At 42.2% G+C, this 72,089-nt stretch overlaps 4 protein-coding genes across 8 annotated transcripts; 1 reads left to right on the forward strand and 3 right to left on the reverse strand.

Annotated features, from left to right (window-relative positions):
* Nucleotides 1-402: 402 nt before the first annotated feature.
* LOC117767320 (flocculation protein FLO11-like) lies at nt 403-6,854 on the reverse strand (the record flags this gene model as incomplete). Its single annotated transcript, XM_034594836.1, has 2 exons — nt 6,491-6,854; nt 403-2,438 (listed from the first exon to the last, which is right to left on the reverse strand). Coding segments are annotated over exons 1-2 (2,250 nt in total), but the record flags the coding sequence as incomplete, so codon positions are not given.
* A 3-nt stretch (nt 6,855-6,857) lies between these two features.
* LOC117767709 (brevican core protein-like) lies at nt 6,858-18,009 on the reverse strand (the record flags this gene model as incomplete). Its single annotated transcript, XM_034595534.1, has 7 exons — nt 17,794-18,009; nt 16,154-16,217; nt 14,384-14,767; nt 13,100-13,274; nt 12,806-12,933; nt 10,592-10,885; nt 6,858-7,627 (listed from the first exon to the last, which is right to left on the reverse strand). Coding segments are annotated over exons 1-7 (1,848 nt in total), but the record flags the coding sequence as incomplete, so codon positions are not given.
* A 6,854-nt stretch (nt 18,010-24,863) lies between these two features.
* Nucleotides 24,864-49,277, reverse strand: LOC117768033 (DNA repair protein XRCC4-like). Of its 5 annotated transcripts, XM_034596080.1 has the most exons (9): nt 48,447-48,572; nt 43,262-43,418; nt 41,956-42,158; nt 33,694-33,860; nt 32,905-33,051; nt 31,681-31,781; nt 28,264-28,396; nt 25,525-25,561; nt 24,864-25,432 (listed from the first exon to the last, which is right to left on the reverse strand). In XM_034596080.1, exons 2-7 carry the CDS (start codon nt 43,398-43,400, stop codon nt 28,272-28,274), a joined length of 882 nt encoding a protein of 293 aa, XP_034451971.1. In that variant the 5' UTR covers nt 43,401-43,418; nt 48,447-48,572; the 3' UTR covers nt 24,864-25,432; nt 25,525-25,561; nt 28,264-28,271. The 5 variants fall into 5 exon arrangements, with proteins under 5 accessions (XP_034451971.1, XP_034451969.1, XP_034451970.1 ...); XM_034596078.1 differs by lacking the exon at nt 48,447-48,572 and adding an exon at nt 48,989-49,277 and having other exon boundaries at nt 24,864-26,493; XM_034596079.1 differs by having other exon boundaries at nt 24,864-25,561.
* tmem167a (transmembrane protein 167A) lies at nt 48,590-54,606 on the forward strand. Its single transcript, XM_034596083.1, has 4 exons — nt 48,590-48,705; nt 50,187-50,296; nt 52,219-52,253; nt 52,340-54,606. Exons 1-4 carry the CDS (start codon nt 48,703-48,705, stop codon nt 52,408-52,410), a joined length of 219 nt encoding a protein of 72 aa, XP_034451974.1. The 5' UTR covers nt 48,590-48,702; the 3' UTR covers nt 52,411-54,606.
* The last annotated feature ends 17,483 nt before the right edge of the window (nt 54,607-72,089 follow it).

The raw sequence follows: 72,089 nt of genomic DNA on the forward strand, positions 1-72,089 counted from the left end.
TCGTTCCTCAACTGGCAATGCTGTTGGTCTTTCTGTGCTGAACAGAGATGAAGCTGTAGGAGCTCCAGTATCTTTGGTGGACGTGTCAGTCTGTTCACCTGAACTCTCTTCTCCAGTTGTTGGGAAAGTAGAACTTTTCTCAGGTGTTACTGAATCCTCCTCTGCCTGACTTGTGGGAAGAGTCTCCTTTGTTTCAGGTGACAAAGATGTTGGTTCGTCAGTACTGTACAGTGATGAAGTTGCAGTAACAGTAGCTGATAAAGACATTGATGATTGTTCCATTTGTTCTTTTGTCACATCACTCCCTGTATTAAATGCAGATGAGGGAGTTGGAGTCACACGTATGTCAGATGAAACAGTAATCCTTGTTTCTTCGGAACTAATTTCAGATGAATGTGATATTCCTTCAGTGGTTGTGAGCAGAGGAGTTACAGTGCCAAGTGTGCTTGAACCATGAGTTGTTTCATATTGTGTTTCTCCTGTTGCAGCTCTGTCTGTGCTAAGCATGGTAGCCACCACAGTAGCTTCTGTCGATGTCGTATTAGATGTTTGGTCATCTGCACTCTCTCCAGCAGTGATAGGAAACAGTGAAGCTGTCTCTGTTATGCTACTCACTTGGGTCACAGTTGAGGATTGTGTTTGAGTTGTGTCTTCAGTTATATCGGAAATTGTGGTTGAACCAGACTCACTTGTTTTGATTGGGGAAGTCGGGGTGGCCATAGTTGCAGAGGTTTGATGAACTGAAGCCCCTTTGTCTGTGACACTAGTGGTAGTTTCCACTTTTCCTTCGGGTAAATCAGTCATTGCTGATGCACTTTCTGTTGTATACTGACTGATTCCTGTGAATGAAGCCATAGTTGTCTTGATAATTTCAATAGCACTGTATAATGGGGAAGCAGTGGTTGTAATGGATTCAAGAGAGGGTGGAGCTGTTTCATTTTGTTTCTTCTCCTCGTGTACAGTGGTTGGTGCAGAAGATTTTACAGATTCAGTTTTTTCTGTGCCTGCTGTTTGCACTGTTTGTGATGGTACTTTACTCTCTCTTGTTTCTTGTCCTGTTGTATGTGTAGAGCTTAAGCTTGAAGACAATGTTGCAGTCCCCGCAGAGCTACTTGATGGAGGGCTGGTTGTAAACATGTTTACTTGTTGGACTCCTGAACTCACCTCCTCTGATGTAGACATTACATCAGACACAGCTCTCTCACTAGGTGAAATGGAGGGTATTTGGCTGACAGTACTTTCCCCCTGACTTATGACTGCCCCCTCTGAGGTTTGTGCCAGGGTAGGTGCAACAGTTGATGATTCAGTGCTGCTTACGTCTCTAGGTGGTGTTATCTCCGTCTTGGCTGTCAGTTCGTTAGGGGCTGAGCTACTGGATACTAAAGGAGCTCTTGTGCTGAAGGCAAATTCTTTTGGGGTTTGGGTCTCGTTCCCTTCCTCCACATCTTGAGTGGAGCTCTCTGAGTCACTATTTGTTGATGTTGGTGTGCTCCCATCAGCGTCATCTGAGGAGGGAGTGGACGCAGACTTCAGTGTAGACTGAATGTCATCTGCTGCAGCTGGACTGGCAGATGTGCTGTGTGTTTCCTCTGTGATTTCAGATTTGTATGTAGCTGTGTGAGGTTCTGTTGAAGAAGTAACAGGGAGCTTGTCTTCAGCCTTCTGTGTCTGAGTCACTGTTGAGTCACTTTTCACATAAGTGGGAGTCACCCCCGACTCGTCTACCTCTTCTTGAACAGATGCGGTGATGACAGTGGTGCTTTCTTTATTGCCCTTTGTTGTTTGGCTTTCTTCAGTTGCTTTGGTGATCTGTGGCTCGGCTGGTAGTACACTAGGAACTAGGTCAGCTGAGGTAACTGTGACTTCACTCATCGCCTCTGTGGCAATTGTAGCAGCTGGACCAGATTCAGTTTTCTGTGTAGTTTTTGATGGAGCTGTGCCCTCCATTGTTGAGGCTGGAAATAAGGTTGCGTCTATCTGAGGGACTAGGTCTTCCTCTTTAGGGAGTATGTGAGGAGGTGTTGATTCAACTAATGAGATTACATCGGTCTCATATATATCAACATCTGGGATCTCTGTCGAGATCCGTCCTTCTGTGGGTTCCTCCATAGAACCAGTGGAGCTACCTACAGGGAGATTGGTCCAACTATAATCAAACACAGTGTTTAGTTCATCACTTGCTCCCAGACTTGTCACATTGGTCGAAATCTGGGTACCTTTGGCCTCTACTTCTCCTGGGCTCTGTGGCTCCAATGTGATCTGTTGTTTACCATTTACAAAACTAACAGCTGGAGTGAGAGTTGCAGCAGCTTGAGAGAAAAGGTCTGGGTCTCCACTCTGCTGAATAGGCTCACCATCAGCCACGGAGGGTGTGGGATGGTCAGGCACAACTGGGATGGCAGAAGACTGGGAATCTTGTGGTTGTAGAGCCTGGGCAACTAAAAAGAAAATAAAGACGGTGATGATTTGATTGCTGAAAGTTTAGCCAACTGGTTTAAGAAACACTCAACATCAGCATGTTTTCTTAAACTCCTGGGAGAGACATTGCATAGACACACAATCACACACATCCCTCTTAAGAGCTGCTGTTTTCATTATGAGTGGATAAATGCCAAAATTCATCACTTTATGAGAAAGGGACAAACATATTTACAATCGTGGGAAATTTTCATTGAAACAAATATTTTATAAGGCAACTCCACAATATTAACAAATCAAATTTTGTTAGAAAAGATAGAGCTCTAGGCCACCAAGTTTATGAATTTAGCCCCAAAGATGTGATATGCTTTGTAGGTACAATGAGCCAGTGGAGTAGTGAAACTAAAACACAACGTAATATTTAGAATATTAAAAAATCATCAGAAATATATCTGTGCACTTAAAAAAGATTGTTTTCAATTACTGTCTGTTACCCTGCATCAACTGATTTGTATGACTGATGAATTTCAAAGTTTCTGTACTTGAGTGTGCTTTGAAAATAATGTATTTAAACCTAAAGCAGTTCTGAATAAAAAAACATTGTTAATAATTCTCCCCCCACCATATTTGAAAGCCTTGACCAAATAAGTGTCTGAACTTCTTCCAAACCAATATTAAAAAATGTATTAGATCCATGTGAGAAGAAACATTTCCTGCTGTGTGTGACACATTGGACACAGATAATATGAATCATAGTATATCAGTATGTTGACAAGTATGTATCAAATGCAACTGCTCAGTTTTTGTCGAGACATTTCAGAACATATTCCCATGTATGAGGGATATTCATGAAAACTGTTTATGAAATCCAAAACAATATCTTGACTATTTACAGCTTAAAATAATAAAGGAGTTGTTCAGCTCTTCATAAAAAATAAAACATTGAAACCTACAGTATATATCTGTATAATTCACATTAATATGGATACCATTATGTTTTCATGTTATTGTTCCTGATCCCTGTACTCGATTTCAGATGTCAGCAGCTCTCTGCTGCTAACTTTAAGTCTAACTCAGAAGCAGCGTTCAATTCCCTGTACAACACGCAGCATGTTATCATCATCTACCTACACTATGTTGCCTTGGATGGGTTGATGTATTCATATAAATGAACAAGGTTGTCTGGTTAAAAAATAATCCACCTCCTCTAAAAGATAGTGGCCTTAAATTACTGACAAATATCAAACTATCAAAATAGATCAGCTGTTATATTACAGCTCAATTTAGTGAACCAATATCTTAACCTTTGAAGCTAAGAAAATGCCTTGAGTCCATGTCCCTCTCTCCCTCTCACTGATGACCAATGACACCCACTGAATGTCACACGCCCATAGAAAGAAACATTACACATGATGACTGGCCCAAACAACAACTTTATATAAGCTCTATTACAACTCATGAGACTGTTATCCCTACAAGAATATGCATCTAGTTTTGTTTTGCCTGGTCATAATTAATGCAAAGAGAAGTGTGGAGAGTGTGACATAGTGTCAAGCCTTTGAAGAACGTAGAATTTTACATTTAGCGGGCGGCAATAAGAGAAGTGAGCTGTGGTCAATCCTGTAACGACCAATTTGGTTCTGTTTAGCATGAACTGTTTACCAGTGTTTGCAAAATGTAGTGCAAGCAAAGAGGAGGAAAAGATTATCCACACACTGCCACTTGAAATCCTCTAGTATACAAACTTTACACTACTCTCTCTCTCTCGCTCTCTCTCTCTCTCCCCTTCCCCCTTGTTTCCCACAAATGGTGATTCAAAAAGATTATTGGTTGCAACCAAACACCTGCACCAGCTATGCTCTGCAGAAACACCCCTGTTGAGAACTCAAGTAAAGCCTGGCAATGGACCCATGTAGCTGACCTTCACACAATACACAATCACACACAACACACGCAAACACCCACACATATTTAGAGAGAGAGAGAGAGCGATAACCCAAACTCTAACCCTAACCCCCAAGTAAAAGCACATGACTATCAAACTAAACCACTTAACTACATGGGTCATCTGTGCAAGTGGCTTAATTCGACTCATAGTTTTGTTTAAGTTGCAACCTCAGAGTCAGACGTTAGGTTATGAGTGTGTGTGAATATGTCACAACCCTAACCCTAACCCTAACCCCTAACCCTAACCATAACTGTGAATTTTTATTATAATCATCGTGACAATGATAACCCTAAAGTAAGTGTTATTCTAACATGAACCTTGATTTTTTTTTCTAAACCTAACTATTTTTATACAAACCTACTCAAACCAAAGAGTGATATGATTTTGCCTGCCGTATATGCACACCAATATGGGTCATATCTGAGGGTAGGGACAAATAATAATTTGGAGAACTGTTGCTATCATTTCTCTCCTTTGACACTGACAGAAAGCAAATAAACACAATTCCCTGAATCAAGCATCACTTTAGCAAGTGATAGTGAATGTTAAATAGATGTTTTGTTGGAGTTAGAATGTTCTGTGCATTGATTTGTGACATTTGTGGTTGACACGCCTATCGATCAACAGTAAATTGAATTGTCTTCAATTAATCAGAGACACATGGGCACCGCTCACATGGCTGTAGCACTGACAGGTTTTGGGCAACAACATCCTGATATTGCTGCGCACTTTGCTACCACGCAGCCAGACTCTGCCACAATATTTTCCACAAGCTTCTCCCACACACGCCAGGAGGGCAGACAGAGACGTCAAGGGCCTCAGCTGAGCCACATCACATGCTGCTGCAGTAAAAGTAGCTACAATCACACGCTTCAGGCAGCCACCAGCTGTCCGCACAGAGAGGGGAGACTCTGCGCTAGCAATGACATCACCTCTTGAGGGGCATCTGTGCTAACTCAGGTGGACTGCCATCACACCTCTGTTGACTGTAAGGCGCGGCTGTACAAGCTATGTAATGACTACTTTTGGCCACACTGCAGTTAGAGTGTGGATACGATTCAGTTTTTTATAATGCATGACATACATTATCCCAAGGGACTGTGCAGAATAAGGTCAAGACCTTACATTATTAGAAAGAGAAACCCAACAGTTGCCACCATGAGCAAGCACTTGTCGACGTTAGAGTAAAAAACTCCTTTGCAACATGGAGTACAGACTGCAGCTCTCCCAGGCAGACTCTGTACCTACCACAAAGCCAGACAAAATCTAAAAACGGTCAAATGGCTTATTCATTCCCTTTGAATCCTCTCCAATTCACCAGATCCCTTCACTCCAACACAGGCTGCTCTTCAGGGACGAGGAGTGAGTCACCATGGCAATGTTTGCAGCTCAGATGGAGAGCAAATTAAAGGAGTGAAAAATGATGCAGCTGTTGTTTGAATGCGAGATCATGTACTGCAGATCTAAAAGTCATCGCCAAAATATGCACTTCAAGTTTCTCAGGCAGAGATTCAGACCCTATAAATTCACTAATATATCAAAATCACAACAAACACTTTGAAATTTAAAAAAAAAAACTTCATTGTCAGGCCATCTGCTCAGCTGAACTGAAGGCGTCAACATGACGCAGAGGGAACCAGAAAACAAAACACTTCGACGGTGGAAGATGCAAACATGAGTATTCTGTAACCGCTTCTGTATTATGTAGATTACAGTTACCACTAAATAGTATATTTACAGAGAAAGTCACCAAACCTCATTTGCATACCAACGTAGTGCTACACAGCATGTTGCCTACGCCAGGTTCGCTTTAGCTCAATTAACTTCACCTTCTATAAAATCTCACCACCAATCAAAAGCAGACTTTCTCTCGACTTCAGCACCCTGGACAGCACAACCTCCCAGAATCCTCAGTAATAATAACATTATAAATCAGCCGAAAACACTGCACCACATTATTATTGAGACATCTCAAAATTTGTTTTCATTATTGCGGCCTAATAAAGATCAAGTAATGGCATTTCCTATTGGGATATATATCTACATTTAAATTAAAATAATCATTTCAGTCAAATCAAACGTGTCAAATGTAGCTTCAAAGGTTTAAGGTATTAAGGTTGTTACCTGACACATTCTGCCTCTGCATGGCGGTGGTCACTTGGATGAATTGCTCCTCAGTGGCCGCTGTACTTGGAGTGGTGGTTGTGTCAGCAGCAGCTGAAGTCATGGAAGCAGATGTGAAGAACTCGGCGCCAATCTCTGTTGTGGTGTCGTCCTCTGTCGTGATGTCACCGCTGTGCTCTGGTACCAGAGTGATGGACTCATCAAAAACAATCATTGACGATGTTACACTTTCGGCTGAGGTTCCACTGTCTGTCAGGACGCCGGCGGATGCCACAGATACAGGAGTGGTCTTGTCCTTGTAGGTGACAGCCGGCGTCTCTGCATCCTGGCTTTGAGTTGTGGTTTGCGTTGTCTCTGGTGGTCCTGTGGTGGTGGTGTCAGTGGCAGTGGGGATTGTTGTTCTTTCAATGCTACTAGTGCTGTCTGACGGGCTGGATGATGTGCTCTGTTGTGGTAGCTGAGGAGGTGGAGGTCCCTCTACAAACCAATCTTCCCCAACCTCACCCACGCTGGGACCGTAATCTCGGTACGGTGTTGTTGAATTAAGCTCGGTGGGTGGGGGTGTTGATTCTGAGGAGCTGAACACTTCCTCGCTGGTCAGTTCGGTTGAGTCTGTGGGAGTATCTGTGAGGTCAGAGGTCATCGCTGTGGTTATCGCAGCACCCAGAATAGTTTCCTCAGTCTCCCCCTCTGCAGACATGGGCTCCGTGCTGAGAGAGGCTTCGGTTATGGCGACATCGGGTTGGATTTTGACGACCTGAATCACTGAGTTATCGTCGGGCTCCTCAGTGGGTTCAGAGACTGATTCTGTGGCATTACTGCTTTCGGTTGTGTGCTGAATTTCTGGCTCAGGTGTTGTGTCATCATGTTCCTCTCTGATGGTGGGTGCGACTGTGGTGATTAGCTCTTCTTCTTCTCCTGCGGGAGTGGAGCGCGGTGGAGCCATACTGGTAGAGAACATAGATGGAACATTGGAAGGATCTGGAGATTCATCTGCCTCTGATACAGTTACAGATTTTGGGGTTAGCGTAGGGGCGCTGCTCTCTAGTAAAGGGATGGAGGTAGTGGAGCTGATGGTGGTGGTCCCTACCACAATCATATCAACAAAGGACATCTGTCTGATCACCTCTCTCCTTCCTACAAAACACACATAAGCGAAAACACATAAGCACTTGACTCAATGTTAAACATATTGTATGTGATGTGTGAAAAACCAAAACAGTCTTTATAAAATATTACAAACAAAGCAGTAGTATGGGGGACAAGCCGTATGTCCGGTGGTTGAGGCGTCTCTAGCGCATTAACGGATAACAGAAATGCAAAAGCCATACAACGGAAACAGCGACAGCGGATGTTGACTATGAAACAAGCAGAGTTACTTACTGTGGTCATGTGAACCATTGTTTGTAAAAAACCAGGACTAGCCAATCACTGCCTAAATTGTGATGTTTGTCTTTTTAAGGTTTTACAGTAAAGGTGCGTTCTTCTTCTTTGGCTGCTCCACCTCTTGTTCAGGTTTTCACAAACGACTCACTCGACGGCATTGTGTAACTCTGCTTGTTTGTTTGTCAACATCGTTTTTGTAGTTTTGTTGTTACGTTTGCATTTATGTTTTCCGTTCATGCACTTGTGTGATACGTCTCAGCCACCGTACTGTACGTATGAGTCAAATAGTGGTCAAGGAACAATGTGCCAAAGCTGCAATAACAGTGTTTTATTTATTTTGTTCTAGTTTCCTAGAAACCTTAAGGTGAAGGACTTCCTATCCTTACTCTTCATTTTGTTTATAACCAGAACCAATATTAATTCAGACAGTGTTTTCAAAGACACAGTGGAACCAATCTTGTTTAACCTTACATAAAGTCAGAGAACCAATTTCTAATGTGCATTAGAGTAGTTGGCAAATAACCTCAATTATCTTGAAGTGCTGGTGAGGCAAATAATATAATGTTGACTTAATAGTCTTTCTCTTGTACGTGATTAAATTGAATATTCAGTGATTATCTAACTGCAGATGAGGTCATTTTTAAAGTTTTGTTTCCAGGAGTGCTTCAGAAGTTCTTCTCAACATTTCCCGATTTGCCTGAAAAGATTCATGTGACTCTAACAGATGAATTAAACAGTATATAAACTTAAATATAGTAGTGTTTTGGTTTTGTTAGAGTTGCCCTGACTATTTCTGTCCTCTATCGTGCACTATGCACTATCTGTCCTCCAAACAGTTGTTTTACTTTTACTATTTTTGTTCCAGCATCTCTCTCCAATGGTCCTCAAATGCTCGCTAATGACCCAGTCTACTTAACTCTTGAGGTTTTATTGAGTATTTACGTTTGTCTTGTACGCGTCTCTTCCTCCCTGCCCCTCTGTCCCCCAATGTGCTCTCATTTACTCGCTCCCATAAAAAGTAGTGTAGCGGCTCTAGAGAGCTTTCCTCTGTGACGCAGACAGATTGTATAAAGCCAGCTGTTGACCATTATGCACAAACCCTCTTTCTTCATCAAACTGTTTCTGATGTGAGGTGTGACACAGGTTTTTCCCTAACAGGAAAATAGGGCCTCTTCTCAGAGGGAGAGCATTATCTCACTGATGCATTTGAAATGTTGCTCTTACCGAAGTCTTTGTTTTCTTCTCGGCCAATGCAGACACCAATCAGACCAATTATCCCCCATTTCCCTTTGCACCGACCTCCTCTCTCCCTGTCTCACTATGTAGTCTAACTGACATAGGTTTACATCATATTTCTTTTTTGAGATATTGCTGGGAGTGGGAACGCAGGAAATGATGGAGTGAGTCCTGCCAAACACGGGTACTTGAAAAGCACTTAGACCGGGGCGTAAATACAACATGAGTGAGAGGGCTGACATGGAATACACAGAGCAGGAGGTGAGGGTGGCCTGTTTGCATGCCCTCTGAACTCCGTGGGGACTTATCACTGCGAGAGTTAGCATGGCTCAGGGGCAGGGGACGGCTTATCTATCCAACCCCTCATTTGTAAAGATGGAAAGGCCAGGTCAGGGGTCGCCAAGGATGACTGAATTTAGAAGTCCAGCAGTAGCTTTGTCCATTATCCAAATGTCTGCTCTGATAAGTACAAGTGAGAATGACGGAGGACAAACTTCTGACAGCGGAAATGAGAGGAGAAAGGTGAACAGGGAGTAAGATAGTGAGACTAAAAAGGCTGACAGGTGTGGTATTAGTTATTTTTGTTGCTTCTCTAAATGGCAGCTATCATCAGTCATTGGGTTTTGCCCTCAGGATACTGGCTAGCTAAGAACACTTCACATTTTGAGAGATTAGCCTGATTCTGGTTACTGCCAGTGAACCATAAAGTATCGGTATTTATAGAGATCTATAGTTTCTCCCCAAGGTCACCAATCACTAAATCTCTATATTATGTATAATAGTTAAGTACTGTTTTGGTTTATTTTACAGCAGTGAGGTTGTATAAGTACTGTCACAAACTCAGAAGGAAAAATATTTATTATAATTCTCCTTATTATTCTTATTCGCCCCATTAGAATTGAACTGTTGTGTCTATTGCTTTCAAAGAAAACAAAAATTATAAGTATTATTTTGTCCTCTTGGCTAATTTTGTTGCCTCAGACATGGGCAGGAAACCAAAATGTGAGAAAGTGAGGTCAACTGGACGCTGGGAGACTAGTCTGACACAAGTAAGAGAAATCATTCCCCTTCTTTTCTGTGGTTGTTGTTGTTGTTGTCTTTGAAACGATGAATATAGCAAGTAACAGGGACATAAAGTGAACTGAACACTGGCCATACAGGAGATATTCAAAAAATATTTTAAAAAAATTTGGTCTAGTGTATTTGTGGGAATGTGTACAGTGGTGCAAAGAAGCAGGGTGGGGGATCTGAAGTGAATACACACGATGAGATCATAGCTGCTTCCAGCCCAGGCCAGCTTGACAAAAAAGTCTGTGCTTTCAATTACTGTCTGTATTTCATAAACCAAAAACTAAATATGTATATATATATATATACAGGAATACAAAATTTGCCCGAACATGTGCAGGCAACACTTTCCACGATAAACTGTAAATCTACTCAACAATAACAACAACAAGAACCTAGGAGTGAGCTTACCTTTAAAACAGTAAGCCCCAAGCTTCGTAGATGGTTCTGGGAAGCCGGTCTGGTTTCTGTAGCGATACATGGTCCTGACGCCGAGCAGGCCCCCCCCACACTTCATTCTGGGTACTGCAACGGGATGTCGTGCGCTGCCATCGGAGAGCCAGCCATAGTCACATTTGTCCAGGCCCTGTCGCCAGGCAGCATGGAGCTGGCCAGGGGATGCCAAAGAAGATTTTCTCTTCTTGCACTCTGCACTGGCCTCCCCTAAAGTCATCTTGTGGGTCACAGGAGCATAGAACACCTCACCTACAAAGAGGGGAAAATGCAAAGAAGACTTAATTCACGAGCACCAAGCCAAAGGCAAAACGATATGACAAATTGTCAGTGATCACAAAAACAAAATCTCATTACAGTTGTTTCACATTTCATTTTAGATTCTTTGAAATGAAACCCAGACTAAAAAGCCTACCAGTTGGAGTAATCCCAAGTTGCAGATTTATGACCTTTCAGAGGAGACATAGCCCAAAAACAGCTGACAAAAGTCGCAGCTGTGCAGGGCACGGACCCAAAACATCTCCCACCGATCATGTTCAGGACAACAGTAGTTCATTCATTAGATTAGTGTGAGGTGGGATAGCAATGCCGATAATGTGCCTGGCCTGTCAATGAACGTGTCTGTACTTCAGGACACTAGGTTTCCCCTCAGGAGGGAGTGAACTGGATTACACCTTCAATATTTCCTTCCTTCATATTATTCAAGTCAGGGGCTCACCCTCAGAAAAGGTCACTGCGCTATGAAAATTACAATTGCATATTTTATAACCTGTCTTTTCTACAGGAATAACATGAATGAAACACTATAGAAAAGCAAGATCTCAGTTGAAGCCAGACATGACAAGCGAGGATGACTATGTGTTTTCAGTTAGTCTTGGGTGTAACATTTTTAATATCCCATGTTGGTTACATCCCATTGATTTACAATGGCATTGAGTTTAGGAGATGTTTTTCCACCCAGAAATGTACTCGCTCTTTAAAAGCAAACAGGAGACATCTAATCGCCAACATACAGTCACTTTCAACAACTCAACTTCCCTATTTTTTCGAAGTGATTTTACTTTTACATTTTTTTGATGACACCAGTAAGTTATTGGTTGCCACAAGTTCTATTTTACAAAAAAACATCTTGTATGTATATCTCAAACTCTTCAAGGAAAGAAGAGACATTTTTTTAATTATTATTATTAATAATTTATTATTATTATGACAGTAATGAAATATTCTAACAGCATCCCGATGTAACCACAATGTCCCCAAAAAAGTGTTTTATTCTACTTTCTTTCCCCAATTATGCATGCAACTAGTTGAAGGAGTTACCTACTAAATCAAAGCAATGAACCCTTGAGTTGAGTATTGTGGGAAAGGGTTTGATAATAACACACCATCCCATCATATCCAACAATCCCAGAGTCTTGGATACAAGTTTGGTTTCTTGCAGAGATAAGTCAGATATATCCTCGATGTGTATGTCCCTGGTGGTTGTAGGACAGGGGGACAGGGGGACAGGGGGACTCAATAATGTGCCTCTGCTCATAACTCTGATCATACAAATATCCCAATACTCACTAAATACTACATATACACAATTGGTTTGCAACCGGTGCCAGGGCTGCACGGCACACATCCCAGCGACAGAGGACTGACTCGAGTAGATGTGTCAAGAGGGAATGGTAACACTCGTGAAAATCGGAGTGCAGTTGAGTCCATAAGCAGGAACAGCCTGGATAATGAACAGCTTGAAAAGGACTGTTGGCTGAGTGGGGAAAACTTCCCATGAGCAGTGCCAAAGACACTTAAAACACCCATTATCACATATTTTGGTGAGTTTTACAAAAAACACTATGGTGGAGAACAAAATTTCAGTTTCTGCATCAGAATCTGGTCATTGGAAGCTTCTCTCTAACACACAATTTTATTTTTTTGCAAAAACCCGGAACAGTTTAGCAAAACAAAATATATAAAAGGTCTCACATTGTCACCAGTAATATTTTCAAACAAAAACAATCAAGTGTATTTCCCCAGCGGCGGTAAAATAAGCTGTAAAAGTAATTTGCTTTGGCACTGTGACGGTTTGGAAGTTTCGTCATTTCAGCCAAAGGGTGTGTCGGTGCCTCTAAACAACACCTCATCTCTGAGAGGGAAAAGGCTTAAATTGGTGGCTCAACTTACCATGAAGTTTATCTACGTAACAAAATACATCATAGGTCTCTGTTGGTTTCCTGATGCCATATGTCCTAATGCCAGGTTTGGTCTTCAGGTTGCCAAAGCAGCCGTTCCTTGGCTTGATAATGGGGTATCTATGCAGGGAGAGAAAAGAAGATGCTTTATAACACGTGAGTTAAACCCATCTTATCCGTGTGCTAAATTATTTTACGTCACATCAGAACACAAGCAACAATACATCGTGCAATAGACGTGTTTGTTTTTTAATGACTCTGGAAAGAGAATTTAAATGCAGCTGACCTCACTGACTGATCGGCGATCCAGCCGGCATCACATTGGTCAAAGCCGTCCTCATAGGCTGCTCTCAGTTGGTCATATGTGGCAATGGTTGCTCCAACATTTTGGCAAGTCCTGACAGCGTTCTGGTAGTTCATTGTATATCTGCTGATGCTCGCCCGGTAGTGAAAGACGACACCTGAAAACAAATAGTAAAAAAAAAAAGAGAGAAATGAAGCATAATGTGGATTTGTATACAAACATTAACAATGTGATCTGGAATTCATCGGCATAATGTCAGCGCCATAAATTATGGCAAACGTCTCGTAAAGCAAATAGCATCAGTGAAATGATTGAGCCTCTCAGCTTCTTTGGAAAGGAGGAACTTTGCAATAAACCAATCTGGTAAGTAAAATACAGTTCACCACAAATGAACAAGATAAGTGCAGATGATGCCACGGCCCTGAAATCCCCATACTTGTGGACAGTAAACAGACGCGGAGGACATGATTGATAGTCCTAATTAACATTGCAGATATTTGGGAAAGAGGTTGTGAAGATCGTTAACCAGTGGAGAGCAAAACTATCTCGGTATACCCCCACTCCACCCATGTTTTCTACATCCCCAAAACATGAGTTATGTCTCCCAGAGAAGTGAGAAAATGTAGAATGCACATAATGACAGGAGGTTTCCCCTTTAACGAGACTGTGACATCTGACTTAGTGGAACTGCAATAGTGTTGCATGATAATAGACATAACTTAAACCTTGTGCGAAGTTCATATTGGGGAATTCCGTCCTGTCTCAATGAAGGCAAAGTAAAAAAAAGAAAAGGCTGAGTAACAGCCACTGAGGGCCGCACTAAAGAGAAAAGTCTCCCCTGACAAGGTGGCACCCAAGATGACAAGGACGCATGAGGTTACGCAGCTTTTGCTTTGCCCATAGAAACATCTGGAATGTAATCCACATAGTTACACGGATGCACACTGGGATTAAAACGTTGCAGTACTTGGTACGGACAGGGTCCCGCAGGCTCATCAAGACTCTTCTTTTCAACAATGCATTGACTCTAAAATAAGAACAACTAAAAACTGTGGTTACTCTGTGTAACTACTGGGTAGGTGCTGCTATCAAAGTAAGCAGAAGGGCGTCCATAGTTGCCTCATTCCGTTTACATTTCTATCACCACTTGTATTCCATTTCACTATTATTAAACCCTTGCAGCAACCCCATCTACATTCAGAGAGAGTGTGGGGCGAAGTTATTTCCAGTGTTGTGCCTGTGGGAAGGGTGACATGAACGTCTTACCGTTGACATCTAGGTTCACTGTATCCTGGGTGTCTTCAATGCCGTACATGACCTCACAGCGGTAAGTGCCCGCGTCACTGGCACGCAGCTTCACCATTGTCAGTGAGGCGTCCCCGACGTCCTCCGGGTGACTGGGCACTGACACGCGGTTCCTGTAGATGGAACCTATCTTGATGAGGCCATTTTGTGCCACCAGCACTGTGGATTCCACTTCCCCCACTATTTTGGTCCATTTGATCCGTAGGTAATCTCTGCTATAAATGGCAGTTCCGTTGGGGCTGATGACCGGCGCTGAGGTTGGGATGGTGGAGAAGAAGCAGGGAAGATTTACCTTCCCTGAGAGGGAGCCAGTGACCGGTCGGATTATCGATAAGGAGTTGGAGGCTGGAAGGAAAGAACACAGAAGGGTTAAATGCAACTTTAAAATATTTGACTTCACTCACTGATGTTTTTTCTGCTGTGATTCATGTGTCTTTATTACTATATAGCCATACATCACCACTACACCCAACATGCATCATGCCCTGAAATGGCTCTATTGGAAAGTCAAACTTCATCCCTAAAGTGATGGGTGTGGGAACACACTGACTGCAGTGTGTGTAGCATGTTTGTTATAAGTTGGGGGGGAAAATGGAAGATAATTGGTTAAACAGGGGAGTTATGGCTGCATTACTTCATGTTGTAGCACTGCTGCGTTCTGTGCATGTTAGTTTTTCTTCCCTGCTTCATCAAAACACAGGAGGACTAAATGATGGTGACAGGTAGACGCACACTAAACAAAGTGAAGTATGTCACCACCATAATGTGCCCTGGGCAGTGCAATGTATGTCACCTCTCATGACCCTCTCTTCTGTTCCCAGCTGAAAACCACTTCTCTCAGGGGTAAGGATATTTCATCTTATCTTACATCTTGGATATTCTGGTGCAATAACCCCGCTGCTGTTTCACTGCCCCCAGACCAGACAAGGTTAACAATTACTATTCTTAATCCCCCTCCCCCCCCCCCCGAGCGCCGTCCACATTTAAAACAGTTCCTCGGTCTCATTCCATTTCTGTGAGAAGCGTTTGTGGTAAAGCGAAGGGGATGTCAGACAGGACGCCAGACACAAATGAATGGCAACAGGCTGAATCACACCATAGCCCTGTGAGAGGAGAGATTTTTTTCTTTTTTTTTAGAGGGGGGGGGGGGGGGGGGGGGGGCAGTCCCAGGAACAATGTGGGCAATCCTCTGGAAGCAGCGGTGGGACAGCCCCAGAGGCATGAGTGTGTGTGCTTTAACAGAGGGTCTTATTAGGGACGAGGGGTGAAACCAGCTGTTATTCCCAGACTGGGAGCAGAATCTAATTGAAAGGTGTCCACTCGTACCCACAGACAGAGCCAGGGACTGGGGGCTGCAGGGAAAAGCCAGGTGGGCCAGGGGGGCCAGAGAGGCAGAGCTCTGTGGTTATGTCACCTTCACCTTTGAATAACGTCTCAGAGGTTTTCACAGGACGAGGACTGGAAGCGTCTCCAACTTAAAGAATATAGTGAGGCGTTTGACACATCAGTTTGCTGCTGATAAGATGTATAGAACGGATTTCAGCTGAAAGTGACCATGTCGTACTATTTTATGTTTGGTGAGGCCGACATGTGGAGTGATGGGTGGGTGGGGGTGGGGGGGGGGGTGGGGGGGGGGAGATAAAGAAAAAGCAGAGGGAGGGAGTTAAGTAGAAAGAGGGCGGCCTAAAGGACCGACTGGTAAAAGAGGGAATTTGCTCGATCGAGACTTACCTGAGGCAGCCGCAGCTTCCCAGAGAAAACATAACCACAGGATATGTTTTATATTTAGTAACATCTGTTGGAAAAATAAAAAAGAGTCATTTAGCAAACAAATCATACTTTGTCTTTTTTTTTCTTTCTATGGAGACTGGCCAATACATTGTTGAGTAATATTCTAGATGTGTCATGGGTTTCAGAAAATAATCTGAATTTTAAACAGATATTCATCATCTTAAAATTGCTAAATAACAAGTATGCAATATTGGCACAGTCGAAACATTATATTTACCGAGCAGGATTACAACATACATACATATATAAACAAACTTTTATAAATCATAACCAATAATGAAAAGCCCTTGTAACAAACATCACATTCACATGACATATCACACTTCCTGGCAGAATACTTTAATTCGCACCGGGTACATGTAGGATTTTGACGCAAATATGGTATTTCACAACTAATAGAGTTTTCAGTGAATTTGTGGGTGGCAGAGGGGAAAAGTAAAACTTCCTGTGAGGTCAAACTGCAGAGACTTTGGCGACAGGAGGACAGAAGTACAGTGAGCCCCCTGTCCTCACATGCACCCCACTGTATAAACACAAGCAGCGGCTCTCAGTGGGAACGGAAGACTGCTATTCTCTTAAATACAGAGAGAGAGAGAGAGAGAGAGAGAGAGAGAGAGAGAGAGAGAGAGAGAGAGAGAGAGACTAATGACAAAAGCTCATCATCTACCATATTTCAGGGTGGGTAAAGTCTGTTATAGGGTCAAGATGCCAGTTCTCTGACACTATAGTCTAGCCTGTCCTGATTCAGACGCACCCTAATGGAAACTAAATGAAATAAGAGTTTGGCGAGACAACAACAGCAAATCCAGGTCTTAAATCCAGGTCTTAAATCCACGTGTTAGGTCCAGGTTTTACATTTCTTTCCGATTAAAGCATAATGGATTTTAAAATGTTTGCAGAGTGATGCAAGATTCATGAACTATGCTACAGGCTGATGCAGAAGGTTTTCTAGGAAATCGAAAAAAAAGAGTCGTTCAGAGAAAGAAGTGCTCATGGCATCACACAGACGAATAATGGGTTGCAGATTTTGGGGGAGCCAGTGGCCATTAATGCGATGCTCCCTGCCATGAAACACAGATATTTGTTACTGGGAGCAGAAATGAATAAAAACGTTGACTTTTTATTTGGTGATGTTTCTGCAGCATAACTCTTTTTTTTTTCCTTTTTCCTCCTAGAAACACCTGTTGCTTGTGGATGCTCAGCGGAAATCATGACATGATAACAAAGCATTTATTATCATATATTTGAACTGCTTAGACGTGAATACATGAGGCGTAATATGCAGTCTGCAGCGCTGAGTTTAGAAATGTGCATGCGCGCAGTGGCGGGGCGCACCAGTGTAGGTTATCTGAGGACAGCGCGGCATCACTGGGTGCGTTCCCGTTTAGACTGAATCCACAGAGTTAAGTTCACTTTAATGACCGATTTCATTTTTAAAACATTGTCTCGACAACACAATAAAATGTGATAAACGCAGAAACAACACGCCAACAACTGAATTGAGATTAAATTATATGGTTAAGTGCAATTTCCTCACATCATATCTTAGTTCGCAGAAAAGTTTAAGGAAATATACTTACGTTTAAAGATGCTTTATTCCATAAAATGAACATTTATCTGTGTATGCCCTTAAATCCAGTTAGTCCCAGTGCGCAACATGCGTGCGTAAAAAGTGCCAAAATATGTCCACTACAAATCGGCGCAGCAGCACTTATCTCCCTGGTGCGCCTCTCTCTTCCCCGTGATGCTCCAGAGCTGCGGGGTCCCAATCCCAGATGATCCTGGTTCTGAGCAGAGCGACAGAAACCGTCAAGTGCTGGCAAGCAACAAGTAAGCAATTTTGCTTAACGCAGACTGTTATTTCGTCAGTGTCAGGGAGGAGGGGCAGAGTGCCCACTGAAAAGTGAGTGAGACACCTTCGGGGAGGAGGGACACAATACTTAATTTGGCCCTGTGCCTGAGAGGAGCATCCTCATCCAATCAGACTCTCCCGGCATCGGGCGGGGTTTTTTTTCTTCTCCAGGTAACGCTTTTATTTCGGAGTGACTGGATTTCCACAGAGGAGCGCCAATTCGGAGGTTTTCTCAATTACTGTGTCCAAATGTGAAAGAATTGACAGCAAATATAAAAGTTTATGAGGTGTGTTGTGTTTATATCGCTTGATTCAGTGTTTATGTGATGGATATAATGAGACACCTCTTTCTGATGAGGTCTCACATCGATGCCATGAGCAGAGCGCAAGAGCGCACCAGTCACATCACCAGTCACATCACCAGTCGCATCACCAGTCAGTCACATTGCGCGATGGAAACAGGGTGGTGCAGACATGACTCTGGTTGACATTGAGTCACAATCTACACTTTATTTCAACAACACATTTATGTGAGTACAGTGAGGGAGTTCTTCCCATCCGTCCCACTTCAGACACTTAGAACCAACCAAGTTTGTTGGAGCCAGCAGCTCAGTATTGTTTTAGACAGATTTTAATTGCAGCCTATTGTCTTGTTGTCTTGATGTGTGTATATATATGAATTCAGTGTACCGGGTGTGTGAGGGAGAAACAGAAATAGATAATCTCAAGTTGAAATGGGTTATCTCTGATTACCATGACTGCCTGACTGAAGTGACAGTGTGAACTGGATCCTCTGTGCCTGGCTATTCCACAGGGGGGAGAGGCTGGACCACAGTCTATCAGCTCTTGCCTAATGATCACCATCATTGGCTACTGCTGGATAGGTAGGAGGGATTAGCTGCGTGTGTGTGTGTGTGTGTGTGTGTGTGTGTGTGTGTGTGTGTGTGTGTGTGTGTGTGTGTGTGTGTGTGTGTGTGTGTGTGTGCTGGTGTGTTTGTGTGTGTGTGTGTGTGTGTGTGTGTGTGTGTGTGTGTGTGTGTGTGTGTGTGTGTGTGTGTGTGTGTGTGGTAGTCTGGCAGTGATTATAAGTCCCTGCAGTATGGGATAAGACGTGTCTTTTCCGGTTGGTCTTGACAGGAGATCAAATGTTATCTTGTTCCTGGATGAATTGCTTTGTTATCAGCTTCCTTCTAAAAATCGAATCTTTACAGGTTCAGTGTTCTGCATGACGAATCTTCTCTGAGCCAATTAAACTCTATTAATCTGATGTGAATACGCCTCAAGTTTAGATCAGAACACCGTTTATTTAGTGATCTCTAAAAGCCCAGTTTTAAACATTAAGAGAATAAGATGTGATCAAGTTTGCTGTAATTTAGCTTTCAAATTAAAAAAATCCAGGTTGATTTTAGCAGCAGTGTCAAGGGAAGCTCTGGTGTCATGTCAATAGTGTTTCGTAATTAGAGCCTCTAAAAGATAAGGCCCCTGCACATGAATCACAGCTGACGGGTGTAGGTCTGGTTGCTGACTCTGTTGGGGCGGACTAATTGTTGAAAATCATTGCGTTGACTTCTAAAGCCAGCCGAGAGCCAGCGGAGAGGTGATAAGCCCCTGACAGAGACGACTGCCTGAGGGCCCTTGTAAAAAAAAAAAAAAAAGAAAAAAAGAAGGCCCATACCTGTGTGCATTGTAATCATCTCAGGCCTCAGCAACAGTTACCCACAATACATCTCTCCTCTGCAAGGCTGGACTGGTCTGGACAGCCGGACTCTGAGAAAAAGAGCAGAAGGAAAAAGTAAGGCTGGAGTTAACTGATTGTCAATTTGAACTATTTTTCAATTAAAATATACTAAATCAGAAAATGACAAATACATTTTAAACACCAGCGGTTTGAGGCATGTTTGAACTCTGAACTCACACAGAGGAGAAAGGTGCATGCGCAGCCGTCAGTCATGCTCTGACAGAGACAGGCAGATTTCTGATGATACAGCTCCAAGAAACAGGTTTTGTAACTTAACTAAACTGACACAGAGCTCACGCTGACCTGATTCTGGGTGGAATCTGCCACCTGGCCCCCGGCATAATAGCATCTAGTCAGTGTTACAGGAATCGTGTTTTACTGCTCTTCCATCTCAACTGAGTCATCGTTAAGTTAAAAGTTGCAAGTCACTTATTGCCGCGTAAAAAGGTCTCTGTACAGTATGTGTAACCATAGAAGTCCTGTTGCCTTTCAGTATCCATAAATCAATGGGTCAAAGAGCCAATCCAAGAGTGTTTGATCCTGGCGATCCGCTGTGCAGGGCCCCAAGATGACCCACATATCACATGACCTATAAAGGTGGTCTACCTCCGGCCCCATGCCACCTCAGACAGCATAAAAAGGGGCATTAAATGTCTTCGACCCCGAGGGATCCGTCCTAATGAAACTCACAATGTTGAAGACCAAAGCCGCTCTGATTTGAACTTGTTTTATCGCTCACCCACGGCAGCTTCTCTTAAAATCAGGATTCCTGTGAGGTTCTAAAAGGAAAATATTCGCTATCTCAGTGGAGAAAAAAGAAAATCTGGAATGAGCGGGAAGTCACGATATGTCTGACATTTTGCTCCTGAATAAATAAACAGACACGAAAAAAACATCCAACAAGTGGAGATTACAACACGACTCATGTGAGCATTGCTAGAAAGTAATAATTATTAAACAACGGCGTGTAACAAGTTGTACAATTTAAGTGTCAAACAAAAACCAATAGCTTGTTCTGATTTCCAGCGGTAAAGGGAAACAGGTGTGGGATGTGTGTGTTTCTGTGAGTGAACCCGTCCATGTTCAAAGCAGAAAATGTGGGAATAACTTTTTTGCCCCTGGACAGACATGAACCTTGATCCTTTGGAGCCAAGTGTGGAGGCCCAGACCACCGAAGCTGATCCCTTCAGCTTTAGTCGGAGGCCAACAGAGGTAAGTGACAGTGCAGGGGTTTTTATCAAGCTTTTTAATCAAGTTGCTTCAGAGCAAAATCAGGTCAATCTGTCGGTTTTCTAACCATGTTCAGTGGTATTGTCTGAGGAGAAATATAATAATGAAAACAATACAGAGGAAGCTTACTAATAAAGTAAAGCCTGTCTGGTATTGTATTTTTGATATTTGATCATTTGTATGTGTTGATATTAAAACGCATACAACAAAAACAATACATCATGTGATACATATCTGAAGTTAAGTCCTCAATAGGGGTATTATTGTGAAAAAAAACATGTAGTAGTGTACTGTTCAACATTGAATAAAGACAAATGCTACAAACAGATGTTGGATATTTAACTTGAATTAGGGAGTAATCTTTGCATGTTCATATTTTGGTCAAATTTTAATACAGACAGTATATATGTTGGGCGGCAGTGGCTCAGGAGGTAAGAGCGGTCATCCTCTAAGCAGAAGTTTGTGGTTTGATCCCTGTCTTCCCTAGTCTGAATACCAAAGTGCCCTTGGGCAAGATACTGAATCCCAAATTATAAAAGAGAAAGTGCTGCACATAGATGTATACTGTACTGTATGAATGGTGAATGTAAAAACTGTACTGTAAAGCTCTTTGAGTGGTCATCAGGACTAGAAATGCACTATATAAATACAAACCCTTTATTTAGTGTGTGAAATGGTTTATACATGTTCATGTTGGACACATCTGCTCAAATGTGTGACAAACTTACCTGTTTGTTTTAGATGAAATACTTTAAACTGCTCATGTCACAGGAAACTCTGAGCTGTGGTTTAATAGAAAAACACAACCAGACAACAACAGCAGAATGCTCTTCTCTCCGGCCAATGGCACCCGCTCGTTTCAACGACTTCCGAACAACATAAAAATAATTAAAAGGTTAAAGAAAGGGGTGAAAAAGCTGCACCCTGCCACTGTGAGGAAGACTCTCAAAGTGCCACAACAGTCTGGAGCCCTAGATACCAGGTGTCAACTGACAGGCAGGTGTCAGTTATGGCGGCGACAGCTGGTGGATTTTCAGCAAGGTTACATCTGTCTGTTGATCAGTCATGTGGTGTTTGGTTAACTATTATTCCAATTTATTAAAGGGATGTGTTTCCCACTTCAGCTCTACTGACAGTCGGTGTGGATCAGCTTCCAGGAAGGCAAGTGACTCCATCTTGCCCAATTCAATATGCACAATGTAAGCACAGGTCAGATCTAACAGAGCTTTTTAAACTATATATACGTCATCACCTGAGAAGAGATACAAAAACTAACATCCCAGGAGTTGTGGTGAGGCTGAATCCCTTCATAAAACCTGTTTGTAATACATTATTGTAATTGTGAAACTGGGGGGAAAACAATTCCCACTGATTACAAGAATTTATCAGATTGTGACTAAACCGCCCAACCCAAACCTTCTAGCTTCACAGCCTTTGTGAGAAAGTCAAGCTCTAGTGGCTGTACTTCGAGAGGACTGAGGCTCTATGAATCAGTGCATCTGCCACCTTCGAGCAAACTACTTCAAACTGAAGGGATGGCAGAGGAACAAAGACGGAGGAAGTGAGCGAGAGCTGGAGAAAGAAGGGGAACAGAGAAAATGGTTTGATAACCAGAAACAGACCATCCCCACGTCATCGATGTTTGCCTGTTGCAGTAAACATAATGCAGCATTGTGGGAAACATTTCATCCTCAAAACCTCATCCCTTCTGCTGTAATCAGCCTACACATGACCTCAGGGGAGATGAGATTACAATATTTCAAATGAAGTTGTCATATTTGACAATTTAGCACCAAGCTATTTAAAAAAATGAGTGATATATGACATTAATACAGAATATGTGAAAATTCCTCAACTCCCTATGGAAAGGGTTTCCAGAGGAGTCATCAAGCATCTCACTGTACTTCAACCACAGGAGAAGTGGGTGTGTGAGACAGTCAGTTATTGAGCCAGGCAGCAATTAGGCCTACACGAGAGCAGGCGATGTGGACAGCTCATCGATCCTTTGGTCTGTGACCGAGAGGAAGTCGAGATAATAGCCTCATGCATTCCCAACTTAAAGGCAACTGTAGAAAAGTCATTTTGGTTTCTTTGGTCACAATTATAAATTTAAAGTATGTTCGGGTAAAACTGAAAACAAGCCCTGATTTAGTCATCGATTATAATCCGTGGGTGGTACACACAGCATATAACATTGCTTTGAGGTTACTGTACATTGGGCGGGTGTGTAGAAACATGAGAAATATGATGGTTGCACGAACCGTGACTGCTCCCCAAAAGCAAAAGTGTCTCTGTGGCTGGATGCATTATAGGTCATAAACCCTGCCTCCACCATGTTAGTGGATGAGACATGGGCAAAACCAAAAAAAGTACATGTCAAATATCTCTCAAAGATGGTTTCTGTCATTTTAGCTAGTTCCTATTACATGGATGAATGTTCATGTTTCTGATTAGCTTGGATTTAATTTGTTTTTTGATGCCATAATATCAGGGTGAAAAAGTCATGATTGACAGCTAGGTCTGACTCGTTACTGGACGAGTCTGTATATCTGCAGCACTATATATATATATATATATATATATGAGAGAGAAAGTGTCAAAAAGTTTCCAACTTCCTCATAAAAAAGGAAAACAGTGAAAAAAGAGAAAGTCTCCCCCGAGCACACTCTGCAGTAGGTCGCCTTTATCACGCTTTTAATATTCAACCACCATCCTGTTAAAACCTGCAGGACGTTTGGTTTAATTCATGTAATGAGGCCAATCGCTTTACAACAGCATCTAAACGAGGACCCACTCATTATTTGTGATGATCAAAAGGCTGTTTTAACCACTGGGCTGAAACATCAAGAGACGCCTCCATGACTGGAAGAAAAGTCAGCATTAAATGTGGAGAAGAGATTTGTGTTTGGCTCGGCCACTGAGTGAAGCAGAGAAGTTTGATCTGTGATGTGTCGTGTCCGACTCTATACAATATCATGTGACTTATATGAGGGAAGCTTTATTGTACAAATTATCAATGGATATCCAACATCTGGAAATTGGGTATATGATGACTTGAATGGTCTTTCTTGTTATACTGGAAGATAAGGGCTGTAGTTGTATGAATGGGGAACACAAAGACCACTCTGTCTCACCGCAGCGCTGTGGCGGGGAAGGAGGAAGACTCCGGTCATGTCCCCGGACGATGGGAATCCTACAGGTGCACACAGTAAGTGAATGACGATGATAAGCGAGTGACTGGATGTTTAATTTCAGGTTCGCACAGCCGTCATCACTCGCTCACAAACAGTGTTAACCCTTTCTGTTGAAGGAGCCGGGGTATGGTCGTATAGATCGAGGCTGCCTGGCTAGAGGGCCACAAGGCTTTAATGTAAAATGTGGAGAAAACCAATCAATTAATCTTAATATAATTTATGCCTTTTGTGCAGGTTAGTGCTCAAAAACCTGATGTTATCAATGTATAAAGATTATAGGCACACGCTCCCTCCAGATACAGAAGAACACCAGGCACCAAATGGCAAAGCAGAAGTGGCAAATTAACTTTTCACATGTACAGCTCATGCAAGCTCATGAAAGCTTTTTTCTTGACTAACACCCATATCTTTCTTTTCAAACATTTTCTGTATTTTAACGTCAGCAAACTATTTCATCGTCTGAAATACTTAATACTACATATTTTATTTTCAATAGAAATTCTTCAAGCTGACGACTTCCTCTGAATATTTCAGGATTAGCCAATAAACACATGTTAATTTACATTCAAATTTCAGTCCACATTGTTGTTTACATCTTAGTGATTCAAGATTTAGAAAATGCACACAAGGCAAAACTTTTGCAATGTAAAATGTTTATTTCAGTAAAGCTGACAACATTTTACAGGCCTTATCTTATGAAACATTTCACAACACATATTTTGCATGAAGACTTGAAAAACATAATTAAAATATGAATATATCCACTGAGTATTTTTAATACACAAATAAAATCCAATTAAGAAATCAGTTAACTGGTTGAAAATAGAAATATATACAGTCTTTACCAGAAAAAAAAAATAATAATCAGGTTCTAGTCAAAATAAGGAAACAACACCAATTTGTATTGTTTCCTTATTCGAATGTTATGTTTTAAAATAGTCAACATTAAAACACAGCATCATTATTTATTCTGAATGAAACCAAAGATTCAGTGGCGTCTCCTCTTTTCCCCACATTGTCTCCTCCTCCACAGCACGTTGTCATGCGCCCATCCGTCAATTATCCCCGGTCACCGATCTGTACCTCGCTGCATAACACGCCTTTATTGACAGGATTTATCAAGGAGTGTGACATTCCTTCAGGGATTACTACAGCAGCAAGCGCGTGTTGCGGGATTATCCCGGCGGCCACCTGTGGTCTTCAGCAGACATATATGTATCATCCAAATTATAAAAGACGGCAGGCGGGTTCAGAAGTCAGAGGTAGAATGGTCAAATGATGGTCAGGTCTACCTAGCTTCATTATTGTCAGTGGGATGACCCTGAGACCTAAAGCTGGTAGAAGAGATAAAGGAAGAGGTGAAGAGGCGAAGAGGCGAAGCCAACATAACCCTTTTAACCCACTGAAAAACAGGCCTCAGGTAGTGTGGGCCATAGAACATCGACACAATAAAAGGGCAGATGTAAACAAGAAGGAAACGTGGGGGACAAATTATCTCTTGCAAAATGCTAGTTTAGAAAGTGGAAATGAAAGAGATGGCATACGGTTTATTTTCATAATGAAAAGAGGGAGGAAAGCATCAGCAAGACATGATGAATAAGCAGCAACAAAGCAGCTTCGGTTCCTTGGTGGTGACACCCTGTTTTCTGGGTGTAGCCTGTTGTGCCGCAGTAGTTGTTACTCTTCCTCTGGTCTCACACAGAGCCAAGGCCAAGGGGCTTGGCAGCGCAAGTTCGAGCACAGGGTGAAGTCAAGCTCTTGAGAAATTGCTTCCATACTCCTGGTCACAGTTCTCTGCCATGCTCTCCATGTCTTTACCAGCAGCGCCATCAGCTCCTGAGGAAGCACTGCTGGGCATTAAGTGAATATTACCACACGAATACTAACGCATCTGGGCAAAGCCTCTACGGCACAACCGGCTGTGATCGACTGTTCATCCTCTCATCATTTATAGAGGACGCAAGGCGAGCAGCCAGTCTCTCGTGAGAACTCTGGCAGGTAATTGTCGCAGTTAAAGCAAACCAGATGGCAGTAACATGCTTGTGTTTTCTGAAAATCGCTTTCACAATTTGGGACCAAATCTGGCATAAAGACTGGGGCCACCTTCAGGATGCGGTTGCCTGGTTGTCACGGTTTTGGTTGTGTGTATTGAGATAAGCGTTGACCAGCTCACCACATAGCTCGATAGGGATCCAGAAAACTTGTTCATCAGAAAAAAGGCCTTCGATTTAGGGCTTCAATCATGTTGACGAGTCCTGGATATCATCTGAACGTCGAGGAGGAGGGTGGAGAGGAGACAGAGAGAAAAGGTTAGTGGTAGAATATAATATTTTGTTATAAAACAAACATCACATGTTAAATGTAATACATTGATACAAACATTATCATGTATTCTGCTAGAGATAATTTTGTTTAAAAAAAAAACAAGTGGGCAACAAATGAAATCTGATCAAATGCAAAGGCAAAGATGCAAATGAGAGAAGAAATGCATGTTTCCAATTGCACTCAGAAGCCATTGCTGTCATGTCTCAGCTGGACTGAGCAACACCACACACTGCAGTAATTTGCAGCGTTGTTTATTTGCCAGCCAACACCCAGATGTAAGCTGTGGGAGGATGTTATGAGGTTGTTGGATTTAAAAGAAGTGTCACAGCAACAACTGTGGTTCGGGTTTATCAACTCATATGTACCATAGATTGACTGACAACATGATAGCGACTGAGAGCTGCTATTACTGTTTCGACGCACATCACCACCATTTTTGGAGATGCAAGTTTCTGTTAAATAGACGTATTAGTCTGAGGTGGAATGTGGAAGTCACAGAACCTCGGGTCATTCTGGCGCAGTGAGTCAGGATGAGAAAGCGTGCAGCTGTTGGCCGAGGAAGGAGACCTCACAACATTGCGTGTTTGTGCCGGATATTCAGGAGACACCTCTGAAAACCCAAACATTAACAGAAGCTGATTAATCTGCAGAGCTCAGTCAGACCCACCACTGAGTGTGTCCTTATGAAGTCAGGTTGTTAAGATGTTCACAGCCATGGAAATGTTTTACAAACTCTACCCACGATCCCAGGAGGGAAATCAGTAAAGTTCCAGAATTTAAGACCCATACATAAAATATGAAAAGTAACTGTAGCTTTTAATGGGTTTTTCTGAATCATCAATTGGGAGGACAGTGTAATTATTCTGTAGCATCTGTAAACCAGCTCCACGTCTGAGAGCAGTGTTGAGGCCAGAGGCAGCGGGAGCAGTTGTGCATGATCCTAATGACTGAAGCAATCTGTGTTTTAAGATGTAAGATGAAGAAAAACGCTTAAATAATTATGGAAATATATGCAAGTGTTGGAGCTGACACTGCCGGATGCTGGGAAGTGTGCATTTGTGGGTTTTGCCTGTACCACTAATGATGACATCAAAATGATGATTCAAGCTTCCTTAATGGCGGAAGTGGGGAAGGAAAGGCGGATTAAAACTTCAGTAGGGCATTCGACATCTGTTACTGTGATGGTTTTTCTGTTTAGTCTGAGTGCTGGAACGGAAACAAAAAACTTGCAGGGCCATTTGTATCCCCACTGCATGTGAAGAGAGACTCCAAAAAACTCCTTCTTAAAACATCTAAGTACTCAAGAGAAAACAGTTTCAAGAACTTTGATACTAAATATTGTGATACACAGTGGTTGCATCAGTCACATTACAATAACACTCAGTAAAGAACACGCCTCCAGTCCCCGAATGAAACCACCTTCAAATACACTAGAAACAGATTTTAATTTGAATCTGCAGCAAATTTCACACACTCATAAATATCAGTCCCCAAACATGCCTGATACTTTTCCATGAAGATCCATGAATTCATCTCTGAGAAATCAAGGAAACTTTTGAAAAAACGCCCCATCACGCCAAGTAAGAGAAAAGGAAAAAAAATCCTAGATCCGCCCCCTGATCCCGCTCCACATCAAAATAACTAAATAATCAGACCAACAAATAAACAGACAGAGCGAAAAAAAGCCTTCTCTGCAGAGGTAGTGACTGACCTGTGATTTTATTCCTGCTCAGAGGACTCGGTGCTTGGAGCGCGAAGTAACCTGCGCCTCCGTCTCGGTTGTACGTCTTCGTTATCAGAAAACGTGTGGTCCACAGTGACGCCGTGGCACACAAGATTACGACCTGCATAAAAAATGTACAGCACACACACACACACAAAAACTGTTAAGAAAACGCCTCTTTCTACATCATTTATATACCTGAACAATCAGAGCAGTTCGTTTGAAAAGTCAATCATGTCAATTGTAAATCAACTCACATTTACATTTCTTCACAATTACTTCTCCCTGTCCGACTACAAGTTCCTTGAATGCCTCGGAAACAGACGCCTCGAAATGCCTGCACGCTGAGGTCTTCTTTCCGATTTGTGGGATGATTCCACTGGATTTATTACCGGACCCAAAATTCTCTGTCTTCATCACCTAAAGTGATTCTCCATCAGTGTCAATTTCGGCACATTTGTTGCAGTTTCGGGGGCAATTATCTTCAGATGACCTGTGTTAACCCCTTCGACAACCCCACACCTAAAGTCCTGTGACCTTTATCGGAAATAGAGATCTGGCATTCCACACATACCCGGTCACACTCAGATACAATTGTTTATTTACAGACAGACGCATGAACACACCTGTTTGCCCCTTAACACTGCCGCTGGCCTGCTCGGATTCACAGATCGATGGATTGTGTTAGATAAAAAGAAAACACTTTGAGGACTTGAGTTGAGTAAAAGATCAAACTCGTGGAAATAATACTAGTGTAGATATTCACAGTAAAATAAAAAATGGAGTCTCATGTAACACTGTGACTGTGAAAAAGAAGCAATTTCAATGTCATCACATTTCTTTCCTGTTACTCCTTTCCCTCCCTGATACTTCACGCCTTGAGCCTCTCTTCTCTCCATTTATTCTCCTTCATCCATCTCTGTCTCTTTTATGTCCAGTCCCCCCCCCGATGGGTGATGCGTTTCCTATGCTGTCACTATCAGATGCTGCACCTGAGGGGATCAGGTCAGAGAGAGTTTCTTCTTTTGTCTCCTCTTCTGCTAAGTCATTACTCCTCTCTCTTATCAGGCCTCTGCAAAATGAAAGTGCAGCCTATAGGGCATGAAGATGAACTGGGGCCGCACATGTCAAAGGGGCAGTGAGTATGTTGGGTTTGGGTAGAGGTCTAGGTGCAAACTACCATGTCAATCAGGAGAGCACATACTTCTGCTTCTTGACATAAGTCAATAAAACATCAATCTGCTGTTGTGCACATGAATTCTGTTATGTGTCAAACTTTGAAATAGCCGAACGGGTGCCGACTCCGAACACAATAAATGTCGGAGAGGTCTCGAATTCACCTAAGTTTACTTCACTTACTTGTATGTTTACTGAATATTTAAACATAAAAGACTATTAGAGCTCATCCTTTATGTGTCATGTTCTCCAACAACTGTGAAGTTGGCTATAAATCAATTAGTTCCTGGCAGACTGATGCAAACTTGTAGGACTAACAACGCGTTAGGCCCCATTAGCATATTGTAAAAGCGTTTGACATGACTATGTGTCTTGTTTCTAGTGCGGTAATTATTGCCAAGAGAGAACCGCCTAGAGACTGATTTGTTAGACAGGGGAATTAGAATAAACACTAAGACACACACACACACACGCACGCACGCACACACACACGCACAAAAAACACTGAATATTAAGAGAAGAGTTGAACAAATTAATTGAGGCATTTAGTAAAGACAGAGGTGCCGTGTGATTTACACTGACAGGCTGAAAACACAAGAAACCACTGTAAAAGCTTTCTGGACTGCGAACAACAAAGTGTGTGAGCCAAGACCCATACTGCGCAATCTACAACCTCCATTCGTCTTCACTGAAGCCAGGATGGGAGAGAGAGCATGGAGAGGAGGGTGTGTGTACACGTGTCTGTGTGTATGTGTGTGTGAGTGAGTGAGGGCCAAAAAAAACTAAATCTGCTGAAGTCACTACGACATCAACGTGTTTCGCAAATGTATTATCCTCTCGGGGTGCCTGGAGTTTGGCTCTGAAGACAAACAAGGCCATTGAGAGAGCGATAAGTGGGGTATCCCAGCAGATTGCAGCACCGAGGTAGAGGGGGTATGAATCAGCACATGTGACATCACGGCCGCTCTGCGTGATGCAGGAAGAGGAGGACCACCTCACGGTCGGCCGTGTGCAAGCAATCACAGCGGACTCTGCTGGGTGGGTTTATGACTCACTGACAAGTGTTTCCCAGAACCCAGCTACCCGAGGGTACGCACTCTGCTTGTGTGCTTTTAAGTTCACTTTTAAACCTACTCCTTGCACAATCAATTACGTTCAACTGTCAAGTTTATTAGCCTGTAAAATTAGTAAAGGAAAGCTAAAACCTGTGAGTTTCACTGAAGAGTCGACATCATTACTGAGTCACATCGTGACCTATGACATCACAAGAAGTATCGGGAATGGGCGAACGTTTGCCATGTTCAACACTTGCACACCCAGTTTCATAAGACATGGTGTAAGTGTAACTAATACTGCAGCCCAATTTCTTGCTTCTGCTTGTGGAACCGTAAAATTTAGACAAAGGTGCCCTGAGTCCAAAATGAGTGATGTCAACAGATGGAACGATATTTAAATTTCGCTTATGTGGCCCCATCTTTCACCCTATCTGACTGATACATGCATTATCTGGTAGGTTTGTGTTCACCCTTTAATATGTAGCATTAACCCACTGAGACTGGATGCACATATAAATACAACTTTAAGATTAGGTGCAATTTAACTTTAACATACTATCAGTGTGATAACAACTATCTGAAATGACAGAAACCAACTTTGAAAAAAGATGATTTGATGTGTGTTTCGACTTTTTAGTTTGATCCACGAACATTGAATGAGGCAGGGTTTTTGACCTATATTGCAGCCTGCCACCAGGGGTCAATAAAGATGATGTGGCTTCACTTTTGAGAGCTGTCATTTTGTCCATCTTTATAAATATATAATATAAACTCACGCAGCTAACTGCCAGGTCTCATTATTTCATATATTGCACTGGTTCGGCTCCGATTCCAAGGCCTTTGTTATTCTGATCAGAGTAATTAGAGGGGGATTTTTCTGTTTGGTTTTTTAAATCAGTATTACTGTTGCAACATATTGAGTTGCAGGCTAGGATGAAAAAACTTCAACTATTGTGACACCCAATTATTCAATCTGAAATATTCAGTCTTCCTTCTGTGGAAATTACAGCCTGCACACTGCATACAGTGTGCAGGCTGTAAACCAGCCAGCTCCACACACACACACACACACACACACACACACACACACACACACACACACACACACACACACACACACACACACACACACACACACACACACACACACACACACACACACACACACACACACCTGTGATTAAGATGGTTTGCTCCTGAGATGGATGGCTGCTCGGAACGGTCTCCTCTCCTCTGTTCTGACTGCCATCTTCATCCACAGTTGCTTCATCGTCACTGGAAGAAATAACCCAAGTTTGAGAGGGAAAAAAGACAAAAAAAACGAGCATCTCATTTTACTGTTCTGGCCAAACCTTTAGGTAATCATCGTTCAATACTTAATATTATTGACCACAAGGGACAGTGGCAAAGCCCGACATGTTCGGAACAATTATGAGTAAAACTTCCATCCAAGCACGTTGGCCTGCAGTGACGGAGGGTCTAACAGAGGCTTGTACAGAAGAACAATTGAGCCATTGTCAGTGTTCTGCAGAAGCCAGTAGTGTGGCAAACCACATGTGCTGACCGACGTGGTAAAAGAACTTGCAAGCAACTAAAGCAATGACCAGATTATAATGATTTATTCTGAATTTGATCAAATGCTGAAGCAATTGTTGCACAATACAGTGTAACTCATGAAATGTTCATCCCTCAATTACAATCAAAGGTGCTGTGATGCAAGAGGCCTGTTAGTGATGAGTTACATAATTAAAATAACATGTTGAATTACATGTTATTGTAAAGTAGTCTAACGTGTGGACTGGCGGTGTAGTAATTAGTGTATTGAAAGAAAGTAGCTCAGCAAATATTGTGATAAATGTTAATCCTTATTTTCCTATTTGATGATTCCATCCACTTCTGAAGTTTTTTCTTTCCTCATCTGAATATTTTTGCATTTCTTGGAATTGTAATAGGAATTTCCAGTTTTCTAAAGACCAAATAATGGCTTGATTAATTGAAAAAATATTCATCAGACTAATAGATATGGATTCATTGATAGTGATGATAATAAAAGAACATTTCTGGGAAGCTTTATAATCAATAATGATGTGGGTTGAAATGTAAAATAGTCATATATATATTGCCTTGACAGCGTTTGATGTAAATCCCCCGAAGCTATTAACAAATCACAACTACATGTCTATATCTCACGGTATCAACTGATAGGTATAACTTTACTGTCCGGAGTATCAGACACAGTTTTTTTGTTCTGAGCACATTTATCAACCAGTAAACCCTGTAATTGAAAACCAGATTTCTCTGGGTCCTTATTTTTAAGGAGGCAAATTAGCCAGGTATACTAGAGCATCACAGAGTCAGAGGAGGGCAGGGGAAATCTGGGTTCATGGCAGCTGCTGACCTGTGCCGCTTGTCAGCGGTCTGTTGGAGCTGGTGGACGGTGTCCTGCAGGCCCCGGATCTTCGCCTTCTTCTCATTCAGCACCAGGACAAAACGTGAGTAAAGCTTCTTCTCCATCATCTTCTTATCCTGAACATGCTTCTCCAGCCTGGAGACAAAATCACACAGACACCAATGTGCAAAAAAACACACTCACTGTTGCACATTTACACATGTGCACATGCACACACAGCCAGAAAGCTACATGTTTTAAAAGCTGAGGTTTAGTGTTGATCTGCCGTCTGAGAGCAATTTGCTAAGATGGATGATACTGATGCCTCCACCCTGTGCAGACATACAATAAGTTAGCCTCAGTATCCAGGTCTGACAATGTGTAATTTATTGTCAGAGGAATGGAGACGCATATAAACAATAAGATAAAAAAAAATATTTGAAAACATGTAATTTGCCAGGGAAATATAAAATAAAAGACGCAAGTAAATCATTTGGAGTCAGTTCCCCGAAATCACAAGATCAGTTTGCAACACTGGGCGGAACCCTCAATCCCTCTGAAATGGGCGACCAGTGATGATGTCATACTGGGTGATTGTTGTGAATACAAACAGCTAGCGGCTCAGCAAAAGCAAAGGGAGCAAACAGGAGGATCAAAAAACAAATACCAGCTCTGATCATCTGAACACCAAACAATTTGACTCTTTCTGTGCAGTTCCCATTTTTCTCTCTATCACATATTCTTTCATAAACACACATTTTACACAACCAGCAGAGTTGCTTTCCTCCTCTTTCTTACTCTGTGAGTATTCGATGGTGCTCCTGTTTCAGTCCACAGTTCTCCTCCAGTAGCCGGCAGTTTTCTGACTGCAGATCTGTGCTGCGCTTCAGGGACTGGCCAATCATCTCCCGGTTCAGCTCTAGAGGGTCTGGAGCCGGTTGGAGCTCCACCAAGCCCAAGTCCACCTGGAGGACAGAGGAAAAGAAGAGTTGAAAGCCAAATAAAATCAGAATGGCACACAGTAGAAAGGAATACCTCCACCAAGGCCCAACAGTCTCCTTATGAAACCACATTTAAATTCACTATCTGGATTTTTATCTGCAACAAATTGCACACACTCAGAAATATCAGTCCCCTAAACTTGGCTGATTTGTCATCAAGTTCCATGAATTAATCTCTGAGAAATAATTAAAATGTTGTAAAATGCCCTGTCTAACAATATTTTAAAAAGTGGGGAAAAATTCCTGGATCTGCCCCCTGATCTGCATCTGCACCAAAATGGAATGGGTTTTCTTCTTGAGTCATGGAGCATGACTCAATTTCAAACTCAATTTCATGGAAATGGATTGAGTGGCATTTGGATAATCCAACAAACAACCAAACAACACAACCTCTTTGGCAGAGGTAATACAACTGGACTGCTTTATTATAAATTACAGGAACATCAACTTAGTATCACTAAGTTAACTTAGTATAACGCAATGATATTCTCTCTGCAGGTTGGCTTGCTTCATTATTCGTAAATACTTGTGGAAATGACCACGAGTCGAATATGAATGTCGGGGCTTGTGGACACTTGGATGACACCACACGAGCAGTATGGAGGCATGTTATTTGTATAGTGGCGAGTAGATAATGAGTGAACTTTCATTTCTGGGTGAACTATCTATTTAATGTAGGTCATGGTACATGGTAAGTATAACCTCTGGGTGCTTACCTTTGATTTTGCCCCACTAGGAGGTGAAAACATACTGGATTTAATCAGTTATCTCCCAGCTGCCCCGGGAGTACCTGGGGTTCCTCTAGGAAAAGCTGGAGGAAGTTACCAAGCACATCTCGCACCATTCTCCTGACATGAGTAACAGGCCGGATTTGAGTCAATAGCCTAATCCTCTCTTCGAAAGCAGCTATTGAAATCTGCTTACAGTGAAAAATGAGCAAGCGCTTGCACCTCGCTGCTATCCCAAGACGTTGTGCAATATGGACGTGCAACAAACCATTACATCACACTTCTCTGAAGTGGGAGACTTTTTAGGATGATGAGGCTTTCTCTTCTGTCTGGGAGAAATACAGGATGAATTGACTGGTCGGCAGTAAACTGACCAAGTGAGCACACAGTTTCCTCTGTTGGGTTTTGTCAGTGGCTCTTTGGAATCACAGGCAGGCTTCAGAAGTAATAAAACATTCCTCATTCAGTTTGCAGTTTGGCACTTAGTCACACAGCAGGACTGGGATATTACTGCTGGCTACAGAGAAATGCAGAAATTTTTTTGAACATTTAGTTAGTAAAATGTTCTAAATTCCACTGAAGCCCTCTATATTTAAATTGGTAAAACAGGAGTCAAATTACAGCAAACAATAATTAACTAGAGAATCCCTCGAGGCGCAGTATAAAACACAGAGTGAAAACTGCCTACCTTCAAAGCTGCCTGACGAAACACATTTTCAAATGGCAGCACAATGTTCATTTGCGTGTTGCCTTGGAGACATTCCCATTCACAGACACACAGGGAAAGGTAATGCTCACGATGCACTGGGAAACCAGAAGGTGACGAGCTGCTAAATCTGCTGGGCTGGGCTCAGGGGTCACAGACCCACTATAATAAAGCCGCCATCTTCAAACGCTCTCATAAAATACTTGTCATTTTTTTCCCAGGTTGATTCTGTCCTGGCAGGCCACACAGCTGTTTTTCCCTCCGCTGGGGAACGAGAACATGTTTCAGTGAGTGGACATTCGCTTCACGTCGCTCCCACAGCTTCATTACCTCAACCTACCTGTCTATACCTTCCTTTAATCCACTTCCATCCATCTTTCTCTTCTTTTCCTCTATTTTCTCTTCCCCTGCCTCTCACTTTACATTACTTTATATTTACTTTATATTCAAAAATATAGATTTAATCAATTTTCAAAAAACCCAGAGAAAACTCTTGCAAAGGCTGCCAATACCTAACTTGATCACGACGACGAAATCAGTGATTCCACTAAACTTATCTTAATGGGACCTGGACTAGATGAGACCACCCAGGATCTAAAAGGAGCGCGAGGTTCCCAGGAACTCGTAAAAACCTAGAGAAACATCAGGATGTCACCGTGATCCCGTGCAGGCTCCTCTTCGGGATTCAAAAGGATTTTGTGTGACATGAGATTGATTCAGTGTTTGTACCACATAGTCCTCCATTAATGGTGAGACTAGTGCAGGCGGAGGCCCAGTGAGAACGAGTGGTGTTTGGCTTTTTGAATAGTGTAAGTGATCATGGATACTTCGAAGACGTTTCCTCTACCTTGTGCTACCTGGAACTGTCATTTGGTAATAAATCAGTGAGGAGGGATAAAGTGAAGGTACATGTGTATCTCCACATTTTAACTTAGTCATCACAGTTTTACCCACCAACACGTCTAAGACCATAAATGTTCTTAACCTGCATGTTCACACAATGTTACCAGTTTAACACACCAGACACAGGGATCAAAACTGCTGGAAACACAACCTGCATTCACTGGATCAACAAAGAAAATAGCCCTCATACAGATGCTGTTTGTTTCTTCCTTCAAATACAGAAGTTTGTGTGTTTCACTACTGCAGTAAACAGTATAAATTCCACATCAGCTAAGGTTTACCTTCAGCTTACTGTGTTGCACGGAAAGAGGGAAGATTCACTATGTAGCCAAGCAGCATGATAACTTCAACTAATCAGTGACAGACAATGAAAACCTTTTTTTATTATTGGTTCAAGTTATTTGTTGAACGACAGCAAAAGGCTGAAAGCTCTTTATTTTCTTGAGCTTTGGCTTCTCTCTTGAGACACAGAGATAAAGTTAAAGGTCAGTCTGCTCCCTGCTGCCAACCTCTGCCAAGGTGTGGGAGGTCAGACTGTTTGTCTATGCACAACCCACTGCCACATATTTCTACTGCTTTTCTTAACTAAAACAACTCAAAGATAAGTTAATGGCTCAGCCTCTGATAGCATAAGGCACAAGACTTTAAAAAAAAAAAAAACATTGTTAACACCCATGTTTTGTAAAATATGTGATTTTAAAAATCATCTCCTTAGGACGATTTTTTGTCACATTATATTACAGATTAGTTTGTGTGTGTGTGTGTGTGTGTGTGTGTGTGTGTGTGTGTGTGTGTGTGTGTGTGTGTGTGTGTGTGTGTGTGTGTGTGTGTGGTCTATCTGTTTGTTTGTGTGAACATCTCCAGACAGCTAGCCAGACCATAAGGTCAAACCCATGGAGAAGGGGGGAGGGGACGTAGGTGTGGACGACGGAGCCAAAAGAACACAGCCACAGTGAAAATTATACTACGACCCACTGTGGACACCGAGGACACAAAGCTTTCCTTATTGCACGTCCACCACACAGCTGGAGACCTCACCCACCATTTATTTCAAATGATTAGAGGACAATAAACTCAATTTAATCAATAAGCACTAATCAATAAAATGGATATTATTGTAATTCAATTTGACTATGTCTGTCATATTCATTTATGTCGTTTCTCACTAAAAAGTCCAGCTATCAATTGCATCTGCACAATGTCAAGCAAGACAAGAACAATGGCCGCATCATAACAATAGTGATCAAACTTCTTGTCTGAAAATAACTATTGTGCTCAAGGGAACAGGGAAGTGAGTGGGTGAGCACGGTGTGCATAATGACAAAGAGACAGTGTTCAAGGGTGGGCTGAGGTGCACAATATGGGATGAGTGGGCTCGAGTGGAGCTCAGCTTGTCCCATCAACTCCCTTCCATCTGACGTGCAGGGGCGTGAGGCCAGATAAAGAGCAGGAAGTGAGGGGAGACGGCAGTCAGTCCCTTCCTGATAACACATAGATGCTCTCAAAAACAACGGGAATGCTGCAGCATGGCACAGAACACGAGGAAAACACTTTCTCTCTCAGACTATTTGTAGCAGGGCAAGAATAGATTATGTCACGTATAATGTACACATCAACGAGAGAGATTAAGTTTAAGTAAGTGAACAACTAGCATGAGGTGGAAGTTGCTGGTGGTGACAGCAGGGGGGAATGCGTCGGAGGATCAGACTTTTCAATGTGGTCAGGTTTGAAATCTGGCTTCCTGTTGCAACAAAGTTTCCCAGACACCAAGAGCAGAACAAAAACGTGAATACATCTGCAAAAGCCAAACATGTAAACAATATGTCTTCATATTTGTTTTTAGTGTTTCGATGATTGTTGATTTTAATTTTTTTTTATGAAACCACAAGAAAAGCACTTTGGCCACTTCAAGGCATTGAAGGTTTTCTCACCAACAATAAGGCTTCTCTCTTCTGGTCTCTCCAAATTGTTGACATTAACTAATGTTGTTGAAAAGATCCAAATGGTGGCAGATGCTGCTCTTTGGTATAACCACACTGATGACACTGATGGTTCTGAGAAAGCACAGATAAGGGGCGCTGCTCTTACTGCAAACAATAGAATTGGTTTGTGCAATTTAACAATAACATTTTATTGCTCAAATTTGCTAAAACCTGGCTTTAGAAATAAGTCCCGTGAAAATGTATGTTGTTATTGTGTCTCTATCTGAAAAGTTTTCACTTTTAGACCTTTATATCAGTTCTGTTCTCCACACCTCAGAATTTATGATTTGATTTTATAAGGCGGAGAGGAAATGGACTACTCCAGTGAATTTGCTGGCTGCCATCGAGCTCCACAGCAGGAATCCCCAGTGAACTATATAACACATGAGTGTGACAATCACAAAACATGGAACATCCATGTCACATTCGTCCACACAGACTGATCCAGAATCCTGTGGCTTCAATAACCACAACTGTCAGGAATTAAGAATCCCAGTCTCCCTGGACAGAAGCTGGTCTGAAGGGAAGCATGTGAATAACATTGGTGTGTCTATCTTGCCACTTGTCACAGCACTGAATCATGTATTCGATGTAAAATAAAGCCGCGCTCAAGACTAAAGTACCGTACAACAATTGTGTATTCAATTTATGTCGGTGAATTTAGATTTGAAAACACAAGACTGAAAGAAAGTTTGTGTTGTCTTGTCAAGTGTGAGCCAAAATGAGGTGATCCTAAACAGATGTATAGTCTCTTCCATTTAATCTGCAAGATTATTCAGTGTCTGTGCTGCCAAGTGTCAGTGCTGGATTTTTTTCCCCCACCAGTGACAGATTGATACAGTACTTAAATAGACATTAAGGAGGGGATAATGTCTGACATGGCCATTTAAACACCTGCTGAGAAGTAGTTTAACAACGAACACCCAAATTACATTCATCATTACAACTTCTGGGGTCACATAAAATATTAATGTCAGGTTAAATTCACCACCTGTTTCGTCTCTACCCGCCTTTCTTCTGCTCCCAAAGGAAACCTGCCTCATTTTTGGCCATTTCTGCACCCTCCAATTATCTGGCTGGGAAAATATGTTCCATCAGCAGCGAGGTAAAAAAGGTGTTACAGGTGTGAGACAAGACTGGTAGTTTGCAAAGTTTTGCATATAGTCCCCCAGGATTCTTAGATTTGTGTCTACCACACACACACGGACACACGCACACGCACACACACACACACACACACACACACACACACACACAGGGTCCCATTAGCAACATTGTGAGTATTGGATTACTTTTTTTGAAAAATAGATGTGAGAATGGACAGATTTGTTACTCATTTTGTGTGGTGTAGTTGCTCCTTTAGGCAACAGAGAAGAAGAAAAACGACCTCCAGTAAAAGGAAGAGAGCTCATTTATGTCATGTCAAACCACTTAAAGTCTTAAATTAGGGAATATAAAAGTCAAATCATCAGTTTGTCTCTCAGCCACAAAGCTTATCCAGGCATCAGAAATGCACTGTGAATGATCTATTATACTACATTTAAAAAGGCCTTGATTATCTACCATTACGCCAAAGGTTGTCCCCAGAAGAATCCCAGGTAGGAGTCAGTTTTTGTTACCATACGTCAGTTTTTTTGTTGGTCGGTTGGTCAGCAGATTTCCATGAAGCTTGGTGGAGGGATGGGGTATAGATCAGAGAAAAACCCATTAAAATAATGGACAAATCCAGAGATTTTTATAACCTCGTGAGAAACCGCATTTTTCAACATTTTCACAGGCATATTTAGTGGATTGAAATCTAGGACTTAAAGATTTTAGCCATTTTAACCAGTGGAGTAGAAAAAGAAGATACTGATCTGTCAAGTTTGACACCTGAATGCTGGAAGCTTGGCATCCTCGTCTAAAACCAACAGATGTCTGCACATGTCCGGACACAGATACATGCACACACACACACACCCCCCCCCACACACACACACACTGTAGGAACACTTGTCTGCACTGCCCCACTCTCACAGAGACAAAGAAAGCCTGGGGGTAGTTGGAGAAAGAAAAAGGCTCTCAATCAACTGTTGTTTAACGTTGTTAGATGGGAACGGCCCAGCCCGTAAATCAGAGCTTTATGGTCTCTACAATGTTTCTAACCCACTGGCCTTCTCCCTCTGCTCTCCTCTACTTGCACAGAGCTCCCAGGACCCCGAGTGCAATGCTCCCTCAAGGCAAAAGCATCCCTTTCAGTTTGGAAGAATAACACCGACGTCCACTGAATGCATCACGACCTGCACTCCATCAAACCTGTCGCTCACTTTGTAAGAACCACCTCAGCAGAGATACAGTACAGAACTTTTTCATTCTTTGTGACCGTAGAATACATTTAACAGGAGATGTGCTTTCATGTAGGACAGGGTTTGCTTACATTACTGTATAACTCAGCATTACCATTTGACCAATGTTCAATCAACAAACCTCTTTTACGAACTGTAGCCATTATCTACCTTGTACGGTTGCAATCGGATGACTGGCAACAAACTGAATGATTCCTATCTTTGGCTTTTTCAACTGTGGCCTGAGGGAAACCAATCCTTTCTAATTCTGCCATAATGTTGGAAGACTATAAACCTTATCTTTTTAACAGCCCCCTGTAAAAAATAAGACTTCCTTTCCATTTTGTTGTATGTCGTTAGTAGCATTTTTCCTCAGGGAACAGGGACAAGAGGTACGTGCACGATGTGCGGATTCCACGTTTGCCTTTCAAAAATACCCACTTGAGTTTGCTATGCCTCTGTTAGACTTTCTTTCTTTTTTTTTTATAAGGCCCTGTTAAAGGGCTCTTGGTGCCGATGATGAAATTCTCCCAAAACCAGTTCCAGCAAATATCATCCAAATGAAGAACCATACTGCCAACAGTTCCAGTCACTTTGTGCTTTATGTCAGGAGGAGAGAAAAGCAGTTTGAAACTGCAGACATATTGATGTGAGGAAAGAGAGAACAAACTGCTGCACTGAAAGATGCCAGTGCAGGCAACGTTAGTGGTGTTGGTGGAGGCCCACTGTTACAGGTACTGATGAGACTGCTGTGCCATTACGGCCATCCCAGTGAATAAAAATTAACGAGCAGCATATTTCACACAGTGCCACTGTCTACCTGTTCAGACAGGAACTCTGTAAACGTCTGAAAAAAATTAGGAGTTTATCTTTCACATAAAAAGAACCCAGCAGGAAAATGTCCAGAACATTCAGATGAGGGTTGGCGCCTGGGTAGAGCAGGAAGGAGGCTGGACATGATGTATTAATTCTGTTGCGGAATGCATGGTGTTTTTGTTTACAGTGCATTGACAATGGCATCGCCAAAAGCTCTTGAATCTTGTTGTCTTTCCAAGTTGACAACTTCATCAGTGTCTTTTACTTCGATGGCACCTTTTTTTCATTGTGAATTTTCCTAACATTTTCCTGCTGTATTCTCATATGGGATAATTTTTACATTATACTAGGGGGCTGGCAGGAAATGTCCAGGGAAATGTTTGACTCTGAAATTTCAAGCATGTAGCCCACTCAGGAAAATCTAAGCCTGAACATCAGTGCATGTCTGGAGGCCGCATCTGTCTGAGCACAGCCTTAAAGCTGCTGCTTGTGTGACTTTGTTCAAAGTGAAGGATTTGTTAGCTGGACCATACATACATACATACATACAAAACTCTTATAATAAGTCATTCTAAATATCGACCCAACGCTTTTGCTCACCGTGATGTCATCACAGAACTTCTGATATGAGAGATGACAGTGATCTGGAGTCAGGTGGAAAGAATACGCCTTCTTGTCGCTCCCTCTCCGTCGTCCTCCTCTTCCTTTACCACTCCTTGTTAGTGCTAGAAGAAGATCCTTCACATAGTTTTCTCTTGTGACTCCCAGTTCACTGGCTTCCTTTGTCACCTCATCTTCTGAAACTGAACACAAAGGTGTTGCTTAAAACACTGTTTGCTCTTACAGGCATTTTTTCTCATTTTTGTGTGATATTCAAGTCACAGTTGAGAGCAACCCGACAGAGGGCTAAAGGTAAACTGCAGACAAAAATATAAACAAGGATTATGTGCGTGGATGCATGTGAAAGGGGATTTTAAGAGAAGCATGTAGAGAAGGGAATGTCATCAGCTGTTTCCCAGCTGCTCACAAGGGGTTGAGAGTCCCAATTAACACATCAAACACTGAAATGCTGACGACCCAGAAGCCCCCACATAGCTGTCACAACCCCATCGCTGCCTGTCAGCTCTGCAGATGGACAGCGATGGAAAACTAGGGAGCAGTTATGTTCCAGGTGTCTTTCCACAGAAAACGTACTCATGTGCATATTTAACCACACACACACACACACACACACACACACACACACACACACACACACACACAGAGAAAACACTGACTTGCACATACAAAGACAAGCCTTGTAGCGTTTAATCTAATTTATACACCTGTAAGCTGCAGAACAGAAGTGAAGAGGGACGATGAAACAAGGTCATCGCTGTCCCTCCGGTTAAAGGACCCAGAGTTACAATATTATGAGATTGGGTTCAGCCAGGTGCCTGCACAATTAGGACAGCGAGGCAAAGGCTAGTCAATGGTTAAGAGATTTAAGTCTTTAAATGAAATTACATGTAAACACACATTTAAGCAAAAATAAAACCATAAGAGATGTTGCATGAGAATTAGAGCTTGACAGATTTATCTAATGACGATGAAAAGATTTGGCGCTATGGGCCTTTCAAAGACATATGTACCTGCGTCCATGTTTGCTAGTATGAAAAGTTTAATTTGACAAAATAAAGAATCCAATGGAAAAATGTGCATTTATGTTTACATTGTACGTTAAATAATGGCTATTTTCTGCAATATATTGGTTGTATTTGTGTTTTCATTTTAGTCATGGTTATAATCAATTTCTTTGCCATATGGGTTTGATAACGACATCTTAGAAAACACTGCCATTTTATATATCCCTCATATCGGCATCAGCCCCAAAAATTGGTTGGGGTTTATTAAGAATGAAATGTACCTTCTCCGATCCACGCCGAGCTGCCATCAGTGAGAGCTAATGTAAATCCAGCACCCAGGTCCTCTGCCCAGTCCACTCGCAGGAAGTAGGGGGTACTTGGATCAGTGGTTATTGTGATCTGGCGGACTGTGCCACTCATGTCTTACCAACTGTAGACCTGCAGAAAATCATACATAGAAATTCAGAAACTCTTAACAATGGATCATTGTGATTCATTTTCCCAGCAACGAGACCACTGCATTGGTTTTCAAGTCATTTAGTGGCCCAACTGTAAGTGTTTGGCTCTGGGCCCCCATGCAACGAAAGTCCAATCAGTACAGTTTGATGTTGCAAGGTTGTGTTAATCTTCCAGCTGAAACAATGCGCCTCATTGTTTCACTAGTTGGCTTTGGTAATAAAAGTCCTCGTGTGTGTCCTCGATGGGGGTCTCTGAGTCAGAGGAACTACAGGGAGATAAACAGGTTCTGGCAGGGTTGTGTGTGGGAGCATGGGCTCCCTGACCACCAGCAAAGTAATTACATGCTATTAAAGATAAACAGAAGAAGATTATCATAAAGGCAGAGTTGCTGTATGATTTGAATCTTTCTGTACATTTATCTAAGGATATGAAATGCAAAGAATTATTAGTGAGGACATCCTACCAGAGTCAAACTATTTTAGTCTTCAAATGTCAATCTGGTAAAAAATCCCCTCAAGGATTGATGAATCCAATTAAGCTCTCAAACTTTCAAGCTCAACTAAGGCTATAAAAGCTACACTAAACACAATGACTACACTACCTTATTACACATTAGATAAGACTACTATTAGTTAATTTTGAAATCTCATTTATTCGATTTTAGTGGATAATTTGGGACAAGTAGGACATTTCCAGAATCGTCGCCACCATTACATTGTTTATCTCCTCGAGAGGCTTGAGAAAGTTTTACTTGATTACGGATGTCCAGGTCAGAACATGTGATTAGTGCTTCCACGTGAAGTGAGAGGTGAGTTGGGAATCTTCCAGGCTTAAATACAGGGCAAAGTGTGTGGAGATGGAGGGAAAAGGACAGCTAAAGTGGTAGTTAGCCAAGCTGGACATGTTGGAAAAAATGAAAATGAGGGCCTTCGGACACTATGCTGTAAGTTATGACCTGACAGCACGTTCTTTTGGGATTCTTTCTAGTACCCCCTGACAGAGCACACAATCAAGGTTGTTCAGAATGAAACATGCACATGTGCTCTCTCCACACACACACACACACACACAGAGAAACACACACCAGTGTGTGCATATGTGCATTCACACTAGGACCCTTGCAACAGATTAAAGTTGACCCTTTGTGCTTCTAGAAGGGGTGTGGCTGGATGAAGGGCTCAACTTTAACCCCATGAAGTGAGCCCAGCTACTCATTAGTTACTGTAACATCTGTTCTGCAGCGACTATGACCCTGTGGTAATGACAGAAAGACACTCAAATTAAATAAACAGCGCTGTCTGTCAGGAATGGAGAGTTGTTCAAAGTGTATCCCGAAGTCCTCCTGTTAGCATCTGTTCAGTTATTTCGATCAGCACACAGACTCCGTGGAATGCTTAAATCATGAGCTGCAGATTCCCTGCAGCTCTGACATACAGCCTCATCCTCTTTCTGAGGCCCTCTGTAATTTTTTCTTCTGCTCAACCATTTATTGTCTTTTCTTCTCTCTTTCTGTCGCATTTAAAAACTGTGAGACACAACTCTGTGCAGGCAATAGTTGGCAAATGACTCATAAATAGAGCCTGTAATTATGCATCCTGTGTCTTAAATGAGAAGATCATACAGAGTAGAGAGAGGTAAGCCAAGGCAGTTAACTGTCTCTTTAATGGGTCCTGACAATTAGGCCTGTCCTCTTGATTTGCTTTCACTGGACTTTCACCTCATGCTTTCTCCAATTCAAGATGAAAAGGAAAACTCTTTGTTAGTGCCCTGTTGTCATCGTCAGGGATTAAAGCAGTGCTGCCCTAAACAGCAGCAGACTGAGACATGGCCTTTAAGTCTTTACTCTGCCCAGGTATTGACTAGCTTAAGCCATTTGACTGATAGAAATATCATAAACTAACATTACAATAACATAATGACATATACATTAAAAAATTAACAAACCACTGCAAGAATATCAGACTCTCTGATTTTACTTTTTATAGGTATGTGATGCCATGCATGTAGATATGCAGATTCAAGACTGGAGTGGTCTTTTGATTTCTTCCGGAGGTGTTTCACATCATCAAGTGCAATATCCATTCTGTGCAACAACGAATAGTTAACTACACTCTAATGTATTTATTAGTCTTGTTTATGGTGGTGTCTTTTGTCGGATTTCAAATTTTTTATATATACATCTGCACTGTTTTCAGAAGTAGCACTTTTCATTTCTCTGTACTACTTTCTCTTGTGCAATGATAATACAGGATGCATGATGAATCAATGCCTAAAGGTTGAAATCTGACCTCTGATCTGATCTGGTTTACACTATGATCCGATCAGAGGCTGAGTTGTGAAGCTTCACCAATACCTGATTGATATGTGCCTTGACCTAAATATCAAGTTTGTAGAAACTACTGTAATTCAACCATGGACATTTTTAGTGCTTACGTTCTTGCTGCCAGCAGAGCAGACAGTGATATAGTGGCAGTGGGTCAGGGTCATAGTCCAACTTGTGCTGTGTAACAAAGATGTTCATTTTCTAAAATCTTAATCATATAATGTGGCAAATTAAATTTAATTGAAGTGAAGTGCAAAAGGCATTGGTGACAACAAGCTTCAGACCTATTCGGTTTATCTAACACCATTGGCAGCGTATCTTAGTGGATTGTGTGGTCACAGAAACATAAAAACGCTGCTACTACTACTGCGAGATCTGATGACACTTTAAAACCACTGGGTGAAAAATGTAGTGAGAACAAAAGCATAACAGCATTTCTATCAGACAAATTCGACTGAAGTCACACAGGGATTAAATATTACTTCATTCAGCAAAATGTTTCAGGATAGAAAGTGTAACGCAGTGCTGTCACACCAACTTCAAACGTCACCTCTAAATTCAGGCCACTTAAAAGATGACTAATTTCAACAATAGGACAACGGTTTAAAACAGAATACCTTGCTACCCTTCCAATTGTTGTCCACTTTATCTCAGCTCTTTCATATAAAGTTGGAACCATCTTGCTAACCTTGAATTCAGCTGCACAATGACAGGTCATTTTCACATCTCCAATATTCACAGAGGAATAAACTACAGCAGTGAAAACCTACATTAAGCTCAATCACAAATGCACGGCAATTCTCAATGATGATTATGGCTGTGTAAAAGTAGAGACCCGGGAACGTTACAACCTGTGGAAGGACAACACTGCCCATCACCATCATGCTCATAATTGAGTCTCATTTTGTTTGAAGGTCAAAACTGCAAAGAAACCATGTGGCTGTCACTTTCCAATGTCCCTCTCTCTACAATCAAAACCTGTGAACACTACTATTACTTGAGTAAAGTTTTATGGTATTGAAATGTGTAACAAAAAAAGAGTTTCACCCTTTTATTTTCTCTCGTAACTAAAATAAATTTTACACAGACTGACACTACATCAAGCCTTGATTTGACTGCAGTAATCAGGCGTGTACTGTACTGCAATGTAAATTGGTCAGTGAGCTGTAAAAACCTATAAAACTTACATTAAGAGGAATGTGAATCTGTTTAAAGTTTACACTTGCTCAGGTCTCACTCTTGTTTTTTTCCCCACCAAGTTTTCATCCACACTCTAGTCATAATAAAAAAAAAAAAGCTAAAGCATTATTTATGTGTGGTCAACAAGCTGACAGACTTCTTCTTACATGAAAGCTCTGCAGGAGTGTCTGGGAAGGATGGGTTGAGGGAGATGTGAAACATGGTTTAAATGCAATCAAGATGCGCGGCTGGTTGGAGGGAGGGGACTTCATTGTGAAAACTTTGAGAGGGAAGAGGACCACAAAAAATGTCTGCCTTAAATCACAGAGAGAGAGAGAATAGGAGATGTTAGGCTCTTAACCCTAACCCTTTCCCATAATAATCATGAACTTGTTTTAAACGCAGATAAGACAAAATTCATAGTATTTTCTACCTCAAATACTGATTGTACTCATCCCGCTCTTAAAACATTAAATGGCACCCATCACTCAAACAGACTCTTGCAAATATCTAGGAATTTGGCTCCATAGGTCATTCTCATTCAAAACACATATTCAACAACTAACCCAGACAGGGTTAAAAATTGTCTGTCTCCATCAATCCCAAAAACTATTGTCCAGTCTACCTTCATGTCAGTCCTCGACTATGGAGACATTCTAAACTGTCACGCAGCCCCATCAACTATCAGCAGTTAAACCCAGTAGATCACTGAGATTACGCTTCATCACAAACAACTAATTCCCCACACATCATTGTTCTCTGTGTCACTCGGTTGGATGGACTCCATTACAAACGAGAAGAGACATTCATCTCATGTTATTCATCTATAAAGATCTGTTGTTAAAACTTCCAACTTATCTCAGCTCTCATTTAAAACCAGTACACACAGCACAAGACCCAGTAACTTAGCTTTAGACATCCCTCAGGTATGCACCAATATTGGCAGAACGTGGATTCAGTTGCTATGCACCTGCTAAACTATATGATTCATAAACTTCCCTCAAACTACAGCCGTCATTTTAAGTCTTTACGACGTGATGTTGTTTATGAATCTTGTGACTTATTTCATTTATTTATTTAACTGTGGTGTTTTGTTGTTGCTCGTGTTTAATTGTCTGTGGCTGATGGTGAATGTTTCTTGATCTCATGCCTCTCTTGGAAAAGACATCTTGATCTCAATGTGATTAAATACAGACTCAATTAAAATATATATATATATATATATATATATATATATATATATATTATCTCAGCTGTAATTATTGTTGACAGCTTAATAATATTGTATTTATAACTTCCGGGGTCCTGCATGTGATGATTAGCTAGCTGTTAGCATCTCCACCAGTGCTAAATTGTTGTATCCACACGCTTTGTGGTTATGTTGTCGGTCTTGAACGTGCTACATGGAGAGTAACGTAGCTTTCAGTGTGTCTGTCGGACGCATGTCGTTGTAATTGATTGTGTTAAGAAGATTTAACGAACACATTTCCCTTTGGGAGACTTACGTTACTCTGTGGGCAAACCACCGCTGCGTCCAGACGAAGAGTTATGAGTGTGAAACTCTAGTTATCGCTGCTTCTACTCTTCGCTTCTTCTGTCAGTTCACGATTCAACTTTCAACTCTCCTTCTTCTCGGCCAATCACAGTGCGTGGTTTTTGCGGCTACGCTGCGACGATACGCTACGTAGGCTACGTCACTGGCCACGTTACGTAAGTTCCACAGAGCAGGAAGTGTGATGTGGCTCTGACTCGCCGACGAAAATGGTGAGTTTTCCACGAGTGTTTTTCTTTTCCCGTGGCTTCCTTCTAAACTATCGTCCACACAACGTGTTCTTGCGCGACACGCAGCCACAGCAGCTAATGCTAACAGGCGGGGGGATGCAGGACGTGTGGTCAATGCTAAACTACATAGCTAGCACTGGCTAACAGTGTTAGCACGCCGATCTATCACATTATGTTTCTGTGCGTTAATATCACGATATTAGAAATGTGTGCATCGCGGAAGTTGCGGTGTTGTGGCACCGCGAGTCGTTTGATATCCACTTACGATGCGAGAATCTGTTCGATGATTGATATTGAATACGAGCAGCGCGAGGAGGCGTTTGCCACGTAGCTGCACAATAGTTCAGGGTGTGTGTCCGTTTGCGTTCGTGTGTGTGTTCTTGTGTGTAGATACGAATTGTTTATAAACTGGTAATAAAGCGGAAGTTTGAAAGTGAGTAACTGTGTTAATCTGAGCTCATGAGCACATCACGTAGACAGTTTATTAGAAGTTTTGTTTTTATCGTAAACTAGACTAGATGAGGTTTGTTTGTCAATTATTGATGTTGCATTAAGTTAGAAAGTGTATTTTCACCATGTTAGTGAGGAAATATTTCAAAGGTTAATTATGGATTTTGATTGTTAGGGCACACATGTAATCATCATATGATAATGTCTTCTTAGATTAATTAGATTACTAGAAGGGGTTGCATTCACAATCTTTGCAAAAGTGTAGTTTCATATCTTTTCAAAAATTAGAGTAATAGCCCTTGAATCGTTTATTGAATCTATAAGCATCTGTGTGTCTCTTTCAGATATCCAGTGCTGTTGATAAAACTAAGCTAATGTCCAGTATGGAGTTGTTGATTAGCGTCATGTTCTAACTTCATATGTCAGGTTTTATTTGATTAAACATCAGACCCATTCATTTATATAAAAACAGAGAAGGTCTAACTTAGACAACGTACTTTGTACCATGCACTGTGATTTAATATCAATTATATTTTATTATTGCTTTCATGATAGGAGCAACAGGTGGTTAAATTATGTCCAGTTTTATAAAGAGTGCACTAGATCACAAACAACCTAGTCAGTCTGGTGTTTTCTGACATTGGCCTTATGAGAGATGAATTTTTAAGCCACAATACCTGTTAGGTAGGTTGTTGATCCTATGAATTAATATACTGACATTCAAAAAAACTTGAATGGAGTGATTTTGACCGTCTATGGAGAAACAAGCGGTCTGGTGATGAGTCTTTGACAGTCACGTGTCTCTAACTGGGTCTACACAGCTGGCCAACTTCTTTGTCACGTCACCAGAATGAACAGCTGGTACATCAACATTCCTCAATACATGTGGCCTGACATTCATGTTACAGGAAGTCAACTACAGTGAATTCGGTGGTTGCTAGATGTTGACCTCTGCTTTAAAACTGCATGAGCTCTTGTCGGTACTAAATATATAATTTTCTTTCTTCTTGCAGTCAGCTATTTTCAACTTCCAGTCGCTGCTAACAGTGATTCTCCTCCTGATCTGTACCTGTGCCTACATCAGAGCGCTGGCTCCAAGCTTGCTAGACAAGAACAAGACCGGGTATGATCAGATACTATTTTAAACAACAATGAAGTTGCCGCTGAAGTCTTAAAATACCAATCGCTGTCTCTTGGAATGACACACAGGTCACAGCGGCTTGTTTTCTTCATCTTACTAGTATTTGTTCATATAATGTATGTCAGGTGTATTCATGTAATTCTGTAAAGTGTGCACACTTCATGTCAAAGGAGAAAGGTCAGAATTTAATAGTATATTTCAGGCATATAGTTTAATTTCTAGTATACAAGGTGAAAAAAGTCCTGACATACAAAGAAGCAGTTCAAATGAGAAGATGGCCTCAGAATAAAGTACTAAGACTCAGTGCTTCCCACTGTATTCATGCTATAATCACTGACAGTGCTTAAGCAATTACAAGACACCCAAAGTATTTGTTGTATAAAAATACTGCGATGTCCTGTCATCATTACCGTTTTCAATTTTAACCGTTGATTCCATGTAGTTACTTTTTTTTAACTTAGACATTAGTTTTCTTGTCCTGCTGATTTGCTCTGAGTAATAATAGGGCTGGGACGAGAAAATAAATTCATTGGCATATTAAAAAGATTTTTTTGCAGAGCCCTGAATTGATTTTTAATTCTTTACTTGCACTAAGGTTGTCTGTTAGCAGTTGACAGTAAGCCTGAGCTTACTTGGCATCAACAATCGTACAGACCTCAGATTTATTGTTTGCACGGCTTTGAGACAGAGCCGAGATATTTATATCAATAAAGCTGCGGAAATAAAACCCAGAAATAATGTGCCTTGTTTTTGCGTTAGTTATGTTTCACAACAAACTATACATACTCATTGATGTATGTGAATTTTAACTTCATCTCATAGTCTTTAAAAATGCAATTAATTGTAATTGAATCACAATACTTTTAGGATTGAAAGACTTAAAAATCACAACACATATGGAATCTGTACCCATGTCATCATTGAATTAGAAGATGAGTTTATTAACACATTATTCTTGTATTAGAATCCATGAATATAAACCTCTGCAATGTGAAATTATTCATCCATCTGTAACTCTGTCAATTCTGAGGACACTCGCTTATTTTTTCAGCTAATAAGAAGCTTCTTTTGGTAGCAGAAAATGGTAGCAGCCTTAAATTAAAGCCTTTCCCCATCACTGGATCTTTATTATTCTTGGATGTTCAAACTCTATGATTCACTTCAAGTGTGTCACAGCCCAAGAGCATGCACGTACACACACACCCACACACACCCACACCCACCATTGGCGCAAGGAGTGACATCCTCTTCAGACAAACCCATGAGACTTTGTGGCAGATGATTTAATAATGTTCCCTCTTGATTGATTGGTAGACTGAAGCATGAGCCATTATTTGTATTGATTTGGTTCCACACATCATGCAAACTTATTTCCCTTTGGTAGTTATATACTTAAAATCTGACGGGAATACAAATGTCCTTGCAAATTTTAAGAAATTGTGTTTTGTACAGAAAAACCTGTCCATTACATAAAATGAAAAGGATTGTAGAAAATATAATGTTTACACCAGGACTATTCCAAGTCTATAAGAGAACATTTCATGATGGGATGCTGGCACATGTTTTATTGTGAAGGTTAAAATAAATATGCACAGACTTGCAGTCCCACTCATTCAGGCCAGCAGACACATCAAATGCGATATTTGTCTCAACTGTCATAAACAAACATAAATTGAATTTCCCCCTCTCTTCCTCCACAAATACTTCTTGCATGGAAATGGACAGAGTAGGTCTGAGCAGCAGTTTCTGTATCCACCACTTTTATATCAACACAGCACCCGACCTCATGTTTTTTCTTGTTTTTTCATTGATTTTTAATTCAGTAAATTAACAATTAGGTTTTAAACAAATGGAGTCAAATAATGTTTCTTGCGTGTAATATTTGTCATTGTTTTATCATTTAGGATTCTAGGGATTTTCTGGAAGTGTGCCAGAATAGGTATGTTATTTTTTTATTTTTTTACCTAAAGGAATAATATTGCTTAGCAGGGTCACCTTGACTTAAATCTTATTTCTTCTCTCTAGGTGAGAGGAAGAGCCCCTGGGTGGCTTGCTGCTGTGTCGTCATGGCGTTTAGTATACTGTTTCAGCAGTAGCCAAAGGAAACCACAAATGGAAACATTGGGGAAATGAACAGACGGCAAGGCACGAACAGTACGATCCTAGAAGCACAACAGGACCTCTGGTGGTTGTCACTTAAGATGATGTAAAAACAGAGACTTGTCACCACTCGTCGTGGCCACGGAGAGAGAGAATGTGTGTTTGTTGGTGGAGGGGTGAGGTGATAGCCCCAGAGTGTGTCTCGATCCCTCCACAGACCTCCAGGTCTGTCCTTGTGTTTGCTCATGATGTCGAAGGTTTACTCCAGTTGTATGTGTGATCAAAGGATCGTTTGTCCAAACATTTCAAACAGATTTTTTTTTTTCCCTCTTCAAGTTTGTCACAATGGCATCGATTTGTTGAGAATCCTTCACAAAAATCCTCCTTCATGAATGTGTATAACTATCAAGTAAATCACTCATTCAGACTTTTGTTTGTTGTATCTAAAATGGTAATGATATTCCATAGCAAACAAACTGGTATTCTAGCTCTCAACATGTCAAATTGTCCCACATATTTGTCGCCGGGAGCCGCTGATGTTTTTAAAGTCAGTCAGTTTGTCACTATTTATTAAAGAACCTTTTTGGAAGTCTGGTTTGAGAAGGCTGATTTGTTTCATTAAACTCAAAAACTTAACCACTTGATTAGTGTTTGCTGGTTGTGTTAATGTCACAGTGTAAAATGAAGTATCTTCATAATGACTTCTAACCTGCACAATAGACATGTTGATGACAACCTTTTGACACTGTGCATGAACACTGCAGTGAAGTTAGAGTTCCTTGTAGTTTTTGGGTGAAGAAGAATCTGTGACTTTAAGAATCTGCAGCTCTGGATCATATCTGAAGTGTAGTTCTCAGGATTCTGCTCGGAGTGAGATGCACAGTGAAGAGTTTGCGATAACCTTCTTTATAACCTCGAAGTCAACACTCGTCTTCACAGGGTCCGCTGCAAAGAGCTGTCAGTTGATTGTGCCACACGCCAGTTATCTGTCTAGTATTTACTTCCAGATACTAGCTGAATTTCATTCTTACAAAGGAAACTACAAGATACTGAAGTACTTGACTAAATTCAGGAGACTGAAAGATACCCATAATGTTTTTGGAAAGTTACAATCCTATGTAATTGCTGATTTAAAGACAAATACTGTTCATTTCATCTTTTAACAGTGGACAACTTTGGCTGCAAAAAGTGTGTAACGAGATTAAATTATTCCAATGAAAGAGTTGGGACAGGTTTTAAATGGAGATCATAGTTTCAGACTTAATTTATATCATCAGCCACAAAATTTGACCCAAATTAATCAAATTGAAATAACGGATATACTGTATGTTTCATAGAAACAGTCCCACACACATTTCTCCTCTCCTGTGTGGTAAATAAAGGAGGATTCTTGTTGACGCTCACCTTTGACACTCTGATCTCTGATGAGTGTCTGAATCCCAACACCCCCACACACACAGCCCCATGTTTGGGGACACTGATCCCATACTGGTGCCCATCCGTTTTGGCTCGCCCCGGCTGAGATAAAGCATCAAGTGAAGTCTGCCGGTAAAGTCGTGATTATCAGGCAGTGACGCAGATACAGATACAGACGCAGAGGAGCAGGAAGCTCTCAGTCATCTGCCTCTATCTTAAGGACCAGAGATACTGGCATGGGCTGGAGGGACCTGGCCGGGTCAATGAAGCAAGCTTATGTCTTAGGTGATGATGACAGTGAATCGCTACGGACGACCTGGTGTCACTTCAGTCCAGCAGATGAAAGCAGACACTATCAATAGCTCCCATACATGTGGAGAGACTGTGATTGTTCGGGTTATTCACATAGAATTAACAGAATCCTACAGAATATGCAGAAGGTAAAGAGACGGTTGGCTCACAGGATCTTGGGCCTGGTGTAGGGGCCATGTTAGGACCTAATCAAACTCAAAAGTGGGTTTTTTTTGGTAATTTTTTAGGTCAATGTGATTGTTCTTAAAGCCCTTAAATGGTGCATGGGCACAGTTGCTAAACAATAACAATGAAGAATATCTGGCAGCGGCTCAGTGACTGGATGCCTAAAACAACATTTGGACCGATCCTGCTGTTTCTAAAGTGGCTTAATGCATGTCCTGATTTCTGTGTTTGAGTTGGCTCATCAAACTTTACTCAAGTGGATGCCATATGGCAAAGGACAAAATAAAACAGCTTTTTTCTACTCGGTGTGTCAGAATTCACTTTTACAGGTCATCTGGTGAGAATCATTACCTCCATCCTCTAAGTTTGTTTATTTCGCGGCTCCTGCGCCCCTGGGAGTGGCTGGCTGCCAGGCTGAACTAACAACACTTCACTGACTGTGAATCAAACTGGTTGAGCCTTATGGGAACTAGCAAACTAATACACTCAATGTTACTGTAGCCTGTATTGTTCCTCGTGAAGGTTAAGACAATATAAAGCAATAAAACTGAAATGCAATACAGAATCTTGCCAAGCACTGATTTTCCATTAGCATTTTGTAATTAGAAAAAAAGAACCAACAGACCCCATAGGTTTTGAAATGAGGCTTTGCAAAACAACACATGGCCATTAAATTCCAAATATGATCTATACAAAGAAAAATATATTTACTGGGTTTGCACTGTTACTGTCTTTATTTTTGCTGAAGTTTAAATTGTGATTATTACCTCTGTCAAAGGGGTTAATAATCTTCTGAATGCTATTCTACTCCCATAGTTTATAAGTATAAGCAACATTTTACTATCTTTCATATCTGAGGCCAATTCAGTCTTTCTCCATGAACCCTCCAACCTTTGGTTTCATAGGGATTAGACCAGCAGCCAAGTATGAGACAGCATGAGGTCGCATGAAATCTCATCCAAAAAACCTAATTCACAACATTTCATGCAACATTAGTTTACATGGATGATCATGGCTGATGTCAGCTGTGTCATTATGGACCAGAGTCTTTCTCTTTTCAACAAAGAGGTGCATTGATGCAGATACAGTCAAGTCAACCTCACTGACTGGAACACTACTGAGATAATTCAGTTTAATTTCAAAATTGTTATATTTTCTTGGCCTCAATGATTGTGGGAATTAAATTGAGCGAATTCAGTTTAATTTACGGATAATTTGTTATCATTGTTTTCCCTCAGGGATTGTGGAAATTATTCTCAGATGAGCTGCTGAACATTTCATTGCATTTGCTAAATGTTCCTCAGCAGAAAAGTGGACGATTAGTAATGTTTGTAGTGCAGCTGTACACTTTACTGTCGTCTACACTCTTATTAGCAATAGCTCATATCCAACATATAGAGACAAACAACCATTCACACTCACAATCACAGCTAAAGTCAATGTAGAGTCCCCAATTAACCTAACCTAGAGTCCTCACTGAGCTGGTTACCCACAAAAAAGTCAAAAAAATCTATTTCTATAAATCCATCAGTATAGGCATAGATAAAAATCAATCAAGTGCATGTGGGCAGCAGAGCTGAGAAATCAGAAATGAATGTAGTAATTTTAACAACTAAATCATCTTATATCCGCTGCAAGGATTTGTTTTATTGTGAATGCTGTCGACTTCACCTTTGACCCCTTCACTTCTGCTCAAATAATTGTCCCTACCAACAGTGAACTAGCAAGGACATCAAAATGGATCACGTAAAGACACAAAATAGCCGGTGGTGAATACTGTACGTTCTCAGTGGCTTCGCTGCTATGAAAAGTGCCACAGTGTATTAGCCGTTGAGAGACACAAGCTGGTCACGTCGAAGGTAAGGAAACACAGTGACAGCTGCAGGAGCACAGGCGCTGAGGTAATGGACAGACACTTTTCCAAGAACACAACTCAACCACCTAAACGTGAGGACAAGGAGAACATAACCTATTTGATGTGAATGACTGGTTGTGTAGCATGTGTATGATGGGTTGTGTTGAGGGACGCGTGTTAACAGGTCCAGGTCTGTCTGGATTTCACGTGGAGATAATACTGGGGAACAGGTCGGCTCCAGCACAGAGCTTTGTAGGTGCAGGTTTGCAAAAAATGGAATTGTGCAGACCTCTGACCTAACCCCAGTCTGCATGTCTGTGGGCCGTGGGAGGACCCGAAGTACCCGGAGAAACGCCACGTAGACACGGGGAGAGCACGCAAACTCCACCCAGAAGGTGTGGTAGAAGAGATTCGAACCAGGAGCCTTCTTGCCGTGAGGCGACAGTGCTATAACCACTGCCCCTATTCAAAACATAAAAGTTTCATCTACTCGTCTCTTCCCCCTTTGATCACAAAGTGGAGCTCCTTGCCGCCGTTTTGAGGACTTCAAAGTAAATCGGGCCAATAAAGTCTCCACCACGTCCCGCTGAGCGAACCAGAGGTGTCCAAACAAACCTTGAACCTTTAAATCTTCAGTGGAGCCCGCTTGAATCACTGCACTGACTCTGCATGTGGAGGGAATAAAGACGAATGGAGGGAGCGGCAAAGGGATAGTGAGAAAGCGAGGGATATAATGACAGGGAGATGGAAGAAGGGGAGGGAAGCATTCAATACATAGGGAGAGTGGATTAGCCCTTATTATACCACTGGGGTATTCCAGTGATCAACCTCCCAATGACCCCATATTTTCCTCTTTAGCTGGTTATTTATTTAAAAGCTTGCGGTTCCTTTGTTTACTGATACCTAGGAGGGCAGCCTCTCTCTTGTGGTCCGCTTGCAGTTTCAGCCACAAACCCAAACTCCTTTAAAGACGTGGAGGATCACAGAGGCTACAGCATGATAGATAAAAAATGCTTGACATCCCGTCCATACTGTGAAGCCTTTATTCTGTCCTCACTTCCTCATTAGGAACATGCAACCTTTGTTTTCTGCCTCCTGAGGGAACAAGCGACAAGAATATAGTCGCCACCAATATCCTTCATGTGGGACAAGTCTGGGTCGGCGGCAGGCCCGATGATAGTGCGTGTAAGCGACGCTATAATGGACATCGGATAGTTCAAACACTCGCTTGTGTAGTCTCGTCCTGGCACTCAGGCCTTCTGGGTCACTCTAACTCCTTCCACGTGTAATTTATTGCCAGATATTTTATGGTAACAAGATAAATTTTAAAACGTAGTCCCGTTAGACAGCTCCCTGCGGCCTCAGAAACTGGGGCGCTGCGTGTCTCCTTTGAAGGTGGCATCTGCAGCCCGTTCAGAGGACAGCCCGCTCCATGCTCATTAGCCCGAGGCAGGAGTTGTCTCTGCGTAACAAGGCCATTACACAAAGCTAGAGAGCTCCAGGTCACTGCCGCTGGAGGTTCTGTCAGTGGTGGAAATGGATATCAAGTGAAAATTTCAACATTAGACACTTGAAATGTGACTGCCAAGCAAATGAGACAATGGGGGTATCGAAGCGATTTTAGCTCTGATATGACCATTTGTGTCCACATTTCTCAATGCAGTCATCAGTAGAAACACGCAGGTTGGTTGCAAAACAGTAACGGACAAAAAGCTTCCGTGCCATTACCTGCCCTTGCTCCGCAAGTTGTGTCCCATCCAGTCCCAATCCTTCGGCGAAGGATTCACACATTTTTCAAGGTTTTGCAATAAAGTTAATAGTTTCATGGGTGCATCTTTATACACATCAAAGCCACATTGGGTTTGGACAGGTTCTGTATTTGTCTGTGAACGGTGTGAACTTTTCGTGAACACACCCATGTTTGGCACAGATTCCCATGAGAATGTGTGGGAACCTTAAATGACTAATTTTCTTCTTATTGATGAGGATTTTCTAAGAAAGTGTGTTGAAAAAATCAAAACCAGTTTAGCTTTCTCTGTGCGTCATAGAAACATCAAAGAGAGGATGCACTTAACCTGGGTTTAAGGTTTGTATGTCATCCCTGGAGGCTCTAAATTGACCGTACCTGTGATTGTCAATGGTTGTTTTTCTCTTTGTATTTTGTCCCTGTGATATCCTGGCGACCTATTACCATTGACACTATCTTTCTTATTTCTTATACATTTTACTCACACCACCAACTTCTACTGATAGTGGAGAATAGAATACAATAGGTTATATAACAGGAATGTCCTTATTTACTCCTGTTAAGTAAAGTATGGTGTTTTTTGCAGAAGCTGCAACTGTGAGAACTTGAGTGAAAAACCTGCTCGATATTATAATATTCACTTTGTGGGATATGTTGCTAGCCAGTGCTAACAGCTACTGTCTGTAATGTCAGTGTCTCTGGAGAACAAGGACATATTTGTGGCCAATTAACACAGACAGAAAAGACACTGCAGTGGTAGAATTTATACAAATAAATCAAGATGAAAATTGCTTTGCTTTCAGTCTGAACAATCCTTGATATGAATCACAGCGCCGTAATTCTGGGCCTTGCAGGAGTTTTAAACCTTTGTCACAGTGTTATTTTGTGTATAATTGACAATAATCCAAAATGCATTCAGTTAGTCATTTTTTCCCATGTAAGAAGTCCTGCGAGTCCGCAGTGTGAACGTGTCCTCCATCACTTCCAGGAAGACCGAGGACTGTTTCCATTTTGGCCCATGAGGTGGTCGCCCCAGTCCAACAAGGGCAGGTTTCCAGACATGAACTGGGCCACGCACGACTTTACTTCATCCCTCTGAGCTGCCATAGGAACCGTGCAGTTGATGGAACAACACTCGCACTGTAACAGCTGGTATTGTACAGTTGAGTGGAGCCTGCTGACGATGAACAGTAATATCAGACGTCAGCAGCCCAGAGCGAGTCACTGTGCAGATGTGTGTTTCACATACACCCTGCACTTACTCATATACAGGTATCTGATCAACGTATACATCCAAACTCTTTCTTGTGCACCCACTCATGCAAGCACGGACACAGATATACTGAGGTTTCATGGTAAAACAATACGTGCCTGAATACACTCAAATGATCACCTCTTCATAGCGTGAGATCACCTAAGCTGTCCTGTTGTTCCACATATCAATAGGGAGTTTTCAAGTTTGAAAGGAAAGGGCTTATTGCCTCCAGCGAGGAAACTGTGTTTTCACTCCCGCTTATTTGTTGTTTGTTTTTCTGTCACTTTTCTCAAGAACTACAGATTTCCATGAAATTATGTGGAAGGGTGGGGCTTGAGCCGAGTGAGAAACCCAGTCCGGATAAACAGGCGTATCCAGGAATCTTTTCAACATTTTCATAAATTTCTTAAGGAATAAAGCAGCCAATCAGCCTTGGCATGGGTATGGGTCTCTCAAGGCCCTCTGGAATAATGTGAGTCTGTCAAAAGGTTTTTTTTTTGCCAATCCAGTCTTAAACACCACATTGTGATTGCTGGCATCTGATTAGTATTTTTATAGCAGTTTGCCCCTGTTAGCAAAACATTATGTCACTGTCCTGGGCTACAGTCATTTGGCCATTCTCTCTATTTTTTTAACAACTGTCCACGTTTTACGTCGATAACTAATAAATTCGATTGCGCTGCTGAAGAAAACTGGTACGAGGGATGCACCTCATCTGTAGCACTTCAAGGCTTCTTTAGGAGGAGCGGGTGCATGTGGGGGAGGTAAAGCACTTTGTCGTGGCTGTATACGGTTCCATTGCTGTCCATTCCATTTGAGGTCTGAGTGTTTGTTTTGATGTTTTATGAATTGATAAGGTGTGATGTCCTCTTTTTAACTAATGTTGTGTTTTAACTTTGGATTGTTCTACCCTGTCTGCATAACAAATTTAACTTTGGGTACTAATGCAGAAACCTTGAACCTTGAACCTTGAAAAGATGAATAACACTGAGTGGCAATCCAGATCTGCTTCAGGTGGAAATTAGGTTATTAGCTAGTGAGCGGATTCTCATGAAACTTGGTGTAGATCCAAATCAGTGAGTAGATCCAGATAATATTTTTTTTATCATTCACATTCCCAGGAAATCATATATGGACTTTAATGAATATGTCTATGAGTGTGTGCAATTCGGTGCAGCTTGATTGAATATAAGGGGACTGGTGGGCCTTGGCCCCTGTGCACTGGTATGTACTGAAGAATACTTAATAATCACCATTGTAAAGACATGTAATAAATGCTGGCTCATGCACTTCAGTAATCCTCAACCATCACTACATGGAGTCTATTACAGTAATGATCACAATGCAAGACCATAGACTTTTCCTTGTTCCACAAGAAGACTCTGTAAACATCTTTGATTTATCTTGACTTCCCCACATAACAATAATAATTGGCCTCTAATCCTCTCTTCAGCGACACATTTCTCTCCGTCTCCTACTGCTCTGATTTCGAATGACTTGCAGCGCCTCAGCTATTTTATTAGTCTCCATATAAACAAATAATACAATTATTAAGTTTAGAGTAAAGCATATTATTCATACCCCCAGTTGTAGACATCACCAGGCAGATGCTGTCCCACTAACAGATATGACAGCAGTGCTACTCACAGAGCTGTGGTTCGACACATGTTGCCAACGTAAACATGGCGACTAGCTTGGAATCATCGGTTTGACGATTCTGTCAGATGCCCATTGGAGTCACACTTTTCTGGGTGTAACTCTTCAGATTGATAAATAATAACATGACCAACTGACGTGTTGTATCAGAGGTCGGCAGGGATCCAGAGCGTAAACATCCAGATTGGACAAATGCAAACAAATACACTGTGATGTATCAAAACAGGACCACAGACGCATCATTTTCACACTCAGCCGACCACAGGATTCAGAGCTGGGCAATAAAAATATCAATCCTCTCTGTTGAGCAACAACCCTCCTGCTTCGCTGAGGATGTTTGTTTGTCTGCAGAAGAATTGTGTTGGAGGGTTTGAATGACAAGCAGTGGATGATAGAGGGGAACAGTCCTCACACTCACACCTGCAGGACCTATAAGACGAAGACAAACTGAGGAGAATCAAAGACGAAGGTCGGGGGGGGAGCCAATGAGTCGACTCGTTGGCTCTCACAACCTTTGAGTCATTGTCTGGCAACAATGGTGATGAGGATGTAACCTATTGGCTGTGATTTGTCATACATTGAATGTTCCAGAAACGAAAGATGATAAACGGCTGTTACTTTCATTTACTCAGAATTAAATGTTGTTACTCCCAACTTTTTTTTATGTCTGAATGATGATGATTCTTATGGCACAGTACATGTGAATGTAGCATTGTATCCTTCGCCTCCTGTGTAACTCACAATCTGTGCGAGCGAGCGGAAAAAACATTTGCCTCCTGTGACAAATCAACTCCACGGCGGCTTCACGAAGAGTTCAACCTAGGTGAACTTTGACCTGTGACATTCAGCTGCATTCATGCATGTGTGAGTGTGGCCTTATTTTCAGCCATAGTGTAGTAATTGAAATTTTAATATTTAAAATTTGACAGCCTAATCACAACATAAAGGAGCAAACTTAGATAAATTTGTCTAATCAGAACAATGCTATATCTAAGTGGACCTTCAATGTAAAAATTCCCAGAGGAAAGGTAACAGCTTTATTTCCTCAGACTGTTTATCTATGCAGGGAAAAAAATTTCCCACGAAATTAATCTTCTCGACAGGAACTTTCAACATGTGTCTGCCAGATCACACTCAAGCAAGAGAATGAGTAATCAGCCGAAATTTAAACTGTATTTATTTCCTAACTGTTAATTTGCTTAAAAACTAAATCGTCAACATACAATACAGATTAACCTCTCGTCACACTGAGACATGCTCACACTGTGAAAATGTCAAGAAATAGCAGGATTAATAAGAAGTTCCTGGGAGAAATCCAAAATGATGTATTTATAACATGGCATCATCAGAGGCAGTTAATCGTGTTAAAGCGATACCATAATCGTTAGGCCTAGGAATAAGAAGCATGACTATATATTATAATTATCGAAGCTTGTCAGATTCAGTTTGTACACTTCTCCTCTGAGATGTTTGTATTTCGAATTAAAAGATACCGAGTGAAGTGCAGGGGTCACAGGTCAGTCTTTGTGTTTCAGGCTCCTAAGCAACTCTGACAATAAGCTAGTGTGGGAAGTATGATAAAAGCTGTGAGTGTTTGAAATCCTTGTGTAAAGAAAACACGATAACGAAAAGTAAAGGAATACTTCATGAAGGCTTCCTGGTTTGTACTTATAAGGAAACACTGGTGAAGACCGAGTTAGTTCATCTGTTACACATATCACATGGACACAACCACAAACTGTGCATAAAGAAAGTGAAGCCAAAATGCCTTGACTGCCACCTAATGGCTGGTTGTAGTGTAAATCCTAGCTCCTCCCTGTTGTTGGATGGGACATGGACCAAAACTAAAAAAGTCAAAGAACACTCTGAATACATTTTCCTCAAAGATGGTTTGGGTCATTTTAGGAATGTTCCGGTTCTAAATTATCAGTTCGGTAACTTTGGTACAAATCAGTTATTTGATGCAGTAAAGATGTGGTGAGCGGTCGTGATTGGCAGCTTAGACTCATGATACGTCGAGCACCTGTATCTGCTCGACACCACAACCAGTAGAGGGCAGAATCTGGCTCCAAATGGGCCAAATTGCAGCGTTTCAGTATCCAGGACTTTTTGGCTTCAGTTCTGGAAAGTGGGAGGAAGTGGAGACGCGTCGCCCATCTCAATAAACAGTTCATGTAGACACAAGATAATTATAATATTCAGACAAAGCTGGGATGTCCGTTGTTACAGTGGGATCTGCAGAGGGACACTTCTTTGGAGACATCTTCTGTCCCTCTGATGGTGAACTCTGTCTAAAGAGATTAGCTCACTTCCACATTGTTAACAGCTTAATTTGTTAAGATGTTATTTGTTGTCTTTTATTCCAGTTGCTGTGTCAAATCTCAACCATCACGTCTTTTTTTATAATGGTATGTGATGTTTAGACAAAAAAAGAAGTTCGACCAGTAGCAAAGTGGTTGATCACAGGACCAGTCATTGTTTTTGTCTTAAACTCTAACCCGTTATCACTGAGGAGCATCATTCATCTCAAACCCGACATGCTCCAGTGAAGTGAGAATATATTTGTGCTCAGATGAGCCAGTTGTTTAGATGTGGGACGGGAGAGGGCTACAAAGGCTCCTCTGTCTCCTCCCGCTCTCTCAGACATGACTCAGGCTGAGAGAGGGAGATGAGGTCTTGCAGCAACAGCCCTCCCTGCTCCTGACAGCAAGGAGGGAAAATCGGTGTCTTTAGTCACATACATATTCAGAGACTAGCAATGCCTCTCGTATCATGGTTTCTTTTTGTAGAAACCAGTTACTGTGAGAGGTGAGCCATGGCATGGAGTTCTATGCTCATATAGGAAACAACCACATGTGTAACTGTTAGATCATCAACTCACAGCTTAACTTTGGCAGCCACAACACATAAGAGTCCCCTTGTGAAACCATATATATTTTATGTGGGTCTGTTCCAAATTTCACACACACATAAATATCAGTCCAATAAACATGTCTCAGCAAAATCCATGACTCAGAAAAATGAACAAAACATGTTTTTTAAAATTGCCCTATCTCACAATGTTAAAACACTAAATCCTGATCTGGAACCCCACCTAGATTTAATTGGTTTCATCTTTCCTGGGTCATGCTTAGCCACTCCACAAAATTCCATGGAAATCGGTTGGGTAGTTTTTCCATAATCCATCTAAACAAATAAGTTAGAGGCACATGAAAAACATCCCATAATGTCATTTGTCTCTTGTGGAAGTGTTGCTTGAAAGTTTGAAACAAATAATGCCATCTGCCCACGTGTTCCTCCCTCTGCTCCGATTCTCCAAACGTTGCACTCCTGGTGAAAATAATCATCACCTATGATTTATAGAAAACTCAGAGAATAGTTTGGGCTCAGTCCAAACACTCCAGAGTGATGTTTCTCACTTTGAAATATTTTCCTTTTTACTCTTTTTGTGTTTGCTGGAGTCTTGAGAAGGTTTGGGTTCAGATCTGTTCATTTGTCAATTCCCTTTCAAAAGAGTGGACTCTCCTGTCCTTGTATTAGCAGAATGCAAACGTTTTGAGTTCAGGTCGTCAGTGTGTTTCTCACAGTCAAATGTTCTTGTTGAAACTCATCTCCCCCTCCACAGACTTCCACTTCAGGCTACATGGACGCCATCTGTATAAAACAACACAAAAAGATCACCACACATGGCCCATACCCCCTGGGTACCAAGAGGAGGTAAGTACCCAGAGATATGACTTCAGAGGGGTGGTGGTGGTCGTGCACGATTACAATAAAGAGTCCCTGTCCCACACGCACGCACGCGCCCCACCCCGCACCCTCCCTCGCTCTGTGGCCTGCAGTGTGTGTCGAGGGAGGGTAACAAGGTCCATATGTGGTCACTTCCTCCCTGCGCTGCCCAAACGTGGGGGGGGGGGGTTGGCATTAACAGGACCACAGAATCTATTGATTTACTCTTCAGAGGAGGAAGAAAGACACAAGGGCATTTACAATCCTCCTTCAGTATTAATCTTTTTGACATGGAGGGTGGGCATGGAGAAGCAGCTCTGGAAGTTTTCTACATTTCCCATCCCAGACCATGCTATTGGTCACTGGTGTTTGGTGGAGCCGATCCCAAATGCAGATACTCAGCACTGGCGCAGCTGTGACTTTAATGGTTTTCAAGAGATACAGTATTAGACAATGGGATAAAAACAAGAAAATTCAAAACATCATTTACAGTAATATGCCAAATTGTGGCTGATCTCGCTTGTTGCAGAAGCTTACATTCAAGCTCCTGCAAGTCAAACTTTGGCTTGAGGTCATTTCCAAATAACAATCGAATGAACGGTTCACACAACCTTCTGGTTGCATCATGTTGGCCAAGTGGTGGGTAATTAATTCGTCATCAGCTTTTGAAGTGCAAGGGAGAAACGATTTCCCCCAATGACTCAGATATCGGGTTGTGAATAATGATTTTGATGATCACTCCCTAAATCTGTATGTGTCTACATGACGCTGAAAAAACCCCACAATCGACGGGAGGGAAACATTATACCAACGGAGATCAGATGTAAAAAACAAAAATTGCAATAAATCTTTTTGCAGCTGCCTTTACAGACAAGTGTTGTACAGTGTTTGCTTCGTGCTGTTTGAAGCTGTTTGATAAATACCCTGTGAATGATCCTTGGATGGCCCAGTCCTCTGAATACATCGTTTGTTACCGAGAAAAACTGATTGTGCACAACAACCATTACAATCCACTGCTTGATATGTTTCCCATCCAGGCCATTTGGATCCAATTAATGTCAACATGTAAACAGTTCTTGTAATCTAGGCGACTGCGACGCAATCAGATGATTTATGGTAAATAATAAAATCTCAGCAGAGTGCAGAACCGGAGGGGATGAGCCAGTGATCGGCTCCCTGCATCCAGTCCCACATACAGAACAATAACTACATTTCAAACCAACTGCAATTCTCAAGTTTCCCATGGATGCATACAAAGGGTGGAATTATTGACATATGTTAGAGGATTAGTGAAACATTCTTCAAAACAATTGTTGTGTTTGTTTATTACCGTGTGAAGATGGTTCCGGTCATCATTTTTTGCGCAATCCCCAAATGGGCCATATTTTGTGGTCTTCGATGCGTCATTGTGGGGAAGTTGTCACTGGGTGTTGGGTCACATGACGGCAAGAACAACACCCATGTTCTGTACCAGATTTAGAGACGACAAAGTGAGATTCCCCAATAATAACAGCACTTTTTGAAATTTAGAAACAGTAAGAAATGCTCAGTTTCCTGCGTGGGTTGACATTTTCTCCTAATTTTCTGTCCTGTTGATAAATATCATTTAAACAACAATGTCATACTTTGACATTATTATTAATGCAGGTTGCTTTGTTACGTGGGTTTTTTACCTCAGACAGGGGGCACATCCAGGAATTTCGTTCACTTTCTTTAACTTTTAGTGAGATAGGGGGCATTTTTACTTCTCGGAGAATAATTCATGGATTGTGATGAAAAAATCGGATGTATTTAGGGGACAGATGTTCATAAGGTTGAGCAGTTTTGAGCAGATCTAAATAAAAATCCAGATCTAATGAATAGAAATGTGGTTTCATAAGGGGACTATTGAAGCTTCAGTAACACAAAGTATCCCCAGTGAAGGTAAACTATAAATTGTATTACTGTTCTGAGCAGTTTAGACGATATTATATAAAGAATAATCATGACCAGAATTTTTGTAGAGCTTGTAGACCTTGTCACTTGAGTAAGTGATCACAGAGAAAACAACCTGACCCCATTTGGATGAGAGTTTGATGCCAGAAGGAAAAACATTTTTGTGATAATTAGCATATGTTACATTCTGAATTGGGCTTTAGAACCAGCAGAGGCCCTGAGAATATGCTGAGACCAGAGCCAAGGCCTCACTGACCGGGGCCTGTCTGTTCTGCTCCAGAGCATCAAGTGTCATGAGAAACACATGGTCCGACGACCACGAGCCAAGAAGTCAGATCTGTGGATGGTATGTGAGACACAGAGATAGCCTCTCTTTAAAACTTCTGAATCCACTGCTCTGGTCAGAGGACTCTACATATATTCAAAACATAAAACATGATGTTCATTATGATAAAGACTCTGTCCTCCTCCCTCTGTATTCAGTCTTCTACCTCCATCTAGTGGTGACAAGTAAATGACGTTCTTCAGCTGTTTTATTTCAAAGTAAAGACATTACTATACATACATTATATGTGGCATATTAATATCCTAGTAGTGTATTATATCTGGAAATCACTATATATGTGATTTTAGTATAATAACATATAGTGCTGTATTTATTTATTTGAATTGACATTGACATGGTGCTATGCAAATCAAGTTATTATTATATACCAAGGTTTATGATACCTTGGTATATGAAACTTATCAAGAGGAAAATGAAAATAAAATACACATAATGAAACACTCTGTTCCATAGTGCTGATGAGTACTCACTTCGCCCGCATTACCACCAGAGGGCAGTGTACCACTGTTGTCTGAGGGGAGGGGGCAACCAGGTGAGTGTTTCTCAAGGTCAGTATTACACATCACATGGGTGATATGTGGAGGTGACAAGGTTTTTAAATGTACAGCAGGACAGGGTGGACGATGAGTTCATGACAAGACAACACTTCAGAGGAGGTTGTGAACATGTCAGGAGAAGTACAGAAGTACAACAGTCCCAATTGATCTGGAAATACACTAGTTTAGTTCAAATCAGTTTGACCAGATACGTGGCGGATCGTGACCACGTGTGTTATAACTGAGTTAGTTACAAACACATTCAACACAGTGACTAAGATTTGCTTCTTAATTCCAATCACATCTGCTGAGACTGAGGATGCCGTTGGCAGAAGTAGAAAACATCACTATTAATAAGCCCCTCGCCGCCACACACACACACACACACACACACACACACACCTACACACCTACACACACACACACCTACACACACACACACACGGCATACAGTGTCAGGGTATGACAGAGAGTAGGATTGGTCTGTCTTTAGCAGAGGCTGCAGTGGTTGCACCATTTGCTCACATGCTGGCAGATGCACACACACACACACACACATGCACGCACGCACACAGAAACCATCTCTGAACTCATCCATGAGAGGGATCTGAGCTGTGGAGGAGCTGACTTAGCCGCACAGACACACATACACAGATAACCACAGACGCGCACACACACACTGAACGCCTGAGCCCCCATTGGTCGGCGTCTCTCCACCCCACCGCGGGAGTCTCTGAGGGGTCTGCTGCAGTACTCTGCTCCAGGGGCCTAGAAACGCTGGAGTGAGACGTTTTTTTTTTTTTTTTCCTTACTTCTATTTTTGGGCTGGATAGTGGAGGTCCACAGCCTCGCTCATTTTCCACTGTTTCTCAACATACTGGTTCCCAGTGTGCCGGCTGCTAATACAGCTCCATTCCCTCCTCTGCAGATAGAAAAGGCAAGGCCGTGTAGCTCAGACAGGCAATATGATACCACTGAGAATCTGTGCAATAAGCCAGTGAGGAAGGACGCATAAATCGTGCCTCCACTGCAGGGCCCAGGGGCAGCAACCCAGTGCTCAGCCAGCCATGTAGACTCAGGCCATAGCTAAAAGAATTTGGAAAGGACTCTTCCTGTAGCCCATCCCCCCCCCCCCTCCCATATAAGAAGACATGATTTTACTCGTCTGCTCCCAAGCCAGCAAAGAGTCCATGACCGGAGTTATGTTGCCTTTAAATCAAAGCCAAGGGTCTTGTTTTACATGAACTGCCTTCTGTTGCAGTAAAACTAACTGAGTACTGTGGATAAAGCTGATAACACTGCATCGATCAAAGGACAAAATATATGACAAATCATTTGCGGTTCAAAGATGTTGGGATATATTTTGACCCAGAATTTGAAGATGACTTTCTAGTCCCACATCACGTTTCTGTCTACTTATCATGTTACACCTGAGGGCAAACACTGCAGAATAAAGGTAAGGAATAATGGGTGAGCTGTTTATTCCGCCATTAATTATTAAATATCAGTCATGACGACAGGTCACAAGCAAAACATAATGCACAAAGTGAAGCTGATCATGATAAACCTGGCTTTCGTGGCCAACTCTTACAGCCATGCAGCTCTCAGGATAGTGTAATTTACTTTTTTTTTGTTGTTGTGAATATTCACAGAGGAAATTAAAGCTTAATGAAAACACGCTGTAGCATAGATTAAAAAAAAAAAATCTTTGCGGGCACAACCTGCAGAGGCTCAAATCAATCTAATCAGGGGAGAGCTCCTCAACCTCAGTTCTGGAGTAAAACACAGGAGTATATCTGCCCACATTCATAAAATAGAGGGAGGTCCCTAATTCCACAATAGCCTATAGGGCTTCAGATTCATGTAGGAACCTGTCAGAGGGAAGAAGCATGTTTATGAATGAACAAGCTACTTCTCTGCCCGGGGTTCAGTGTGTAGTCACAGGGATGAACAGGGAGTCCTGTGTGATGTGGCGACATCCATCACTGCGTTCTAACCACACGGTGTGCGTTTTTACGCATCTCTAAAATATGTAATAAACTTTAAATGTATCTGGGGGAGATATAGTGTGTGATGGGTGTTTGCAGTGGGTGAGCTGTGTGCAGATGCTACATGAACGTGTCCCCCCCCCCCCCTTACCCCCCCCACACACATCCCAGCTGGGTGACAGTATTTGGGTTTGATGTTTTGGGGCATTTTACGCAGTGGTTTGTGTATCTCCGCGGCCTCAGAGATGGGTATCCGGCATATTGATAGTGGTGAATGCCAGCGGGCATTAGAACAGCGAGCGGCCATCTGCCAGCCGAGCGAACTAGCAACCCCACCAGCTGCAGTCGCAAAACGCCCTACAAAGCAGGACATGCATGCAGCTTCTGACGTCTGCGGCCACACTGCGCTACAAAGAGCAGAAAAAGCCAGGAGCGGAAACAATGAGGATCCAGCTTATAGACGCCGCATAGGTCCGCGACCGGGCAAGTTTTCGAGAGGAGGCTGCAGTTAAGTGCACATCAGTTCATTTGGGATGAGAATATTTCTGCGATTAGTGGAGGAATACCCATAAAAAACTCATGCAGGGGCACTTTAATACCCCGACATGGCGACGGCAAGAAAAGGGAGAGAGCTTTTTACTATTTTGGAAACTAGCGCGGACGCAGAAAGTGGCGGCGTGTGCGACAGTCAAGACTCGCCGCTGAATCTTTCGGCCGATGTGAAGTGGTTTGAGATTCCGTACAGAAAGCCGGACTCGGACGAGGAAGAAGAAGACGGGGAGCGGGAGGAGCAGGAGGAGGAGGAGGACGGTGCCGGAGAGGAGGAAGGGGAGAATGGTTTCACGGCGGCCGCGGCGGCGGAGGCTGCGGACGCCGCCAGCCTGCTCGCGGGAGGCGGCTGCAACATAATTTTAGTCACCGGCAGCAACGGGATCCAGCACGACGAGGAGGAGTACGCGGAGGACTGTTATTATTCTACCTCCACAAACTGCTCCGACACCACCTCGAACGACTCCGATATCGATTTCTCGGATTTGGAGGAGGAGGAGCGCAGGGGCTTTTTCCGCCTCGACGATGACTCGGACGAGGACTGCACGTCTCCGGACTTCTGGGGCGAACCGGACCAGGTCATCGCGATCGAACCGTTCTCCGCCGTCAGCGGCCCACAGCACTCGCTGGGGGACGATGCTGACACCCGTGACTATTTCCGGATACTCTTCCCAGATTCTCTTTTTGAACACATGGTAGAACAAACAAACAATTACGCCCTCTATCGGCAAAGGAGGAGCGGGAAGTCAGACCCCCACTGGCACCCCACTGATGTGAGGGAGATGAAGGCCTACGTGGGTCTGAACATCCTCATGGGCATCAATCAGCTGCCAGACACAGGCATGTACTGGGCCAGTGACATTTTCATAGGCAACGCAGGTTTTAAAAAGACAATGACAGCCAGGCGCTTTGAGAAACTCACCCAGTACCTGCAGCTGTGTGACCGTGAGTCAGAGCCGGTGCGAGGGGAGCGTGGCTACGATGGCCTCTTCAAAATCAGGCCTCTCCTCGATGTGGTGGAAAACAGCATGTGGGATTCATATACACCCAATCGCTGTTTGACCATAGACAAGTGTGCCATTGTCATGAAGGGACGCTTCTCCCCCACACAGTACATGCCCTCCAAGCCCCTGAGCAAGGGGCTGACAGTGTGGATGCTGTGTGACTCTCGCTCAGGCTACTGCCACCGGGCCAAGATCTACGTAGGCAAGCCCGGTGAAGACGAGGCAACGACCTCTCTGGGCTACAGGGTGGTGGCCTCCCTGGTGCGTGGCCTGGAGGGTCAGTACCACCACCTCTTCATGGACAGCTTCTTCACCTCCGTGACCCTCCTCCAGAGGCTGCTGAGGGACGGGCTGTACGCCTGTGGGCCCACACAGCCAGGGCGCAAAGGTTACCCAGAAGTCCTCAGGCCCCGTAACGTCGGAAAGCTGGCCCAGGGTGAGTTTTACCAGTGCCAGCGTGGCAACCTGGTTGCCACGGTGACACGGGATGTCAAGATGGTCAGCTGCCTTTCCACCAATTCTGCTCCAGGGATTGTGGGTATCAGTCCAGGTCGGCAGCAGCATGAGGCAGATGGGGAGGGGGAGAGTGACAGCATGGACGGCTCAGGTTTGTCCTTCGGTGTACCCCGACCTCTGCCCCTGCTGTTGTACCAGGAGAACATGAGGGGAGTGGATCTGTGCGACCAGCTGAGGGAATGCTACCAGGTCGGCCGGCCGTGTAAGAAGTGGTGGCGCTACTTCCTGTGGTTCTACGTGAACCTGTGCATTGTCAACGCCTACATCATCCTGAGGGAGAGCAGGGGGGGCAGCCCACCGGCAGGCTTCAACGGAAAGCAGTTCACCCAGCGCCACTTCAGAGTGCGCCTGGCACAGCAGCTGATTGGAGACTACCAAGGGGCAAGGGGCATGGAGCGGGCAGCACGCAAGAGACACGCAGATTCACCCATAGAGTACGGACACCGCCTGGAGCGCATGTCCGAGCGCTCTCGCCGCTGCAGGAACTGCACCAACAAGGGACTGCGACACGAAAGTGTGTTCGGCTGCAAGATATGCAACGTCCACCTATGCAGGGGAGGGTGCTTCTCTGAGTTTCATAAATAAAAACTGCTGTTTTTTTTTTTTTTCTTTTTCTATCCTTTGTGTAATCAAACTATTTGTGTCAAGGGATTTTTTAAAAACAGT

The sequence above is a fragment of the Hippoglossus hippoglossus genome, chromosome 9, assembly GCF_009819705.1.
Source record: "Hippoglossus hippoglossus isolate fHipHip1 chromosome 9, fHipHip1.pri, whole genome shotgun sequence".
Taxonomy (NCBI): Eukaryota; Metazoa; Chordata; class Actinopteri; order Pleuronectiformes; family Pleuronectidae; genus Hippoglossus; species Hippoglossus hippoglossus.

Excerpts from the sequence above, each read along its gene's own strand:
- LOC117768033 (XM_034596078.1), bottom strand. The coding sequence starts at position 43,400 with ATGAGTGGCACAGTCCGCCAGATCACAATAACCACTGATCCAAGTACC. Across the intron at positions 42,159-43,261 it reads CTCGGCGTGGATCGGAGAAG|TTTCAGAAGATGAGGTGACA; the intron begins GTACATTTCATT and ends CTTTGTGTTCAG. Across the intron at positions 33,861-41,955 it reads AGTTCTGTGATGACATCACG|GTGGACTTGGGCTTGGTGGA; the intron begins GTGAGCAAAAGC and ends TCTGTCCTCCAG.
- tmem167a (XM_034596083.1), top strand. Across the intron at positions 50,297-52,218 it reads CTAGACAAGAACAAGACCGG|GATTCTAGGGATTTTCTGGA; the intron begins GTATGATCAGAT and ends TTTATCATTTAG. Across the intron at positions 52,254-52,339 it reads CTGGAAGTGTGCCAGAATAG|GTGAGAGGAAGAGCCCCTGG; the intron begins GTATGTTATTTT and ends TCTTCTCTCTAG.